This window comes from Silene latifolia, chromosome Y (genome assembly GCF_048544455.1).
Source record: "Silene latifolia isolate original U9 population chromosome Y, ASM4854445v1, whole genome shotgun sequence".
NCBI classification, from domain to species: Eukaryota; Viridiplantae; Streptophyta; class Magnoliopsida; order Caryophyllales; family Caryophyllaceae; genus Silene; species Silene latifolia.
In genome coordinates, this window is record NC_133538.1 from 266,458,856 (window position 1) to 266,530,944 (window position 72,089).

At 39.0% G+C, this 72,089-nt stretch overlaps 1 protein-coding gene across 1 annotated transcript; it reads right to left on the bottom strand.

Annotated features, from left to right (window-relative positions):
* Positions 1–21,110: 21,110 nt before the first annotated feature.
* LOC141630614 (uncharacterized) lies at positions 21,111–22,322 on the bottom strand. The gene is made up of 2 exons (XM_074443399.1): positions 22,305–22,322; positions 21,111–22,157 (listed from the first exon to the last, which is right to left on the bottom strand). The coding sequence occupies exons 1-2, from the start codon at positions 22,320–22,322 to the stop codon at positions 21,111–21,113; spliced, it is 1,065 nt and encodes a 354-aa protein (XP_074299500.1).
* Between the last annotated feature and the right edge of the window lie 49,767 nt (positions 22,323–72,089).

Sequence of the window (72,089 nt, forward strand, 5' to 3'; positions counted from 1 at the left end):
GTCATTAGGCCCGACAAAATATTCCTAACAGTCTGCCTATGTGATCGACCAGTCATCTCACATGACTCTATGGCACTTGAACTTGCCATCAATCGCATCACACTCTAGTCACTTCGAGACGTCACCTCATGTAAGTAACTATGGGCAAATACAATGTTAATCCATGTTCACTTTAACGGGGTTCAATTGTCTCCACAACCCGTTTGGATATAACAATGTACAAGGTGAGTTAATAATAACTCAAACGACAAATGTCCACATCACACTCGGGTAGTCAATACCATATTACAACCTTGTGATGCAAATCGTAAGTGTAAACACTTATTGATTGCAATAGAAGTTTAACATGCCATGTGTCCATGTGTTCAAACTTCTTATAATCGCATTTTCCTATACATTCATGTTCTCTCTCATAGCATGAATCTTACCAAGTACACATCAACGTTCCCGACCTCGGTTTTGGTTCTTTATCTTGAAAGAACTTCCTTATCGATTATCACATAACGAATGAATTTGTGGTGAATGATATAACTTGTACTGATCAAGTACTCCATCCACACACAATGCACTAGGTATATGTTTTGCAGAATCTTGCAACAATTTGACAAGATGATTAGCCTAGCACTTCTCACAAGTCCTAGCATAGTTAGGAAAGATTAGTTTTGAGTAACTTCTTATTCAACTAAGTATCTTTCCAAAACTTCTTATTTCTCTTTCTAGGCTTGAAAGATTTAGGATTCTCATAAATCCTTACATGTGCTCGGATTTTCATTAATATGCGCAACCTCTTGACACATATAAGAGCATTCTGACAAACACCGAAATCGCTCATCGGATTCTACTTGAGAATTCATGACGTTTCTATTGTGGCTTACCAATGAATCATCATGCTCTTATGCATATGATTAACCATTGGACATGTGCATGATCATTCTAATGGCGGAAACATTAGTAACTTATAATCATGTCATCAACTATATTTAGGTTCAAGGAACGACCATGACTGCTAATGGCAATTCCATTTCATTTAGATGAATAACCTATGTTTCTGTTGATCCGATGTGTATCTCCCAATACTTATCCAACATCCCTTGATGTAATTGGATTCATCATAGTCCATTTTTATCCAGAATTGAAAACTCAAAACTTCCTCTATGAAGGAAGGTGTTAGCTCGTCATTCTTTAATGAGTGGTGAGTTGTAAACATTCAAAGGATGATAGCTCCCACTAAATTCCATGTCTTCACATGATAATTTCCTAACTCCCACTCAATTCCACATATTTCGAAATTGACTTCTCAATCGAAACTTTTCAAGAATTGAAATATAAATTGCATTGCCAAGTTATTAAGATAAAACCATATATGTTCCCATCATATCCCTTCAAAATACCTATTTCGAAGAGGTCTCATTTTAACCTTACGGAAAGAGATTTTAAATCTCTAACACACTCATGTCATAATGATGTGTGGCAATGTCATTTATTTAATATAAGTAATATCTAATACACATCCTTCAAAATATCCCTTTTAGAAGGATGTTTAACCAATCCATTTTCATAATGAGGTTAAGTAATGACATCTGCGTGGTTTAAAATTTTGGCTATTGGAGATATCGGTATATCAATCCTTGCAACTTCTAGTGATAAATATCGCTTATTACTAGGATGTTACATTGATTCATTTAGGCTCTTAAGTAAATCTCAAGGTTGAAACTATTGGTCAAAATTTATCATAAACTTAGTCAAAAACTTGTTAAGACTTTACATTAGTCATTTTGTTCCAAAACTTTCTTTTGGTCTCCTCGTGTAGTTATCATAAGAATATGTTCTTTCGATTACTTCACTTGGTCTCTTTTGTCATATAGAACTTACTTGAGACCATAGATCTCATCTATTTGGTATACTATGTAAATAGATATACCTTCATTCAAATCATTCTTTCTTGCGTAGATCTTCATTTACACAATAGATCTACTTTTTATCTTGTCTCGTGTGTTGTGTCCTCATTTTTCTCCCACTCTATCTTTAGAATAAATACACTATAGATTCAAAGATAGCATATGAGACACAAATAATGATTTGAAGTTGTGGACAACGCCCGCGGGAACTGCGTCCGCGGGATCCACACTAGGCATAATCGACTCGAGGTTCTTTCAAATCGAATTAAGGCAAATTAGGGTCGCCACCAAGTTTTTTGGGAACTTTGAACCGTTCAAGTCAACTTTACACCTTTCGTCGAAAAGCATAAAGCCAATCGACTACGAGTGATTAAAGATAAAGACTTGTACCCTATATCACTCGATTTGAATGACTCTCGTAATCCAATGGTATTTAGACGGATCCACAAACCATAGATCTTGAGTAAGGGGTGAGGGTACGTGTTAGGAAGCCCATAAGGACACCTAACCCCGCCCGTCGATGACGGCCTCTACTAAGTCAAGTATCGGATTTCAAACAAGGTCGTAGCTACTACGATATATGATATGCAAACATCGTTTTAAAACCCTAACATGTGAAGTTTCTATGTCGATTTAGATGCAACTAAACTAACTTTGTCAAAGTTGTAATTTAGCATGTGGGTTGATTGATCTAACAACATATAAACGAAACAAACAAGGCTTGATGGAAATGGGGGAGCCGTTGGGATCTACCCTATTACAACCCAGGCATTTCATGCCGACACAACAAGAAATTAAGATACAACTCGATCTAAATACAATTGCTATATACGACATCATACACGACACCCTACACGGCCAATCCGGCCTAGGAAAACGTGCACAAAGGGGTGTCCAACGGTTTACATAACTCACGGCCTTGGGTCACTCCTCGTAATGCGTGCTTTCACTTAATCTTATCGAATTAGACATTAGGTCACTCACCTAAGCATGCAATAGCATAAATCGGGCCATGTTGCTTTAAACAACATGCGATTTACTACGCTCTTACATGAATTGGAGCACAACTATCTAACCAAATAAGACTAAGGTTTTTTAGAAATCATTTGACTCGATAACGGAAAACTAATTACAAACAAATTACAAAACACGACTCGATAAACAAAAGGTAATTACCAAATACAAAACAACGATGAATAAACGATATAAAGATGAAGCAAGAATGACAAAAGGCACGGCCAAGCACACGGCCCCAGGCACGGCCACCCTAGTTCCTAGGTTAGGTTCATTAGGTTAGATAGATTTGCAAAGCGAGTTAGGAAACGAGTTAGAAAACAAGTTAGAAACGACGTTGATCAATTGAGAAGATGTCACGCGAATGTGCATTCTACACGGCCTAAAGGGTCCAACTAGGTCACAATATTACAAGATTAATGCTTACTCATCGAGTGTAAATAGGAAGGTGCTAATCACGCACTCCTATGCTAGCGAGAAATCTAGTGAAAAGAGAGATGCATTCAATTAGGTTATAGAATTGTTGATCGATTTTAATACTTGTGTCGAAGCCACCTAACATGTCTAATTAGGTTATTAAATTGATCTAATGTCGTCTAAATAAGTCATATGTTAAAAATCAGAGGTCGAACTAACATGCGAAGGGTCCTAGGGTAGGTCGAATTGAACGAAACAAGCAAGGGGTCAAAAGCGAGGAACGAAGTTAGGATTCGTTTTATTAATGCCCTACCTTGAACACGAGGATATGTAAATGAGACGGGGGATACGACCGACCGATGTGGCGGATTTCTTTCCCATCTCAACAACACCTTTTTTGAAATCTGGACAGCAACTTTCAAACTGCAATTTCTCACTCGTTTCACGGTGAAAATTAGATTTAAAAGATGTTTTGAAAACTAGAAAGAGAGTAAAACAAATATATTAAAACAAACCACGCTCGTTCTGAGTTATTGGGCACGAAAAACGAGCACAAACAGAACTGGACAGACAGGAAAAGCCGCGAAAACAGAGTGTATGACACTCTGTTTTTCGAGGGGATTCGTGTACTCTCAAGGTCAATTTGTCTCGTGAATCTTTGTCTAAGATGTAGATGGATGTTATGTGGTTAATTAGGAACAAGAAACTCGAATTTTAATGGAGATTTGAAGGGGAAACGAATTGTATTTTGAGAGAGACACAAACTGTTTTAGTTTGGATGTTTCGGTTTTGTCGAGGGTTTTGAGAGGCAATTAGGGTTTATTTCTGGAGTTTAATGCTTTTGAGTGACGGTAGTATGTATGGAGAGCTTAGAGGATTGAAAGTATGGCAGAGGGGAGGTATTTATAGGGAGTTAAAGTAGGGTAAAAGGGAGCAACAAGCAGTCGGGCTTGGTTTGCATAGCTGCTGTCCATCAGCTATTTAGTGGGACTTTTAGGGTTTGTATGGGGGGTTTGCTTGGTGATTAAGCTAAAGTAATATGGGCAGGATACTAGGGTATGGTTTAGGGTTAATGGGCACGGGTTAAAGTGGTGTTTGGAGCGGGTTTGAGGCTCGGGTTTGAGCACGCAAAACAGGGGGGGCTGCTTGTGTTATTTGCGGGCTGTTTATGGAGTATTTGGGACGGGAATTGGATGGGTTTCGTGGTGGGTTTAGTGATGGGTTGTTGTGGGTAATGAGGAGCAGGAATTGGGTTGGTTGTGGCGGGTTTGGGTCAAGCTTTGAGACACACAAAACGGGTTGGAAGAGGGGAAGGGCTAACGCGGGTAAGGGAAAAGAGTTGGGCTGTTTTGTGTATGTTTGGGACGAGATTTGGAACGTGGTTATGGGGGTTCGAACTGGGGTTGGACAAGTGAAAGCCTAGGTCAGTTAGTGAACTCGAGATTCGTGCCAAATCGTAAAGAAAATGGGCTCAAAAACCGAGCTACGATGGAGCTCCAAAACGTGTGATCAAAACGAATTTTCAACTTTCAAAATCGATCTTTCAAATCAATTAACACGTTAAAATAAATGATTTTTCAAATCAAAAATATATTTTATTTTCAATAAAATAAATTTAAGAAAATAAATTCAAATTAAAACAATAAAATGAATTTACTTTTTTTTTTAAATATTTAATTTAAATATCATTTAAATTAATAAAATACTTCGTCGACAACGCTCATTCTACATCGTAAAACGAGCCCAAATAATGACAATGACAACTAAAGAATACATGTGTCCTATCATCATCGGGTGTTTGTCGGGTTCTCTATAAATTCCAATATCGACGGATACGGGTATCTACAGAGCCCCCACTTTGACTGAGGCTTGGACAAGGCAAAAGTCAAAGTATACCCCAGGTCCCTCTCGACCTGAGGATTCCGCGGGTCGTTTATAGTCCATTAGACTTGCGTATATAAGCTCGCCAGCCATAAGAAGAGATCGTACCTGAAATTTCGTCGGGGATTAACTCTTGCTCTTGTTGCGTCAAATTATCATCGTTGGTCGTTGACCCATAAAATTGCATATATGGTGGATTGAGCCTTATCCTTAGGCGCCTACGTATCCGTTTCTGACGGAATCAAACCCGCGTCGTAGTTCGGCAACTGCTGACACATGCCCAAAGTTTATCATCTGCTGGCGTATGTCCAAAATTCATCATCTGCTGACATTTGCCCAAAATTTATCATCTGCTGGCGCTTGTCCGAATGGGACGGGACTTTTCAAGGAGGTTGCCGCCGCTTTCATCATTTTCTTTTAGCTACAGAATTCTTCCATTTCATACTCTTGTATTGAATTGAATTCTTGGTGGATGTCATCCTTTACATCCTGATAATGGTCTCTGAAGCCAACAGCTTCAGAGCCCCCAGTTTGCAATGGCTCTAAAGTCGAAGACTTTAGAGCCCCCAGTTGAATCATATCCTGCTATATTTGAAACACAAAAACGTACAAGCAATAATCATCACATAAGCACATTTGGATCATCGATCTTAAAATTGGATTATTTGAAAGATTGGATCATCGACCCGAAAATTGAATTTGAAAATTTTGAATAATTGGTCCATCGACCCGAAGTTTAAATTTAACATCACTTGGTATGTTAGGCCATCGACCCTTCAAAAATTGAATTTGAAATTTTGAATTTCGAAAGATTGGGGTCATCGACCCGAAAAGATTCCACTACTTGGATCATCTATCTATAATTCGCAAAAAGTTTTTGGAATTTTGAAATTTTGAAATTTTTTGAAATCGAACCTTGATGGGTGAGCATGAAATACAACTCAGACACTCCGTATGACCCGTAAACAACGTGGGCGTAGCCCGCTACCGTAAAACAAAAAAGGAAAATAAAACCCTAAGTGTGCACGGGTTTTAATTCAATTATGGACTTGTTGGGGCTAAAAATGTAAATTGGCCATTCTGGCACCAAAAGATGGCAAATGGGAATCACTAGGTCGCCGGACTTGAGACAGAGATATCGTATGGCATGGGCGTGCTCCCAAGGGCACATGGGAATCAAGATCACTTGGCATTGACAAGGTGGATTAAACTCATGGAGCAACAACGTTAGCTTCGCCTAGACACTAAACACAGACTGATTTTATGAGAACACTTAGACACCACACATCACTCTTGTTGGGAACATTCTGTCACTCTTCTCCTTGCCTCCTTTCTTTTCAGTGAGTTTTCATCATTTCTTGCCACCGCCTTCTTTCTTTTCAGCGGGCTTTTAATATTTTTCTTCCACGCCTTCTTTCTTTTCAGCGGGTTATTCATATTTTCTGTTCCCAACACAAACTCACATCTATATGACTCAGCATCTTTGCCTAAACCGTTAGATAAAGCTCGTTCTGAGACTTGATACTATTCATCCGATCCTATATCCTTATCCTAGCCTACATCGAGTGCTAAGACTGACTCAAACAAAGGTGGCTTCATTTGGACTTGGTTAAGACCCGTAAGAAACCGACAAGATGACAACTTGGTTGATGAGTGGATTGAATCCCTTATTCTGAAGGACTGCCTACGTATTCGCGTGGAGCGAAATCAAATCCGACGTAGTTCGATCTTGGTGCATAAACATGGCATTTTGATTGTGTGTACACACTCAAAGGTTTCACCTAAGGTATCATGTCGTATCCCATTCTAGCCTGTAAGGTACCGTTGTATCCCGTGTCTAGGGTTGGTATAAAAGGTTTTGATTCTTTGGGATGTGGAGCTTGGTAAAAATAGGTTCGTAATGTAAACCATCATTCTGAAGGTTCGCTTGTGGTGCTAAGGCCAAGGGCTATGGCTGATGATGTGGTTGGAATGGGTGTCTCGGGTTTGATGAACCACGAGTGTAAATGGGTTGAAAAATGATGTGGGTTCAAATTTCCATGTCTAGACCCTAAAGGCTGGGTGTAACAACACAAGCGGAATAATTCTCAAAATTCCCGACTATCCCTTTATAACTGTCTCAGGAAGGACTTCGAGGGTAAAGAGGTTACTACTTAAGCTTTTGGGCTTCGTCCATTAAACTTCAACTATGGGTACTTGACTTGACTTCTGGCTTCCGTAACTTCGACATTCAACCAAAAGCGTTCTGCAATGACTTCAACATCTTTTTTTCTTTTTTCCTTTTTCTTTCATCACTTTTTATTTTTTCATTTTTTTCATTTTTCCAATTTTCTCTTTTTCTCATTTTTTTCATTCTTTTTGAAAAAAAAGTCTTCTACTCATTCTCCTAGTCACCAATGGATACACCTTGAAAACTTGGCTTCGCCAACTAATTTGGGTCAGAACGAACAATTCCTTGTTAGAACGGGTTGGTTTCTTCTCTCTTCGAGAAGGGATGATTTGTGGGGATGGGCTTGCCTTCCATCATAGATAGGGAAACCAAGAGCTAGTCCGGGTTCATCATAGAATCATCTAAAGGCTTGTGTTAAGCATTGGTTTTAATGGAGGTTTTCTACCGCCAGACATGGAATAGGTAAAGGAATCAAACACGGGATCCTAGTGTACCTTACATTTTGAAACAGGACATATTTCTACCCCAGGGATTCCTTTGAGTGTGTTGTGCATTTTATCATGTTTCGGAATGATTGAGGATTGGAAACAAGACATATTTGTAAACGAAACTGCAACTTTTTATTGGAATGAGAAATGCTTAACAGACTCGAAGAAACGATTCCTAAGACACATCCTAGGTCATCGTGGAACAAACGACTCAAATTCAAAAAAAGAAAGTTCTAGACTCGACTCGACTAAGATAAGAAAACATATCCCGACTCATAATTTTCAAATCTGGTCTTGAGCTTTCTCTTGTTCAGCGGTCAGCTTAGATGCCCGGCTCTGGTCCTCGATCCCTATGACGGTCTGCCTCCATCCCAAGGTAGTCCTCTAAGGATCTACGCCAATGATGAAGGTCGGTGAATCGAATTGTCCTTTATTAACTTCGTTAACGAGAGGAGTACATTCTAGAGCAAGACTCCCGATTTGAATTTCATTCTTCGGGTTTGGCAAGAATTCAAAGCAATCCACAAATATTTTCCCGATAAACACCCCTTTCAAGTGACATGGGTGGATAAGATGAGAATAATCGACATTGTCTTCGACAGAAACAAAGTTGGCGTGATCGCCAAATGGATTGGTGATGTTATTGGGTTTAACAGTTGGGATTGGGAGTGTTCCATTCTCAATCATGCCTTGAATTTCGTGCTTCAGTCGATATCACCTTTCAGTATCATGGCCTTTACCTTGATGAAAGGCACAGTAGGCATTTGGTTTATACCATTTGCCTTGTTGTTCAGCAGGTGGGTCCGGAGTTAGACCGATGGGCTTCAGCTTTCCCTGGGCCATGAGCCTTTGGAGAGCGTATGCGTAAGTGCACCCGATATCGGTGAATACCCTTGGAGCTTGGCGCGGAGGCCTTTTTGACTGTCCATCTAAGAGATTGACAGTTTCAACAAAGTGGGACGTTGCCGGTGCTTTTGCTTTAGATGACGAGGCCCCTTGGTATCCTTTTGGCTTCTCAGCTTCTGCCATTCGGACGTCATCTTCTACCTTTATCCCGATTCTTATCAATTCTTTGAAAGAACCAAAATTCTGGTATTTCAGAGCATTACGGTAGACAGGTCGTAGATTCTTTACGAACTTATCTACCATTTCAACTTCATCAGGCTTCTTGGCTAGTTTCACGCTTTCAGCGCGCCATCTTGCAAGAAATTCAGTAAAGCCTTCTTTTTCTTTCTATGTCATCACCTCCAATGTTCTTATGTTGGTTTGAATCTCGACATTATCAGCATAGTGCTTATAGAACTCCACCGTAATATCTTCGAAAGTAGGGAAGTTCTTAAGGTCCAGATTGTAGAACCACGCCTTCGGGTGTTCACCCAGAGATTGGGCGAAAATTTCAGAGAGCATGTCAGCAGGTACTCCCTTCAGTGCTAAGTACCCCTTATAGGCCTTAACATGGTGGACTGGATCTTCTGTGCCCTTAAACTTTGGGATATCAGTGAGTACCATGTTTGTGGGCAACTTATCCAGATCTGGGGCATAGGCCCTAGCATTTTCATAGTAGATGTTCTTCCCCTGGGAGAGCTTCAGACGGTCTTCAATGAACTTGAACCGTTTCTCTAGATCAGTCAGAGGTGGGGTAGATGAAGAGGAATCTTCACCCATCTTAGATTCGATCGCATCCATTCTAGTCATCATGAGGTTCACGGCCTCAGTGAGCTTGTTAACAGCATCTTCCATTGCTTGACGTCGGGTTTTTGGCGGCCTTTCTACAAGAAAACCCCGAGCCGAGTCAATATGTAAAAGTAAGAGCCCCTGCACACTTAAGGACACGACACCAACTTGACTCAAGCAAAGACTCGACTTAAGACTGATTAACCAAAAGGTTCGACTCACGGTTTGATTTAGACCTCGATTCATTTCAGACTCGACAAGACGACATGACTCAAGTTGTCATAGCTCGATTCTAAACTGGACTCGGTGTGACTAAACTCGTGATTGGACTAACATAGCCCATAGGTTTAAGTGAAACCTCCCAAAGGGCCTAGCTTGGATGTTTCTGTGGACTATCCTAGACCAAATGGTCGACCCACATGACTCGAAGCCCAAGAGGTGAGCTTGGGTGACCCAACAAGGTCGTGTTCTAGACTCTCGGGGCAAAACACGCCTAGCCTAACACGGTCAGGACCCGGACATGACTCGATGCATTTTATGCTTGGTTAAGGTTCGAGAAACATTTCGGATTGAATTTGAAAAAAAACGAGAGATCGATTTGAAAATGAGATTTAAAATGGGCAGCATGCCGGCTATAAAAGCTCATTTTATGGTCGAAAAAATCTAGTCCTACTTGGGCAGCATTCCGCGTTTTTAAAAACATGCTATTTTGAAAGTAAGTTGTTCAAAAGTTCGGTTTTGAAATCGATACGGAAAATTTGAAAAGACTCGGGAAATTCATTTCGCACATTGTCATTCTCATGCTATAAGGATGTATGCTCCTAGACATCTCTAAGTCTCGGCAAGTCTTCTACAAGAAGGTCTATGCCCTCCATCCTTTTTGGGCATAATCGACTCGAGGTTCTTTCGAATCGAATTAAGGCAAATTAGAGTCGCCACCAAGTTTTTTGGGAACTTGGAACCGTTCAAGTCAACTTTACACCTTTCGTCGAAAAGCATAAAGCCAATCGACTACGAGTGATTAAAGATAAAGACTTGTACCCTATATCACTCGATTTGAATGACTCTCGTAATCCAATGGTATTTAGACGGATCCACAAACCATAGATCTTGAGTAAGGGGTGAGGGTACGTGTTAGGAAGCCCATAAGGACACCTAACCCCGCCCGTCGATGATGGCCTCTACTAATTCAAGTATCGGATTTCAAACAAGGTCGTAGCTACTGCGATATATGATATGCAAACATCGTTTTAAAACCCTAACATGTGAAGTTTCTATGTCGATTTAGATGCAACTAAACTAACTTTGTCAAAGTTGTAATTTAGCATGTGGGTTGATTGATCTAACAACATATAAACGAAACAAACAAGGCTTGATGGGAATGGGGGAGCCGCTGGGATCTACCCTATTACAACCCAGGCATTTCATGCCGACACAACAAGAAATTAAGATACAACTCGATCTAAATACAATTGCTATATACGACATCATACACGACACCCTACACGGCCAATCCGGCCTAGGAAAACGTGCACAAAGGGGTGGCCAACGGTTTATATAACTCACGGCCTTGGGTCACTCCTCGTAATGCATGCTTTCACTTAATCTTATCGAATTAGACATTAGGTCACACACCTAAGCATGCATTAGCATAAATCGGGCCATGTTGCTTTAAACAACATGCGATTTACTACGCTCTTACAAGAATTGGAGCACAACTATCGAACCAAATAAGACTAAGGTTTTTTAGAAATCATTTGACTCGATAACGGAAAACTAATTAAAAACAAATTACAAAACACGACTCGATAAACAAAAGGTAATTACCAAATACAAAACAACGATGAATAAACGATATAAAGATGAAGCAAGAATGACAAAAGGCACGGCCAAGCACACGGCCCCAGGCACGGCCACCCTAGTTCCTAGGTTAGGTTCATTAGGTTAGATAGATTTGCAAAGCGAGTTAGGAAACGAGTTAGAAAACAAGTTAGAAACGACGTTGATCGATTGAGAAGATGTCACGCGAATGTGCATTCTACACGCCTAAAGGGTCCAACTAGGTCACAATATTACAAGATTAATGCTTACTCATCGAGTGTAAATAGGAAGGTGCTAATCACGCACTCCTATGCTAGCGAGAAATCGAGTGAAAAGAGAGATGCATTCAATTAGGTTATAGAATTGTTGATCGATTTTAATGCTTGTGTCGAAGCCACCTAACGTGTCTAATTAGGTTATTAAATTGATCTAATGTCGTCTAAATAAGTCATATGTTAAAAATCAGAGGTCGAACTAACATGCGAAGGGTCCTAGGGTAGGTCGAATTGAACGAAACAAGCAAGGGGCCAAAAGCGAGGAACGAAGTTAGGATTCGTTTGATTAATGCCCTACCTTGAACACGAGGATATGTAAATGAGACGGGGGATACGACCGACCGATGTGGCGGATTTCTTTCCCATCTCAAGTCATCGCGGGTGTTCATGGTGGTACTTTAACTCATACTCGAACTAAACTAGTTTCATAGTTAACGATGTCAAACGATAAACAAAACGATAAACAACGTAAAACTAACAATAAAAAAACAAACATAAAAAAGAACGAAATAAAAAGGAGAAAAGGAGGATTTGATGCACCCTTAACCTACATGTATCGTTGACACCGTCTTGGGTCGTAATTGATCGTATATTTTATCTCGAGAGGCCGTCGTCGACGAAGGAACAAAGCAACTACACGTTTTTTGCAAATCTGGACAGCAACTTTCAAACTGCAATTTCTCACTCGTTTCATGGTGAAAATTAGATTTAAAAGATATTTTGAAAACTAGAAAGAGAGTAGAACAAATATCTTAAAACAAACCACGCTCTTTCTGAGTTATTGCGCACGAAAAACGAGCACAAACAGAACTGGACAGACAGGAAAAGCCGCGAAAACAGAGTGTATGACACTCTGTTTTTCGAGGGGATTCGTGTACTCTCAAGGTCAATTTGGCTCGTGAATCTTTGTCTGAGATGTAGATGGATGTTATGTGGTTAATTAGGAACAAGAAACTCGAATTTTGATGGAGATTTGAAGGGGAAACGAATTGTATTTTGAGAGAGACACAAACTGTTTCAGTTTGGATGTCTCGGTTTTGTCGAGGGTTTTGAGAGGCAATTAGGGTTTGTTTCTGGAGTTTAATGCTTTTGAGTGATGGTAGTATGTATGGAGAGCTTAGAGGATTGAAAGTATGGCAGAGGGGAGGTATTTATAGGGAGTTAAAGTAGGGTAAAAGGGAGCAACAAGCAGTCGGGCTCGGTTTGCATAGCTGTTGTCCATCAGCTATTTAGTGGGGTTTTTAGGGTTTGTATGGGGGGTTTGCTTGGTGATTAAGCTAAGGTAATATGGGTAGGATACTAGGGTATGGTTTAGGGTTAATGGGCACGGGTTTAAGTGGTGTTTGGAGCGGGTTTGAGGCTCGGGTTTGAGCACCCAAAACAGGGGGGGCTGCTTGTGTTATTTGCGGGCTGTTTATGGAGTATTTGGGACGGGAATTGGATGGGTTTCGTGGTGGGTTTAGTGATGGGTTGTTGTGGGTAATGAGGAGCAGGAATTGGGTTGGTTGTGGTGGTTTGGGTCAAGCTTTGAAACACACAAAACGGGTTGGAAGAGGGGAAGGGCTAACGCGGGTAAGGGGAAAGAGTTGGGCTGTTTTGTGTATGTTTGGGACGAGATTTGGAACGTGGGTATGGGGGTTCGAACTGGGGTTGGACAAGTGAAAGCCTAGGTCGGTTAGTGAACTCGAGATTCGTGCCAAATCGTAAAGAAAACGGGCTCAAAAACCGAGCTACGATGGAGCTCCAAAACATGTGATCAAAACGAATTTTCAACTTTCAAAATCGATCTTTCAAATCAATTAACACGTTAAAATAAATGATTTTTCAAATCAAAAATATATTTTATTTTCAATAAAATAAATTTAAGAAAATAAATTCAAATTAAAACAATAAAATGAATTCACTTTTTTAAAAAAACATTTAATTTAAATATCATTTAAATTAATAAAATACTTCGTCGACAACGCTCATTCTACATCGTAAAACGAGCCCAAATAATGACAATGACAAATAAAGAATACATGTGTCCTATCATCATCGGGTGTTTGTCGGGTTCTCTATAAATTCCAATATCGACGGATACGGGTATCTACAGAAGTATAAGGAGAACTATCTCATAGACTGACTAATAGTTATAGATTTCGTAAGTGTACTTGGTGATTGACATTCCTTTAAGAGAGTTCATAGACTCAAAATCGCTTTATAAATGATCATACACAAGCCTTAAGCATGTGGACATATAATGAAACCCGTCATTATATTTGTCTATTAGATCACTTTAAGTTATATGTTTCTAAGAACAAGCATTTAAACATGAATTTTAGAACAAAAGGATAAAATGATAAAACGGGTGACTTGGGTTGCAAACCAAGTCACCATTATCCAAAATACAACCCATTATACAAAATACCTTTCCATGTCGAACACGGAAACTTAAGGTTCTAAAATCCAAAACATAATTTAAAATAAGACAGTGAAAAGCAAAGCTCCATGAAAGTTATCCCTAGCTTCTTGATGGTTTCTCATGCTTGCTTTTCCTTTCCCTTGTCTTTGCTTGGTGGAGGCCCTATTTACAATAAAAAGGGAGATACATTATCACAACTTTGCATCATAATACCATAGTTGAATTAGAAACATAAAAGAAGGATAGTCATTTACCTACTGGAGTAATCTTTCCAGCCTTAATATCACCAAGGTATTTGGAACAATTTCTTTTTCAATGTCCCATACCATTACAATAATGGCATTTATCAAGAGGACCCTTCTTGATTTTTGAAGTGCTAGCTTCACAAGTCTTAGCTTTGGTGAATGTGGGAGTTTGCTTCTTACCCTTCCTCCCATTCTTCTTGAACTTCCCTTTACTCTTAGTGCTTATGTTAAGCACATCTTTTGGAGGATTCACATTTAACCCCATGTCCCTCTCGGCTTGCACAAGTAACTTGTGCAATTCTTCAAGAGACACATCCTTGTCTTGCATGTTAAAATTCACCCGGAATTGAACATACGCTTTGACTTTGGACAAGGAGTGTAGAATCCTATCTACAATGAGTTCTTTGGGGATTTAAACCTTTTGAATTTTCAAGGTCTCGACAAGCTCCATGAGTTTGAGCACATGAGGGCTAACCTTTTGGCCCTCTTTGAAGTCGAGATCAAAGAATGCCGCGGCCGCCTCATATTGGACGATCCGCGGAGTTTGTGAAAACATTGTCACAAGCTTGGAGTAAATCTCATTAGCATTGCCCATTTTAAAGGCTCTCCTTTGGAGGTCCGCCTCCATCGCAAATATCAAGACATTTTTCATTGCGGCGGACTCCTTTTGGTAAGCCTCATATGCTTCCCTAGTGGCGGCGGTCGACCTAGTAGTAGGTTCGGGTGGAGATGCCTCGGTAAGGTAACGAAGCTTGTCGTCACCTTGGGCGGCTAGTTTGAGTTGGGCATCCCAATCGGAGAAATTTGACCCATTCTTTTCAAGTTTACATCGATCCATGAAGGATCGGAGCCATGATGAACTAGCGAGAGGCGTTGCAATAGGGGTTGGTGTTGCCATTTGTTATGAGGAAAAAGTGGTCTACAAAACAAAGGAGTAAAACAAATGTCGTTTTAATAATAATACTCGTAAAAATTTTAATCTAAACAAGTTTTGTGCATTTTTCTAGTGACCTCTACCCAACTAGATAAATGATTCCAAGACCCAAATTCATATCGACTTAGGCACGGTAGGGCCGATTCATCCTTTATCAATATAACTCGGTGGATTAACGTTTAATCGATTCTACTTTTAGAACTCTTGGTCGATAAAATTACTCTAATAATTATCTATAGCCCAAAACACATCTGACAAGGGCACGGTATGGCCGATGAAACCCTTATCGAAATACTTTTGTTGAGTTCAATCCAAATTTCGAATAAATGTGTCCATGATCCAAATCCACATCAACTTGGGCACGGTAGGGTCGATTCATCCCTTATCAACATGAATTCGGTGGATAGACATTTATCACCCACTTCCCCTACGTAACAAGTTTTGTACCCCGGTAGGGCCGAGTGCACTCCCTTGCGAAATAGGTTTTCATGGTTTCTACTATTTGGTAAGGCTATGTCTCAATTAATTGTTTTAGCGAGAGGTCATGTCAATTTATTATCTATCACGTTTTAAGTGAACTAAAGCGGTGAACTACGATAATTCTAATTGACACGGTCGATTAAACTCGATGAAAGAAGATGCATGTTTTAGTTATGGCGATTTAGCGATGCATGTGACATATAAATAAAATGCAACCATAAAATAAATAAATCCTAGTATGGCCTTTCCTAAAATAGAAAAACTATTTAACTATTACATATTCGGAAACCAACTCCATTGGTCCCTTGAACTTCGGTTGTGGCACGCATCTCGAGGTAACATCGTCTTTATGTATCGCCATCTTGAAGAAATCCATCTTTGGGAACTCCGAGATAAATTAAATTACATAACAAATTACATAATTTCCTATTATACATTTGTAACTAAAATAAATAAAATAAATCTATTAAATTACAAAACGGTGATACGAGATCACAATAAAATTACAACCGAATTGATATTCCCATACATTTCGGGAAATACCAATTAAAACTAAGGCCATACTAAGTAAAATTACATAATTCAAAATTACATAAATAAAATTATGACAATCATAAAGGAAAAATGCAGCATTATAATATGTATGAACATGCCCAATTTTATGCTAAATCGCCTTTAATTAGCCAATATCGTATATTACTCGGTTTTTACGGATTTGCGTGATTTCAACATTTTATAATCACAAAAATTACATAAATTCATATTTATGCATAAGTTAATTACCCTAACCACTTAGAACTCAAAATTTAGTCTTCACTAATAATTTGACCACAATTAAATCATATTTCTAAATTTGTTCATTAATGGACTAAAAATTTCAAAAATAAGCTATAAACTTCAAATAAATCACAAAATTTCAAATAAATTCAAAATTTGAAATTTAAACCCATGAACATTCTGGAAAAATACCATGACACTCATAATATTCAAAAAACTTAGGTTAAAAATTTCGAAATTTATCCGGAAAAACAATGTTGCGGTTTATCGGTTTTAACCAAAATAATCATAAAAAAATGTGAAAAATTATATACATTAACTTTCAATTTTAGATCTGAAAAAGATAATAAAATGCAACATATGATGTTTTTCTTTAGTCATAGAGTATGTTTTATTAATTTTTTTTTTCATTAATTAAGTCACTATTCATGCCATTTTTCTTCAAAAATCCATAAATCATGCAAAAAGACTTCACTATAGCCCATTATTTTACACACATCTTGTAAAATTTCATGTAACAACATACTAAATTTCTATGACCAGATTCGAAATTTATCTCATATTAACTTATTTTTCACCTAAATCCGAATTTAATAATGAAAAATCCATTTTTCGAGCATAATAGGTCCAAAAATTATGAAACTTTACAGGTTATCTCAAAATAATATATGTGACAACATATCCGAAAATCACTGGAAAATTCGAAGTATAGCTAATTTTAGACCGAAAATGACATTTTTACTCATAAAATCATATTTAAATGCCATTATTGTATAATATGAACAATAAAAATCCGTAAATTAACCAAAATATCCTAAAATATTTTAGGACCAGAAATTTTAACATGCATGAATTAATTTCGTGATATATCATAATAACACAAATTTTACAAGTTTTATATGTTAATCTTTATAACTCGGAAAAAATTTTAACCGATTTGCATGCAAACAACCTTGGCTCATGATACCGATTGAAGGAAAAGTAGATCTATATACTTACATATTCATATATGTTATAATTTAATTTGTCATAAAATTAATGATTGATCTTATGCATGCAAACATTAAAACAAAATAAGGAAGAAACATTGTTCTGACATTGTGATTTTCGGTTTAATGGGCACAAGAGAGATCACCTTTCTCTCTTGTTCTTGAGCTTTCCCTTTTGGATGAACTAAGACCCAAGTGTAGGATCTCTCCCAAGGATTTATACCCAAAGCTTTCTCTTAATTAAAATTAATATTATAGATACTATTACAATATTAATCTTGTAGAAAAATGACCCAAAACAATTTGGTTTTTAATCTCCCAAAAACCGGTTGGGAGAGAATAGGAGAGGAAGTATTTTCTCTTTCTAAAATCTTAATTTTTGATAAGTTAGAATGAATGAATAATGCACACTCATGCATGTAGTGTATATCAAAAAAATATAAGACAAAAACCCTTTGCCTTTTCTTTGGTAAAACCGGGTAGGAGGGAAGAGGAGGGAAGAAAGGAGACCAAATGCATGCTCTTGTTTGCCTTCACAATGAAAACTAGGGTTGCATGGCTAGGCTATTAGTGAATGATTATGTTTTCCACTAATTTAAACAACACAATTTTAGCCAAAACCTCCCCTTAATTTCGGTACATACATAAAATGGAATCCATTTTATTTTTGTCAATTTTGTCTTATGTCACATGTCATATGTTACATAAATTAGTTATGTATTTTTAACATATTAAAAATCAACGTATTAATAAAAATACGTCATATACAAAAATCGACTTAGTAATTCATAATTACTTGTACCAAAATATTTTACCAATTTACAAATCACAATAAATTGTATTTATAATAATTCATTCAATTTTAATTGTTTCTTTAAACAATAATTTCATCTGAGTAATGATACAATTCAAATACTCAAACCGTATCTCATTTTAATCAATTTCAATGTGATACGTAAATTTTACTTCCAAAATCGTCCGTCAATTTTCAAGTAATTTAATTAACTCGTAACGTTATACGATTAATTAAATGATCAATTAAGAGTGTTGCCCTATAGGTATGACCTAGGGGATCAATTGATCACCACCGTCGCACGACAGTAATGTCAAACTCTAGTCAGCCAATCATTACCGATATATGTTGATCAGTTGACAGTAAAATATTACTTCCCAATTGTATTCTTTATAATGAGACTTAAACATGTGATCATCATGATCAATAGTCGTGATCGCATTATTGTCAGAGGACACATATTCCAACAGAATAAACTAAAGAGATGGGATTTGGTTGAAGGTCTCCCTTCAATTAAATTTGATCAAGAAACTCTATGTGACTTGTGTGCTCGTTGCAAACATGTGAGATCTTCGTCCAAACCTAAACGAGTTGTAAGTACAAAAGAACCACTAGAACTTGTGCATATGGATCTATGCGGCCTAATGAAGGTAAGAAGTAGAGGCGGATACAAGTATATTTTCGTTCTAGTTGATGATTTTTTTTTTTGGTAGAATGTGAGCTTTTCATTAATATAAAACAATATTACATGATGATTCAATACAAAACATAGCTACAAAAGCTGAATACTAAACATGAATATCCAAACTAAGTAGCCATTCCTTATCCTTTTGAGGCATAACAGTCTGAATTTTTTGAAGAATTCGTGCCTTGACTATAGATTGGATCTCCTTAATCACCCTTCTTGGTGTAGCTAGTGTCAAGGAGAGCCTGCATTCATTCCTGTATTTCCAAATACAATACCAAGTAGCCATTAGAGCCATCCTAGCTACAAGCTTTCGCAACTTTGTGCAGTTGATTTGAACCAGAGATCCTCCGCACAACCATTGCTCAATACCATCAATAATCAGAGCTATACACACATTTGCCAAACAAATGCTCATGTGTCTCAGTTGCTTGCTCACAGTTAACACAACTATTACTGTCACAAATCTGCAGTTGAAACAGTTTATCTCTCAGCTGCAGACCCTTATGTTTTACCATCCATCCAACTAAAGAATGCCTAGGTATATTCCATGGAGCCCATACAATATTATACCACTTTGGATAAGGGGTGTGGACCCCGCAACCAGTAGTAACAAGATTGAATAGAGTAGCCCCTAGCATCCGCCCGCCAGTGACCACCCACAAAACCAGAATTCAACAGATCCTTAATTTTGAGATGTTCCTCCAGTTCCAATTGGCATCGGGAGGAGGTTGATAACTATGCCGGTCGGCTCCTTTCGGATATACATGATCAATCCATAGAACCCATAACCTGTCAGCTTTAGTATGTAGCCAATTCACCAATTTACCAAAAGTAGCCTTGTTCCACACCTCTGCACTTTTTATATTTAGTCCACCTTCCTTCTTCCTACAGCAAATTTTCTCCCAAGCTATCAGAGGAACCCTATGATAATCAGACTCCCCACTCCAAAAGAAATTTCTGCAAATTGCTTCAATTCTTCTAATAACACCTTTAGGGATAAGAAATATAGAAGCCCAATAGTTGTGGAGAGTATTTAACACAGAGTTGATTAAGATGAGCCTTCCTGCATAGCTAAGTTTCCTTGCACCAATTCCTCTAATCTTTTGAACCACCTTATCCAGCAGAATATTACAATCAGCTTTAGACAATCTGCCAGGTTGGATGGGCACTCCCAAATATTTGAATGGTAACACCCCTTGTTGGAACCCTGAAACCTGAACAACATCCATTCTCACATCACTAGGGACCCCATTAAACACTACCTCTGACTTAGCAGCATTAACCTTCAAGCCAGAAGTTGCAGAGAAGGTAGATAAAGCCCTTAGTAGAAGCATAATTGATCTGATATCACCCTTACAGAACATTAACAGATCATCAGCAAAAAGAAGATGTGTCAATTTCAGACTTTTACAAAGAGGATGATATCTAAAGTACCATCTTCTAGTGGCATACTCCATAACCCGAGTTAAGTACTCCATACAAATGCAAAAGATAAGTGGAGAAATAGGATCTCCCTGCCTCAATCCTCTTTTGCCATGAAAGTAACCAAAGTGTGATCCATTCAGGTTGAGAGTATAAGATGGAGTAGTAATGCACAAAGATGATCAACTTCCTAAAATGCTCAGGAAAGTTAAGAGCATCTAACATTTGATCCACAAACTGCCACTCAATTGAATCATAGGCCTTCTGTAAGTCAAGCTTGAACATACATCTTGGTGAAACCATACCTCTATTATACATTCTAACCAGATCCTGACAAATGAGTATATTTTCCAGAATACTTCTCCCCTTAACAAAAGCTCCTTGATTTTTACTAATTATGTCAGGTAAAATCCTTGCAAGTCTATTACACATAACCTTAGAAATTGCCTTATAGAGGACATTACAGCAAGAGATAGGTCTGAAGTGTTTAACACTAGTAGGTCTATCAACTTTAGGGATAAGAGTGATTACAGTAGAGTTAACCTGATTCAAAAGCCTCCCAGCCTCAAAAAAATTGATAACAGCAGCTCCAACCTCATCTCCTATAATATCCCATGCATCCTTATAGAATTGACTTGAATAACCATCAGGCCCAGGAGATTTACCATTAGGGATACTGAAGATGCATTGTTTCACCTCTTCCATAAGAATCTGGTTGGGCTAGAATGAGCCGGTGCTCCTCAAGTACAACAAGGACCCCCAGTCACCACATGCTTCTGAACAGATATAGTCTGAGTATGAGAACCTAGCAGACTCTGGTAATAATCCAAGAAAGCCATCTGGATATCAGCTCCCTCAGTACAAAGCCTACCATCCTTATCCTCAATTTGGAAGACCTTATTCATCATTGTTCTCTTTTTAATGGCCTGATGGAAATAAGCAGTGTTCAAATCACCCTCAATAGACCACTGGACTTTAGCTTTCTGAGATAAGAAGCTATCCCTTGCCACAATAAGCTCCCTTAGGTCCCTAGCTAAGTCCAATTCCTGTTGAATTAGATTGACTTCCTCAGGATTGTCCACCAAAGCTTGCTGAATATTAGTCAGAGCCAAACTAGCAATAGTAGTAGTGTTTTCAATATCAGAAAAACAAGTAGCATTCAATTTCTTCAAAACTGGTTTGAGAGCTTTTAACTTCTTAATTACTCCAAACATTTTAGTGCCAGGGAAAGATCTTCTCCACACCTGAAGCACACTAGGTTTGAACTCTTCAGCTGAGCCCCACATATTGAAGTACTTAAAATTTCTTTTGCCTCCCAAATCAGCTCTCCTATGCACCACTGTACAAGGACAATGATCAAAAAGACCCTCAGGATGGAAATGTGCAATATAATCACCATACATAGCCATCCATTCAAGATTCCCCATTGCCCTGTCCAATCTGCTATACACTCTATCTGAAGCAGCCTGCTTATTAGACCAGGTATACAGTGCTCCTGTAGCAGAAATATCATCCATACAACATAAAGAAACACATTCTTGAAACTGTTCCATCTCAATCTCAGTAGTGTTACCACCAAGTCTTTCAACAGGAGAAAGAACAGTATTAAAATCACCAAGCCAGAGCCAAGGATCAGTACAATTAGTAGCCACTTGTTTAAGAAACTCCCATAGCTCCACCCTTTCATGTAAATCATTAGAAGCATAAATCATAGTCAAATAAAATTTCCTATCATCAGTTTGAGACCTTACCAACATATGAATATATTGAGCATTGTAAGCCCAGAACTGTATATCAAAACAATCAAGATTTCCAAAAAAACCAAATTCTCCCCCCTTTATGCCACCTGCAGTTAGTGGTCACACTCCACCCATCACAGATAGAAGTAGGTCTCTGAAGTAATGTACTAGGTTTTAGTTTAGTTTCTAGCAGACCAAAAAGACCAACTCCATTATTGTGCATAAACCATTTGACCACTTTCTGCTTATTCAGGTCATTTAGACCCCTAACATTCCAAAATCCAATACTATGCATCAGAACTGGCTACTGGAGGGTCCTTTCCACTCTCAACCACTCCCCCTCCAGGAGTAGCATTACTAACCAAGACATCAGCAAAAGTGTATGGGCTAAACTTCCCTGACAATCTGACACCAGCCAACCCCCCTTGCCTATTGATCCTCATAATCTGCTTAGCAGGTGTAGCTTTGACTCCAGGAGTCGATTTAACCTGTCCCAAAGGGGGAAAAGCCTCAGGTGTAAGGATAGTAGGGGTTTGAACACCAGTAGGAGCTTGCTGAATTGGCTTCCAAACTTTTTAAGGCCCCTTCTTTGATTTAGGTACATTGCTCGAACTCTTTCGCTTCTGTTCTTTGGACCAGGCTTCCGCTTTGTGTAGCCAGGTGACCTATACCAGATACAACTGGTGCGGGTAATTGGTTTCCATTCATAAGAAAAGAAACATTAACCACCTTGCCATGTTCATCTAGGAACTTAACCACATCGTGCAAGCTCGATCCATTTTCAATTCAACCAAAACCCTCGCATAGCTTAATTGAGTTTTATCAACAGAGGGTCCATCCAATGAACAAAGTTCCCCACAAGACAAGCTATCTTAGGTAAACATCTCCCCCAAAATTTCAAAGGTATACCAAAGAAGACGAACCCAAACAGGGGACCACTTCAACCTTACCCTTCTCTAATTGGATGAAATTTCCCGGGGTTTAATAACAATAGGTTTATTATCAAACAAATAATACCAGAGACTTTAACAACGCATCCCTACTACCCTGTTTAGTAAACCTAACAAGGAAAACTCCATTATCCAAGAAAGACACTCTGTCAACACCAAAATCTCCCCAAACATCATAGACATAGTCCTCAATAAGCCTCCATGGTGGATTAGCGCCTAAAACATAACAAAAGACAGAGTTTTTCCAAAATTCTACCTCTGGTTGTATGTCCTCGAAGTAAATCAACAGCTCCCCCAACTCTTCCTCCTCTGTAATAGATTCCATGACCGGTTGATCTTTACCATTCCTTCTAAGTATCCACCCATCCTGAGAATTGATAGCATCTTCCTCAGACAAGTTAAGGACAGGGATCCCTGTATTTCTGTAAAGACCGCACCTTTGTTGCCACTGCAGAAGTAGGACCCGAAGGTAGGAGCTTTAGGTCCCATTTGTGAAGATCTGCTCGAAGTACCCAAAGAACACATTCTTAGCAACTGTAGCCGAAGATGAAGCTGAAGTTTTTTGTAATGGCGTAAAACGGTTATGGTTATTGTGCTTAACGGCTGTCATGTTTTTAGGTTTCCTGAATTTTAGAGCTTTTCTCTCTCTAGTTTATCTCTCATGATTTGTTCTGATTTGCCTCCGTTCTAGTTGATGATTACTCTAGGTATGTTTGGCCTATTTTTCTTAATTCAAAAGATGAGACTTTCGAAGAGTTTGCAGTTCTAATGAAGCTTGCCCAAAATAAGTATAAATCAAAATTAGTTTCTATACGTACAGATCATGTCACCGAATTTGATAACCATGCCTTTATTGATTATTGTAGGGAGAAGGGTGTTGGGCATAACTTCTCAGCACCACGAACCCCACAACAAAACGGTGTTGTTGAACGTATGAATAGAACACTAAAGGATATGGCACGTACGATGCTTTTGTGTAGTGGTCTTCCTCGTAATTTCTGGGCAGAAGTTATTAGTACTGCATGCTATGTTCACAATCGAGCTTTGATTAGACCTATTATCAAAAAGACTACCTATGAGCTTCTTAGAGGATGAAAACCTAACATATCACATCTATGTTACTTCGGGAGTAAATGTTTTGTCCATAATAATGGTAAAAATAGATTAAGCAAATTCGATCCCAGAAGCGACGAAGCTGTAGTTGGCTACTCTAATCATAGTAAAGCATATAAGGTTTTTAATAAGAGAATCTTATGCATCGAAGAAAGTGTTCATGTTATTTTTGATGAGAATAATATGTTTGATAAAGCTGAACAGGATGAAGAAGAGGATATGAACGAGCCAGATTTTCGACTATCTAGAAATGATCCTCCAGAGTTGGATGAGGAAGATAAAGAAATTGAAGGCATCAATGATGAACAAGAAAGTCCTTCGAATGATAAAGGAAATAGAAATGAGATTATAGTTGATGATACTATAAGCTCTTCTGTCTGATCCCAGTTGGCATGATGTTGGTAGTCAAGGAGATCAACAGTTTGTTGTCCAAAATTTATACACACGCATGCAAAGTGCCCACCAACGTTGACAAGTACGAAGATAAACTCGGCATTCAGGTTGAAAGTTTTATCACAGTCCTGGATGAAGGTATCCCAAATGTGATACAGCCGATCAGTGATGTCATTAGACTGTGAGCCTGCTTCACGTATATCCAAAAGCTGCATGATACATTCCTGTTCAAAGAAGTGAGTGAGACTACATAATAAAAGTAAGAACTAATGTATAACTTTTAGGCTTTCTGCCGGGGGGGGTGTACCATATGACGTATCCCAAAGAAGGCCATCCTAGGAAGTAAGTATTCAGCAGACTCCAAATGGTTCAGCAAAACAGCCCACGACTCAATGACAATAGGCGACATGTTAACCTCAGGAAGCATGGTCATGATGTCGGACCGGCGCAGCGCGGCATGCCTACTGTACCAAGAGATTGATTCGCTGCGATATAACACACGTATAATAGTAAGAAATTGAGAAGTAGTTACAAATTAAATATCGTAGCTAATTGGCCCTGTTATAAGAGTTTGGCAGGTACTAACGAATTTTCAAAGTTGTAGTCGTCTAACAAGCAATAATCCACCGCATGCTTTCGACGTGATCGAATACCCCTGACCAAGCTTTGATTGTTCCGTAAGAAGGTCGAGACAACAAGAGTCGTGCGTACAGCAGCCCCACGATCAATTGAGCAACCCAAACCATCCCCCCGCCGGGGACGGCCCGTCTGGTGACAAAGGTTGGCTACTCGACGATCACGGCGACGCTTGCACAACAACGGGGCTGCTTTCCGCCTGTATGGCTACAGGATTGACAACAGGGCTTCCTTCTACGCATTTAGGGGGTGGGACTGCAACACGGGGACGTTTGCTATACGTAATCTCTTCCTCATCGTCCAGACTCCGCTTCTGTGCAACATTGGAGACCGGGTTCAGACCTTGACCATACTTTTCCCTGAATTGGGTAATCCTTGCACGAACGCTCTCCCTCACTTTGTTATGGTCACTCAGGATAAGAATCGACACCACTTCAGCCCGGACGAGGTTGAGAACGTCCCTCTCACCTACGGCGCAGTCAAATAGCTTCCCATTGAAAAGCAGCATGTGTATCATCATGTACACCCCGCAATCAAACGCAGAATAACCCGTACCTTGCCATTTAAATTCGACATTGACAAATTTGAACCGTGCAACCTTTGAACCTCTGACAAACCCTTTAGACTCCAGATACTCACCCATTAAATCACACTGTAAAAGGAATTTAAAAAAAAGTCAATTTAAAAACAGTGTTTACAATTCCAGAATACATCAACACTAAAGAACAAATTAATGTATGCTATTTATAATTATTACCGCAATACGGGAAATTCCAAAATATGGAAGCTTCTCAAAATCATCGTCGTATCGACGGTTGTCCAAATACTCTATCTGCTCGGAAACGAAGTTTATGCATGCACAGCTGTAATGATCATTATTGCCAGATAAGATCGGGATGAAGACCTGGCGGATGTGACAACAAAGACATAAAAGATACACTCAGTAAAATTTCACATTTACACTTTCAATAATTCGTCACATTTACAGTCCCTGTGTCATGACATTTACACTTTCCATATATTGACATTTACACTATATATGTCGTGACATTTACACTTCATATTTAGTCACCTTTACACTCCCTGTGTCATAACTTTTACACTTCACTATATCTCACATTTACACTTCCTATGTGATGACATTTACACTTTCCATATATTCACATTTACACTTTATATGTGCTGACATTTACACTTCCTATTTAGTCACCTTTACACTCCCTATGTCATCACATTTACACTTTCTATATAATCACATTTCCACTATACATCATGGCATTTACACTTCACTATGTATCACATTTACACTTCATATTTCATTACATTTACACTTCACAATATCTCACGACATTTGATTCACTATGTCTCACGTTTACACTTCATATGTCATGACATTTACACTTTACATATATTCACATTTACACTTTATATGTGCTGACATTTACACTTTCTATTTAGTCACCTTTACACTCGCTATGTCATCACATTTACACTTTCTATATAATCACATTTACACTATACATCATGACATTTACACTTCACTATGTATCACATTTACACTTCATATTTCATGACATTTACACTTTCTTCTTAATCACATCCAGGCATTTACACTTTCTGTGAAAATCACATATACACTTTCGGTGTGATGACATTTACACTTCACAATAGGTCACATTTACACTTACCATATCAGATCCAAGTTGAAATGGAGAAAACAGGATTGAATCCAAGCAGGATTGAATCCAAGCATCCCACCCAGCCCAGATTTCGTCCTTTTTTTCAAGAACAATTCCTTTCTTCTTCGCTTTCCAAATATCCAGTGCAGGGCTCTGTTCAAACGAAGGGCAGCACTATTAAATTTAGACACTTACGTTACAATTAAATTGGAACTATAAAAATTGCATTGAGTGAGGATAGGGCAAGTACGGTGTGACTAAGCCCGAAGAAACAACGAGAGGATGCAACTGGTGCAGTTTGGTCATACATCATCTTATTGATTATTAGGCATCAACAATCGATTACAGAATTCATAACTTCCTGTCCAGGTTCAAGGATTAACATGTCTTCCCGTGACACGAAGAAGAAGTCTGAAAAAACTGCCAATTCTTCCCTACAAAAAAAGAAAAAATTATATAAGGCGAACATGGTTACGACAACATATAAGTATTAATATGTTTGACATAGAAATTAATCGACTCACCCGTTCAACCAAGATTCTAATTTGTTAAATACGTAGTCCAGGACGTATTTCCTTTCCTTAAAAACACCCCTAAATAATTTCTTATTCAGCTGCAGGTCTACAGTAACAAAGCCCTGCTCGGGCATGGGTTCCCCACAATCCATGGTGCAAGTCAGATTCTCAGGGACCACTTCCATGCACTGTAAGGGCTCAGGTGAATGAAATAGGAAAGGGTGGTGATCCATATTACTCCGGGGGACATAAATTTCCCGACCATCCGCGGGGACCATTTGGTTCGAAGGGCTGCCAAATCGATCGTTCCAAAATCCTCACTGGAACCCCCTTAAATGCCTCGGCTAGCTCTGCGAGTAGATATAAACACTTTGAAAATTCGTGCAACTTAAACTTAGAGGAGGGTGCTTCAACAACCACCTTATCTGCTGCCTCTGCAACATCCATGGGCTTGTCATCACTCTGAAATCAACCAGGACAACCGGGTTGTGCAGTAGGGCCCTCACCTTGCTCAATGACCATGCCACTACCAATCTCTAACCCTTCTTGCGATGCATCTTCACGGACTGTGGTCGAAACAACGCCAGGCTCACCATCCGGTGCTTTCGTACCACTAACTTGGCGTCGGTCAACGGGCTGTTCCACTCCCGGTGCACCGCTAACATCCACAGCCTCACCAGGCACTAGTCCAACCACGAGTGGTTCGGGCCCACGGCAGGGCCCCTGGTCTTGGGGCGGCTCCATGTCCATGCCCTGCACAGCCTCCTCCTGGACTGTCGGTGCACCGCTAAAATCCACATCCACGCTAGTCACTAGTCCAACCACCACTGATTCAGGCCCACGGCGGGTCCCCTGATCTTGTGGCGGCTCCAGATCCATTCCTTGCACAGCCTCGTCCTGTTCTCTCGGTGCACCACCCTGTGCCACTTCACAGTCACCGCTGTCTGACAACTTTTTCAACGCGTTATCAATATCAGTTGTCGCTATAAATTTCAACTGAAATGAAGATGATCCATCTTCAATTGACGGGACTACCACATCCGCATCCACCTTGTTCGCTACTTTTGAATAAGACACCTCCCCTTCACCAGTAACAGGCCCCTGTTCGTCAGCATGCTCCATATCCATACCCTGCACAATCTTATCCTCACCTCTCTGTACGCAGCCCTCTGCCGCTTCACCACCACCATCACCAATATCTGTCAAACCTTGCAGCGCGTTCTCAATATCAGCAGTCGAAATAAATTTTAGTTGAACTGAAGATGAACCATCTTTAGTTGACTGACCTAACACATCCGCATCAACCTTATTCGTTGCTTCTGACTTACACTTCTCAACGACATGTTCAGCTTTCTCAGGGGCACCACTAGTGTCAGGCACTTCCCCTCCCAAACTTTCCTGCTCCTCGTTCAATGAGGGCTTTGTGTACGCTTCCTCAACTTCATCCGGGCTATAAATTTTCTCTAGAATCTCCCGATCAGTTAATTGAGTCAAGTCGTCGGTTAAATCTAGCCCGCATTCCTCTTCCTCTCGTCGACAGGCTTCGTTAAGTTCAGCGGTGTTGTAGAAATCAGCGGTCTCCATTACCTATGACATCGCCGCATCACCTGCTTTATCACCCAAATTAGAATCTTCTGCAAGTGATACAGGTTCTATAGTAGGCGTAAACTCGAACTTAGGAGCCTTGGTCTTTTTTTTCTTGCTTGCCTTTGTTTTTTTCTTGGCCACCTTCCCAACATCTGACAATGAGGGAGCGTTATCATTATACTTCTTCATTTGCGAAGCTAAATTTCCAACTTCTTCAACATATTCCTTCACCTTTGCACCTTCAAAAAAAGCTTGCGCCGCTTGTAACGGAACAAGATCAGTTGAAGAAGTAGCACCTATTGTTAAATTCTTAAGCATTGCAGCTGCATCCGTATACCAGGAATAGAAGGCCACAGCGTTCCTTTGAATCTTCAAGTACAGCTCGTGTACACCCTACAGTTGGTAACAAAAAAAGATTTAAGAGTCTAGATACACAAAATATACTCGCTATATATATATATATATATATATATATATATATATATATATATATATATATATATATATGTATATATATATATGTATATTAAAAAAAATATGCGATTAATTAAACATTCATAACATAAATCTTACATCTACAGCCCTAGCTTTCAACTCATCGTCATCTTCAACACCGGGAGGGAGTTCAATCTGAATAAAGTTCTTATCGGGTGATGTACCCGACGTTGAAATCAGGAGAGGCGTAGGGCTTGCCAATGGCGCCTTGGGCGCGCCAGCTATAGCCAACATCGTATTACCAGTGTCCTTCTCATCAGGGGTCTTGTTTTGACATCGCGGGTACTTCACCTTCGACAAAGTTAGTCGACCCGGTGGACCACGTCCAGCTCATCCTTTAACCTCTTCAATAGAGTTTTGGATCCCAATCTTTGAATAAGTGGAAGGCCATCGGGAACTCTTGCCACGGTAATCATACCGCTGAAAATAAGTAATCATAAGGAAAGGGATACAACCAAGCGGATGTGGATCGCTTAGCTGCGAGCCCGGCTGCAAACAGATCGCTAAACATTCTAATACATACGAGCAACAGTCATACTCCGGTATGGCACTCACATCTTCAACCACTTTCAAAAGTTTGATTTCAATGCCGTTGTTCAATGTCGGCGCAAGGAATGATGAAATGCTAAGAAGCACAAACAGCCGGCAGAATTCATCACCTCCATCTTTGAATTGCTCTGACTCAATATAATTGAAGACGTCTCCTAAAGGAATAGAATCAGAATTTGATTTCACTTTGAACTTTTTGCGCCACAGTTGTTTTATGCGCACATATTTTTCATCTTTAGCACCAGGCATATGTCCAGTAGGTACTATTTCCATCTCTCTCTCACCAACAGGTAATATGAAACAGTCATAGACATCATACTTAGTAACCATAAACTCCTTCAACTCCGACGCCCTGAAAACATGAGAACCATCGCTGAAAGCCTCAAGAAATTCAGGAACATGTGAAAGCGGAAAAGTTCTGAGTTTAAGATGAAGCAGCCCCCCCAAATCCAATCCTCATTACAGCGGCTCGTTGGTCAATGTTAAGCTTACTAATAAGCTTGTGAAGCTGGTTGGGGCGACACTTAACGGAAACAGTAGGGGTAACTTGTGGTTGTTCTTCGCTTTCAGGTACTTCTCCATCAGATACCATATGAATCAGGAACAAAAAGTACATAAGAAATGCACAATATCAGTCAACCTATAACAGTCTACACATTTACATTTACACTTACTCTATCCTCACATTTACACTTCCAGTATCCTCACATTTACACATCCAATTTAGTCAGATTTACCCTTTATTTGTTCACATTTACACTTCTCCTACACTCACATTTACACTTCCATTATCTTCACATTTACACTTCCAATTTAGTCAGATTTACCTTTTATTTCTTCACATTTACACTTACTCTACACTCACATTTACACTTCCAATATCTTCACATTTACACTTCCACTTTAGTCAAATTTAGCCTTTATTTGTTCACATTTACACTTACTCTACACTCACATTTACACTTTCAGTATCTTCACATTTACACTTCCACTTTAGTCAGATTTAGCCTTTATTTGTTCACATTTACACTTACTCTATCCTCACATATACACTTCCAGTATATTCACATTTACACTTCCACTTTAGTCAGATTTACACTTTATTTGTTCACATTTACACTTCTCCTCTACACTCACATTTACACTTCCAGTATCTTCAAATTTACACTTCCACTTTAGTCAGATTTAGCCTTTATTTGTTCACATTTACACTTACTCTATCCTCACATTTACACTTCCAGTATCTTCACATTTACACTTCCAATTTAGTCAGATTTACACTTTATTTGTTCACATTTACACTTCTCCTATCCTCACATTTACACTTCCAGTATCTTCACATTTACACTTCCAGTTTAGTCAGATTTACACTTTATTTTATCACATTTACACTTCTCCTACCCTCACATTTACACTTTCATTATCTTCACATTTCCACTAACAGTTTAGACAGATTTAAACTTTATTTGATCACATTTACACTTCTCCTATCCTCACATTTACACTTCCAGTATCTTCACATTTACCCTTTATTTGATCACATTTACACTTCTCCTATCCTCACATTTACACTTCCAGTATCTTCACATTTACCCTTTATTTGTTCACATTTACACTTCTCCTACACTCACATTTACACTTCCATTATCTTCACATCTACAGTTCCATTTTAGTCGATTCTGAGTTTTAGTGTTCACGTTTACACTTACTCTATCCTCACATTTACACTTTTAATATCTTCACATTTACACTTCCAATTGAGTCAGATTTACACTTTATTTGATAACATTTACACTTCTCCTATCCTCACATTTACACTTTCTATTTGTTCACATTTACACTTTTTTTTGGTTCACATTTACACTTGGGTTGTCCTCACATTCACAATCCCAATTACATCACATTTACAATCCCCAAAAACAGGCTCGATTAAAACCCTAACAAATACATTGACACTACCCATCAATTCAGATTTACAGTATGAATTTAATTAAAAATTCAAACACGCAATAAAATCACATAAATTGAAACACGCAATATAACAATTACGACTCAAGCATAATTTGAAAAATTAAAAAATTACAACAAAGAAAAGAATAAAGGATGATCAATGAATTACCTTCAAAGTGAGGTAAAGAAACAAAGATAGGAACTACAAGGGTTTGAATGCAATAAAATATAGAAAAGAAAATGGAATTGTTGTATTTGGTAAGCAAGAGAAATGGAACAGTAACGAATAGAAAAGAAATGAAGAAATGTGAGATGAAAGACATGAATAAAGAAGGACGGTTTTTTGAAATTATGAGGAGGTTGTATGAGATAGTGGAGGGAAGTTGAATAACGTGCAAGTGACTGATGGAGGAACATACATGCAGAATGGAACAGTAAGTCTAACAACCTAAGGAGAGAGGTAATTAGTCTACATATTATTATAATGTTATGAGTTGCTTTTTGGTGTAATCTTAGCCATTCATCCTCACAATCTAAGGGCTCTAAATGGGACTTATGGACTTAATGACTTAAGGTGGACTCATTTGATCCTTCTTATATATATATATATATATATATATATATATATATATATATATATATATATATATATATATATATATGTCATAAGGAGAACTTAATATAAAGTTCTTCTATTGTTATTGCTCTGAGGGAACATATTAGAAAATCCGATATAACTATTCTCTTTCTATCCCAATATGGTTTGACCATCATTGACTAATTGGCTACAATGTTGGAGCAAAATTAGGAAACAATTTTTTAAATATGTGGAGTTGATGTTAGCAAATGACAAAGTTGTTAGAGCAAATTTAGTAAACAATAATTTTAATATGTTAAGTAAATTGTGGTGTAGTTAGGCGGGAAAGGGGTAATGTAGAGGTTAATATTTTATAGTATTATATAGATAGATTATATAGATAGATTATTTATTTATTATTTATATGGGGCTAATGGGTAGTGTTTTAAATTGGGTCATGTTTATATATTGGGGGGTTAAATTCACAAATAGAATTATACATCCAGTTGTACTATAAGCATGGTACAACAAAGTATAAGAATTCGAGCTTATGGCTATGTTTGGCAAGGCATTTCAGGTACCTGATTTGACCAAGCAACCTGATTTGACCAAGCAACCTGATTTGACTAATATTTCAGGTAGTTGTTTTACCTAGTGCTGTTTGGTAAAGTCATTTCAGGTACGTACCTGAAATGACTTTTCAGGTACCTGAAATGAAAAGCTACTCCAGGTAGCTTTTTAAAGTTAGTTGAAATGTTCTACTTTACATATTTACCCTTTATTTAAATTAATTTGTTATAATTATTAATGTCCTTTTATGTCATTTTACAAAAAATCAGTTACCTTTTCAGTTAGTTTTACCAAACACTTTACAATTAATCAGCTACCTTATCAGTTTCTAATTTTAAGCTAGATTTCCAGGTACTTTTTAATTTCAGTCAATTTATCGGGTTTTAGATACATTTTCAGATTTCAGGTACCTTTTCAGTCAATTTTACCTAACAGAGCCTATGTGTATTCTTTCTGAGCTAATTTAAAGTTCATGTTTTTAATGTTTAAATGGATGAACTCAATACTTTCTAATAAAGCTCATCTTTTTTAACATAAAGCTCGGATGCTTTATCACAAAACTCAGATTCTACACCGTACAACATATACAACTGGTTGTATAGTCCATGAATTGGGTTAAATTTTTTGTCTTTTTGAATCACAATTATTATTCGTCGTCCACACATTACTCCAAGTGGGCGACAATATTTAATAAATTACAAAAAAAAAATGCCCCCCCCCCCTCACTTTCCTTCTAATCATTCACAAATACTAATAACTCACTAAAATCACACACTTTCTAATAATCAGATACTAATGGTACACTTTCTGACATAATTCATATCGGATGGTACGGATTTATAACTTCAATTATATGTCGAATTTTTCAATTTTAATCTATTTATATTATCATGGCATTAAACATTCAATCATACACGTTTATATATATGTTCCTGTATCCGATGATAACGTTTGTTACAACCCGTGCATTTTTTTGCACGAGTTTAAAACTAGTTTGAGATTGTAGTAAAACGATGTAACACCATATTCGAAACATACTAGATACTTGAGCCTAAAAGGTAAAAGCCTATCACGTTCGAAATGACTCAACTAAATTATTTAATCTAGACGTAGGCATCAAAAAGCAAAAGTGCGGTCTTATAATGCAAAGGGAGAAGAGAAGGGCGGACACTCGCGTGAAAAATATGTGAGGCGGAGGCCTCTATTTATACCAATCACGTGAAGGAATTTAGGTGAAAGTAGGATTAGGAAAGAGATCCGGAAGAAATTTGAAAATTGGGAAAAAACCAGCCCAGGAAGAGGCATAGCAGGAACTGCGACCTTTCCAAGAGGCGCGCTCCTGCTGCGTTTTCTCTTGGGTGGCTTCCTCCTCAGCAAGAAATATTTCTGCGGTTTTATTTAGGAATTAGGGATGATGTATGCTTCCCTATTCCGCAAGGAAGATATTTTCGTGATAAAAGATATAATTTACGATAACACTCCAGAAAATTTTAGAATATTCCGACTCGCTTTTAAGACGGTTTTAGATAATAGAAGCAGTTTTTGACCCGTACTCCAAATGTACTCTAATTACTGTCAAAACAACCGTATCGGTGCGTAGATGACGACCATGAGGTTGACTCTACTGTTTGAGCTATCGCGTGTCGACGAACTTAGGAAATGTCATAAATCGCTCCGCATGATTAAACATGCGGCCCAATCATCACTGGGTGGTTGGCGGGAGGTGCAGAAACAAGATGTCCATAGAGCCCCCACTTTGAGTGAGGCTTGGACAAGGGAAAAGTCAAAGTATAGCCCTCAGCTCAATCGAAAATTACAACCTGAAGATTATGGCGACGCAAGGCGGCTCAAGGGGTCTAAGCCAAGGACCTGTCGCAGGGAACATTTTAGAGTTTTTCGACTATCAGGGAGGGTCATTTAACGTTCATTAGACTACGTATGGAAGCTCGCCAGCCATAAGAAGAAACATACCTGCAACACCCCTGGGTGAAACGGGACTGAAGGCATTTCGACAAAAACTCTTTTGCCTGAAGATAACTTAGTGTCTGAACTCATTAGGGGTAACAAAGCTTCTGAAGAAACTTCGTAATACTTCTGATGGCTAACTCTGAAGGCTACCTTTGAAGGGAAGGCTGAAGGATAACTCTCTGAAGGACTGAACATGAGGACGCTTCTAAAAGCTAACTTCTGAAAATTACTGAAGGGATTTATCTGAAGGTTACTGAAAGGATTATAGAACTTTTCGGGAGTAGTTATCTCGAACTTCGTGGGGAACCATATGAGGGTCAGCAGGACTTTGGAAGAAATCGATGGAAGGAAACAAGGCAGGACTTTCTGAGAACCGCGGGGACAAAGGCATGACTTTCTGAGAACCGGCGAATAAATAATCAACTTGATAGAAGGCGGGACTTTCTGAGAACTGTTTGCAGAAACTTGACTTTGTAGAAGGGCGAGACTTTCTGAGAACCGTTGATAAAAATTGACTTTATAGAAGGTGAGGCTTTCTGAGAACCGCTGATAGGAAGGCAGGAATTTCCGAGAAACTGCTGATAAAACTTGACTTTATAGAAGGCGAGACTTTTTGAGAACCGCTGATAGAAAGGCAGTACTTTCCGAGAACTGCTGATAAAACTCAATTTGGTTGAAGGCGGGACTATCTAAGAACCGTCAAAAAATAATCCGCTTGCATCGTCCCAAGCGCATTTGTACTTCGATCAAGAAATATATGGGCTGTATAACGGCAAATGAACTCTCGCTGAGGAATAAAATTTTACAACCGCTGGGGAAATGTAGACTGACTGGGTGAAGAAATACACCCGTAGGAAATATACGGAGTAAAAATATCCCTAGCACTAGAGGAAATATCCAAAAGCGGGAAAATATAGGGCGTGGGCCCACCAATAACGAATTTGTAACGAATTGAAGGCAAGAGCTACTGTGAAATGGGATGGAGAAGAAGCGCAACAGGAATGTGGGTTGGGGAAGAGGCGCAGCAAATGCCGTGTTTTCTCCCAAGCTCTTCCATACCTGAGTAAAATATAACTCTGTGCGAGTTCTATGTTTATTCAAACATAACCTTTCTTCTTCTTCTTCTTCGACACAAACCCCAAAACTCAACCAAATTCCATAAAAATTTGATCGGAAGTTGCCATAAATCATGACTAATCCAGTTATGCATCCCGTCTTTGCTTTATACTTGCATTTGTAGCTTGAATTAGAATAGAAAATTAGGGTTTTTTGCCCAAATTGCTGAAAAATTGAGGGTTTCATCCCAAATGAATTTGTCCCTCGAAATTGACATTAGAAATGCGTAATTAAACATGCTAGGAGCATAACCATGTATTTATTTTGAATTTTTGTTGAGTATTGATGAAATGAGACCAAAATGAGACGATCTTTTGCTATATCGCTTCAAATGGCTCGAAAATGGCCTTATACTAGTCGGGTTTTGATGAAACTTAATGTTTTGGAACCCTTAGATGCTGGGTAAATTTAATAATCATGTAGGAATTTTAGTTTGTGACAGGTCTTCCAGGACACTTTTGTATGGGTTTAGGCTTATAGTAAGAAATGCTGCCGAAATTTTGGCTTGTGGCCATGATTAAGCTTGATTTAGACATGTAGGAACGTGACTTTACTACATTTGTTGGCTTGCTTGATGATAGTGAAGTAATGGCTTGAAAAAACGGCTTAAAATGGCCTCTAAATGCTTCGGTTTGCTCTTTTTCCAAAGGACATACCTTCTACTTCGGGGCGAGACCCCATGGAGGTGGATATCGATCCCCTTTGGCCATGGTGGTTTACACAGGGGACACGGTGGAGATGGAGGAAGAGGGAGAGGCGGCCAAGAGGGTCACCACGAGGAGGAGAGGGCGTCAGCTTGTGCCTGCGCCTCAGTGGGCCGATAAATAGGATAGTCGGCATCTCATTTGGGCAGCGGAGAGTCACTTGTCATTCCGTACGGCAAGAAGCATGGTGAGCTTTCGATCTTACATTGTATTGTATTGAGTCTTTTATATTTCATTTGATCTACTTAGCTTAGAAACTAATAGTCTTCAAAAATGCAGGAGGCCGGGAATATGAGGTCATTTTCCTGGTATACGACCATGATGGATGCTTTTGAAAAGTTGTCGGAGGAGGAGAAGGCGATCATCGATCGTGGTGCCTTCGGAGCCTTGGTGAGGGACTGGCGTGAGATCAAGGGGAAGAAGATTTGGAACAACATGTGCCTGATTCGAGCCTTCCTGGATCACTTCTGGGACACAACCTCGACTTTTCATATGCCCTTTGGAGAGGTCGGGGTTACTGTAGAGGACTACGGCATGATCTATGGCTTGTCTTGCAGAGAGGAGCCGATTGTGTAGCCTGCAATGGCCATGAGAGTGGATTCAGACGAGGCTAGGGGTTTGATTGGGTAGAACCTGGCCAAGGCCGCGGCTAGGGTACCCGGCCTAGTTCCGAGTTCTTACGTCAAGGATTACTTTGACGGTAAGGTTTCGGCGAGAGTGCAGATGACTGCAGGTGGTAGTACGGTGCCTCCTCCACCGTGTACAGCTGAGCAGCGAGCCCGATTGTGGCTTTGGTGGTTCTTGTCTTTGATTTAGTTCGAAGACAAAGGGGAGAGGTTGTCGACGAATTTTCTTGCTTTTCTTGCTAATTTGAGTAGCCTAGGTTGTCTAGACTGGGTTACTCCTAACTTTGCGATCCTCACGCGGTACATAAGGGCCATGGTTCGTCCTGAGCTGATGGAGAAAAGAAACTTCTCCTGCCACTGTCGGTCCAGGTCTCATTTTTTATTTATGAACCTTCCTTTACTTCTCTTTTATTTTATGAGTTTAGAAATGATAGTTCGCTATAAATGAAAGATTAGTTAGAAATGAAACGAATGATCATTTGAAAATTAAATATATTTCGAAAATAGACAACGAAGGATCATTTGAAATGAATTTGAATAGGAAGTTAATAATAATGAAAGATCATTTTAAATATGAAATGTATGGTTGCAGAGTTGAAATATGAAGTGAATAAAATGAAAATTTATTTTCAATATAAATTTTTGGAAAATTTTGAATCGAATAAAGGATTATTTTGAACGAATGATCATGAACGATTATTTTGACAAAATGAATGATCATTTCTTCTTTTCAGGCATGGGTGTACTCGTACTTCCCCCGGCTTTGCTCCTACGAGGGCAACGGATGTGGCGAGTAAGTACCCCATAGTCAGAGATTGGATTGTGTGTCAGCATAAGAGTCAGCAGTGTTCTTACGACACCTGTAAGAGGGGTGTCAATGCCGTGCAGCTTGACGACGTAAGCATTCTTACTTTCTTTCAATTTTCTTTGCTTTTATTAATTAGTAGTGATTATAGGAATGACCCCTGATATCCATTTTGGTGGGTGCCGAGACCCTCAGAGGACTACGCTGGCGCTCCAGCTTTCGTAGCCCACGTTCTCCGACCTAGGGGTTCGAGTAGGCTGCTTCTGACGACGCCCATGGGACATTTGTGGTACCTTGGTGAGCGGTTGGCTCGGCAGTGCCTCTGTGACGTCTTTGTGGTTCCATCGATCCTCCACGGACGATGTTTAGGGAGCCTTCCGAGGCTGAGAGGACAGCTGACCTGGCGGGAGAAAGTGGCGACGCTCTTTTCCTTCCCGAGCTCGAGTACTCGGAGTTTGTGCGGAGGAGCTAGGCGTACTGACCGATCGTGGTGAATAGACTTCTTTATTGGCTACTGATACCGTCGTTTAGTACCAAAAATAAATACCCAAGACTACTAACAGAAGTTAGCGGAAGTAGGGTCGATCTCCACAGGGAGGCTATTATATCTATTTGCTAATCTAAGTCTATCTGGTAACAAATAGGGTTTTAAATTGATTTCTAAAATAAAAGTGGTTAAGGCAAGAGAATAAGAGAAAAGAGCAGTAAAAGCAAGGATGAGTAAAGTATATGATCAGATAAAGAGAAGAATGCTAGGAATTCGGTTCACCATGGCAGTTTACTAACTCAGTCATACATAGTTTAGACGATCTAATGCGAGAAGGGTAAGGGAAAGGTCCTTCCGATCCGCTATCCACCCTAGACTACAACTAACTTAACTTCCGTCCTCATTAGGGTAGTCTACTGTTCATAACAGGTCTATTCATTCCAATCTTCCGATCTAAGATTGAATTTAACCAATTTAACGGGTTTAGAAGCGTGCACTCAACTAAACGATTACAGTTATTTTGTTAATGAATCAGTTCTCACAATTAATCATCTGGCCTATTCACAACATCGTCAAATCACTACCATGGCTCCCCTAATCCTAACATAATGGAATTTAGCTACTCATGCTATTAATGGCATAAATAATAACAAAATTGAATATACTAAAGAAAGGCATGATAGATGAATAACAAAGATGAAGCATAAATTACTAATAATAAAAATAAAACAAAGATGAGAGAACAAGGATTAAGAGCAAACAAAAGAATTAAATTAAGATTAAAGAGTAGAGAAGGATTACAAAGTTTATATCCGGAATAAAGAGGCAAAAGGTAGCAAAGAAGAAGTTCCAGCAGTGATTAAGAGAAAGAGAGTAATTAAGCGTAGTGTAATGTGTTTGTTAACCTAATGACGTCTTCCTTAAATAGGGAAGAGATTATTAACTAAAATAATAAACATAACACGGAATAAAATCCCGAGTAAATAAGTAAATCACTCGATCGAGGCATTTCATTCCTCTCGATCGATTAAATCTTCAGCCAATCCCTTCGATCGAACATACATAGCCTTCGATCGAGAACTCCTAAATCGGCCTTCTTCGATCGAGCTCAGCAGGGTCTCGATCGAACTCCAACTACCGTCAAAACCACTCGATCGACCACAATAGCTCTCGATCGAGCAGTTAGCCACTGAAAACAGCTTGGAGTCCGTTTGGTTAGCTTCCAAAAACCTCCTTCACGCTTCCCGAGGTACGGCATTCCGCTCTAAATCTTCATCTCCTTAAAATGCAAGCTAAAAGGACTAAATGAGGCATGATTTCACCACTTTGAGGTCCGTTCCTGCGAATGAGACAAAACAAACCAAAGTAGCCTATTCGGGGGCATTTTACAATACAAAACAACGAGAATGACATAGAAATGCGTGCAATAATACTACTACAAAAACAGACAAAGAGGATGGTTCAAAACCGTCTTTAAATCCTAAAACAACCGTCCTTAAATTACCCGTCCTCGTTGCCTAAGAGGACGGTTAGCGTAAAGTCAAACCATCCTCTTTTGCTTTTGAAAAGAGGACGGTTGTGGATTAGAACCGTCTTCTTTTCATTTAAAAAGAGGACGGTTGCGCGTCTCAACCATCTTGTTTTGGATGCATGGCGCGCGTAATTTTTGCACCAACTTTATCACGGTTTGTCTTGGAACCGTCTTCTACACATTTCTTTTTAAATCAATTTAGTGCGAATTTATGAATATAGCCCGCACAATTATGGCACACATCTATGCTCTTCGACAAATAGATTTTTGAAATGGAAATTGTTTCATTCATACTCTGTACGACAATAGTCGTACAACTTAAATAATATATTCGGCTACATTTGAGCAATTCTTACATTTATACTCTAAATGCAACCAAACAAAACGGAATAAGTTTGAACATTCATTACTTAAGCTATCTAGGTAACATTAGAGTATTCAGCCTAAATACTTTAGACGTTGCCATAAAGTACTTGCACCTTAAATTCCAATGCATATTAAGCCCAAATTTCCCGCATCTCATCAATTTGATCAACCGTGTACGTCTTTGGGGCTTTAATCATGAACTACAGACAAAGTAACCAAAAAACACAATTACAATTATTTACATATCAACACGTGTAATTTATATAAATGAAGTAAATATTGAAACAAAAGAAACAAATGAAAAGACGTACATTTGGATCAGTAAATTGATGATCTCCAACATATATTATCATTGTGACATTAGTTTGCAGCCTCTAAACATCAATTAGCTAAAAAAAACCGTCTGCATAAAGACATCCAACTACTGAACTCCGATTTCAATTCTGGTTTATATAGTAAGAGTACTTATCCAGTAAGTGGATTATACATCTGATGTATTACCACAAATTTTATAGTTTTTAAGCATTATAGTAAAGTTTTTGAGTTTTATTTTAAAAATTGTGAGTTTTAGTATAAAGTTTCTGAGTTCATTCACTAAAATATTAAGCTTAAAAAATTACAATAAAAACTCAAAAACATTACATACAAACTTAGTTAAATTTGAATTTTGAAGGAAAAAAATAAATCTAACTTATAAACTTTGATCAGCTCAGAAAAAATGCACATATGCTCAAAAATAAATAAAGTTTGACGTAATAAGCTCAGAAAAAATACACATATGCTCAAAACCTAGTAAAATCAGAGGTAATACATCCGATGTATGTTCCTTTTTCTCGTACTTATCTAACTTTGACATTGTACAATGTCAGCAGAACCAAGTCATATATCCTTTGGAAGTAGAACTAGGTATACAATAAATGAATGATAGCTGTTGTTTAAGCTTTTACGAGGTCACAAATGTATTAAATTAAAGGAGCATTCTTTACAATCTACATAATTGGCATAAAAATGTGTTAAATTAAATGTGTTAAATTAAAGGAGCAAAGGAACAGATGCAGGACTTAGTTTAGCAGATAAAAAAGGAAATAAGTCAGAGATGATAACCTTAGTTGATTAAATCAGTGAATGAGAAGGGTGTTGGATGGCTTACGAACATCGGCGCAATGCTAATTCCCGGCATCGTAGCATGGTGCGTGTGGTTCAGTTTGTTTCTGCAGCAGCTCCGGTGAAGAAGGCTAAAATAAATCGAATTTGCCAATATCTCTAGATCAAGTTGAATGGTTGCGGACGGGAATTAGTTAGCTTTAATTTGAAGCCGAAGTTTGACGACATGGGTCATATTTGTTTAAAAGTGGGATAAAACTCGGAGTTTATAGTTTCAATAAATTCAGCAGGATCGTTCAATACCAAGTCAAATCCTTAAGTTACAAGGCTACGTCTTTGGGTCATATTCGAAGACTAGAAAGAATAACAAGAAGAAAATTGAATTCATCAGACCACCACGTGTTATATTGCAAGCAAATGCTAAGGTATAATCATATAATGGAGAACGTAACAAATTGATCAAGTTCTCTTATATTAAAATGGTAATGTTGAAATTTAATGCAAGAAAGAGCAGAATTCTTCGCTTAAAACTGCTGACCGGATGTGCTAAACTGCTAAACGAAGTCGAGATTTCGTGCAAACAAGAAATATAACTTACTTGGGATTGTTCTACGTGATATCAATATGCCACAAAACTCCAGAGCACAAATAAGAAAATAAAAACTAGCTGCAAAAAGAAAACAAAGAAGGTCAGGCATCGACAAGTGGGAACAATTGAACTATGGCAAAGCAAATCCAAGTTAAGAAACAAATACACAAGTCACCGCAAGTTTCATGATAATACTCTAGATGTAGTTTTGTGTGATCAATTATTTCTACATCATCGAAAATAAGCATGAAGTAGCAAGACTTTTCAAAAACATGTTAACTTCTGGTGTGGGAACAATAAAAAAAGAGGAAGAACAAAAGAAGGGGGCATACATACCCATGTCGTTCCTGTCCAGATCGTCACATGTCTCGATAGCCCAGATTCGATTATTGTTGTGTCAAAGAAAAAAAAATCATCAGTTAAGGCAACACGAAGGTTTGAAATCACACATCATATTCTACAACACTAGACTTGCACGTCCTTGGTCATGCCACCCACCATTAATTAGGCGATAACTTTGAAAGTAAGTAAACCACAAGAACAAGGACTACCTAACAATTAAAGCGATCAACAACCCTAGAATAGATAACGATTAAATCAAGATCTGGAAAATATGGTACAAATGTTACATACTCTTGAATCAGTAGTGGAATTCTTTAGCTAGACCATCTTCACTGAATCAAATTCAATCCCTGAAACACCATGATTTTGATTACAATCAACAAATAGAAAACCAAAGGGTGAACAAAAGGAACAATTGTCTTGCTAAATAGTAAATACTACTCCCTCCGTCCTAATCATTTGTTTAGCGTTTTCTATTATTTGTGAGGGGTATTTTAATCAAAGGTAAACAAATGATTGGGAACGAGGGGGTAAGTATATACAATAGAAGCTACCGAGTGTCATAAAAGGTAAAAGCTCATAACTATGATAGAAAATTTGGATGAATAGATTTAAAATGCAACAAACTAATGAGCTGAATCTGCAAAAATTTCGGTAATACCTCAGAAGCTACAACCTATTTCCCATTGATCCAATCTTGATGTTTCCTTAGCTCTTCATGCTTAAATTCCATCTCTTCATTTGTGTTCTTAAAGTAGACTTTATATTTTGAGGGACCAAGGACTTCGGATATGATGCCGACCCACCATCCATCATTATATAGAGCATCAACTTCATTATACTGCTTGAATGTGTCGATTGTTTAAGTATTTGGAGGACAAGGTCTAATGTAAAGGGCATCAACCTCTTCCCTCACATATTGTGTGTTATCTCTGTTGTTAGATCCTTGTAATCAACAAGGAACTTGCCATTCCCAAGAACCTCAATAACACATGCAACAAACCAGGCACACTTGCAACATGTCTTTCGTTACGATGGTTAATCTCAAATCGGAAAACATGGAAGAGTCCTAATAAAATAAAATCAGAATAACAATCTTACGCACGCACGATAATCACTTGAAAAATAGGTACAAATTAGGTATAAATTGAGGCATCAAATACTCATTTTACACAAAATATTACAGCAATATTGCAAGAAAATTAAAAGTGAAACGAAATAAATGAGAAAATTGAAATTACCTTGGATTTGGCCACACTTAAGTTAGGACGATCGGTGGTGTTGCGTTAGGGCGATGATGAAGGAGAACATGGTGGTGCTTGTTTGCGAGGAGTGCTGGTGGTAACGAGGGCGGTATGGTGGTAACGAGATGCGGTGATGCTAGGGTATAACGATCGAGTGTATCAGCGTAAGTGTTGATTGAATAAGAGGGGAACTGGGGAAGGTAATAACTAGCAAGGGGAAATTTAGATAGTCACTATTAAAAAATAAGAAGACGGTTCTAGTACATAACCGCCTTCTTTATTAATAAGAGGACGGTTTTATTGACCAACCGTCCTTGTTTATTTCACTACGAGGACGGGTGTCTCAATTAACTGTCCTATTGATGTGATCACGAATGGCGCCAAATTTGTTGACCGATATAACACGGTCTCGTCACCAACCATCCTTTAAGGGGCGTCCTCTTAGTCTAAAATTGTAGTAGTATATATATAAGAGGCTAAAAAGTCCATATAAATTGCACGTATCAAATCTCCCCAAACCGAACCTTTACTCGTTCTCGAGTAAACTAAATGCAAACTAATGGAACGGAAATGAAAACTCAGAGCTAACTATAACTTGTCCACTAAAACCATTTAATGCAATCAAATTTAACAATTATAGCTACAACAGTCTAGCGCAAACGAGTTGTATGATGTCTATAAATAAGCTGAACTGTCAACCTTGCAAGACCTTTAAAAATGGACTCTCACGGGTCACTCTTCTCTCATGAAGCAAAGGGTAAGTATAAATGTGCAAGAGAAGAAGAGAAAACAATCCCTCGCCTAAACTACGACCCACATAAATATGCTTGCAACAAAAATGATAGACGATTCTAATCACCATACATACATTCCAACCAAACAGTGTCTGTCACAACCGAGGGCTTACAAAAGTTATGGGAAAGTGAGGCTACGGGTAAGAAAAGACAAAACAGTTATGGGATATGTGGAGGTAATGCGTCAAGCTAGCACCTAAACAAGGCCATACTAAGCAAATCCGATTCTCCGCCGATTATGAAATCAAACACAAGTACCCTTCATTGGCACACAACTCACTAACCAACATAACGACTCCACAAAAAGATGTAAATAATGCATAGGAGTAAGACCGTCACAAACTTCCCTTTTTTACACGGTCTATTCTTTTCCTTTTTCTTTCTTTTTTATGCTTTTCTCATTTTCTTGCCTACATCTTTTCTTCCTTTTTTTCTTTTTTCACATCTTTTTTTCCTTTCAGTTTCAACATATCCTCCTTTCTTTTTCTTTTCTACCAACTCTATACGAAATAGAACGAACCAACTCGCATCAAAGGAAATTATACCACAAAAACACACTAAACTAGCTTGACAGGCAGGCTTAATTTGGGTGTAGTTAATGGGTCAAAAGGCTGAGTTTGGCTAATGTTGAGCTAAATGGGTGAAAATAGAAGAAAGGAAAAAATTGCAAGCACCTCCCTGCATGTGACACCGACCACAAACCCGAATGTATGCAAGCAAAAAGCAATCGAATATCATAAAAGTGCAAAATGTCGAACATGTTATGCAAGGAGTTAACTACTCTCAATTCCTACATGAACTGGTCATGAATGACACCAGTTATATGGCTCTAATAACTTAGAAATTTTAAAGAAGTTTGCCAATTTTTCAGGTCCAGTCTATATGATCAGCTGTATTTTTAACATTAAATCGTATACTATGCGCATGACAAAGCTAATAAAATGTCAATCCGATGCAGGGCTTAAGTGAAATGACAAGTTATAGTGCAAAATCATAACAGAAACCTACCGTTCCGACTCGACCTATATGCAAAAATAAACGTGATATGTTTTTGAATTTTCGAAAATTTCTATTATTTTTTTTTTGTGATTTATTTTGTGATTATTTTTGAAATTAAAAACAATTATGCAAGTAAGAAAATAAACGTGAATCCAACAACAAATGCAAATGCAGACTCAAAGGATGCAATACCCTCCCCAAACCAAAACGGACAACGCTCTAGTTGTCCTCCAGCATACACCAGCAGTATATACACGGGGAAAGGGATAATTATAGCCAATAAATGAATGAATAAATAAAGGAGATGAAAAATAAATAAAGCAAAAATACTTACAAAATAAGTGAACTTCCCCAAACCAACCAGAAAACTGGGGAAGTGAGTAGACCGGCAGCTACTCGTCAGCCACCACGAAGTCGGGGTCACCCTCCTCCTCTCCTCTCCTCTGTCGACCTCCAGTAGTGAGGTCGGCTCGTACCCTCTCCACCCGCTCAGCTGTGTCCTCCTCACTCTCAGGCTGTGGGTACCCCTCCGTCGGGTACCGATAGAAAGAAAGGTGTGGCCAGCCCTCAGGAATAGGGCGTCTCCTCATCATGTGATACTCGTATAGAGGGAACAAAGCTAGCGCCTGATCCCGGTCTACACGAGCCACCCTGGTACACATCTCAAGAAGAAGAGAGTCACGACGCCCTTGGTCCATGACCTTGGGCGCCACAAAGGGAGTAGGGGGAACAAAGTTAGCCGGCAGAGCCGGCTGCAAGACAGAACGAATAGGGATAGGGGCCGGTGTAGGCGTATGCGTGGACGTGGACGTGGACGTCTGCCTAGCCTGAGTTGGTGTGGACCCCTCTCCAGTCTCAGGGTGCTTCCGCTTCTTAGAAGCAGAAGAAGGGGAAGGAGCAAGTGAAAGGTGGTAGAAAGGTAGAGGTGGAGGTAACCTACCCGACATAGTGGTCAAAGGTAAAAGACGGGGTAGGTCGGGAAAAGGTAGGGTCACGGACTCGGAACAACAGATCTTCCAAGTCTGCTGATCTTTAGCTAACCAAAACATCGCCTGAATGACGTTAATATCTAGGTAGACGTCCTTATCTACATGTGTCAGGCCTCGGGGGAAGTCAGTAAAGAGGGAACGGGCAATGAAAGAGGCTATCCCTCCACAGGACATCGTACCCATCCTCTTCTGCCCGACAACGTTAAAATGTTGAGCTGTCAAATATGCAATGTTAAGAACGAAGGGGCCTACGCTATCAATGTTCAAATAACCCCCTAAAATAGACAACTCAACGTTGTTAACGTTGTTAGGCTCCTTGCGGCCAAAGATCGTCCCTCCAATGAGACGAAGAAAGTAACGAGCTGGGGGAAGATGGACGTGAGCCAACTTCCTCTAGTCGTAGGGAGTCTGTGCCAAAGTGGGCCAAAGTAAGGCCAGTACCTTCCGAGGAGGGTCCTGATGGCCGTGAGAAGACAAACCTAACCTCCTCCCAAACTCAGCTAAGGTCCAAGTGAAGGTCTGGTTAAACAGTCTAAAAGAGACACAAGGACTCTCCGGGTCAGTGTCATAGGCACCAGGTGAGAAAGTGAAAGAGCTAAAGAACTCGAGGGTCACTTGCTCATAGGTCAATGCTCTCATTGTGCTCAGACCAGTTATTCGTGCCCCGTTTAAAATTTCATCCACAGAGTCGAAAATCCTCAACTTTTTAAGGGAAGAACGACACAAAAATTTGGTAGATGTAATGTCACAGCCCATCAAAAATTTAAAACGCTTATGAAGAAGCGAGTTTACGAAACGTACCTCAGGATACTCGGGAAGCGAGTCGAGAGAGTCATCGGCTACAAACCGTGCAGCCGTGCGTCCAGCAGCAGTACGAACTCCTCCCCGTCCTTGTGAACCCGAGGCAGCACCCAAACAAGAGGCAGCCAGTCCAGGAGCGTGGCCTGAGACTGGTCTAGGGACAAGCGCAGACGAAGTAGAAACTGTGACAGAGGGTGTCGACGCAGCAGGGGTCGACACCAAGGATGGTACAGAGGCGGTAGTAACAGTGGCAGCAGCTGTAACAGTGACAACAAGAGTAACAGTGGGGCTAGTGACAGTGGTGACAGGAGGGACCAGCGTCTCAGTAATAGACGGACTAGCAGTATAACTAGAGGAAGGCAACGAACTACTATCCATCCTATTAATCAAATAAGTCCTTAAATCAGAAAATTAAACAACACGAATTTGTCCCTAATTTTCGAAAATTTTCGAAACCCTAAAAGCCCAATTAAGGTCGAAAATCAATCAATTAAACAATAAAGAGCGAGAAAGCAACAAGATAATCGGATTAAGATCCGATTTTCACAAACCCTAAGATCGCGAAAAATCCGCAATAGACACGAATTTGAAAGGGGAAATAAGGGGCTTTTGTCGAAAATAATTCAAGGAGCAAAATAGGGTAATTGATTTGGTAAAAGGGGAAGAAAAATGGAGGATTTGGGAGGTTTTAATGGGTTTTTCGCAAAAACAAAAGGAAGAGGAAGAAGTAAGAAGTAAGAATGAAAATAGAAAAGGGAATAGAAACACTCCCGTAAGTAATATCAGCATTTTCATTCGATCGAGTGATTTGAAACCACTCGATCGAGATATTTCTTCATCATTCTGTTCGATCGAGTTCTTAAGTGTGGCTCGATCAAATGGTTCCTTCTCCTCCTTTGATTCTACTCGATCGAGAACTTCAGGACGTTCGATCGAAGACTTTTGCTCTCTCATTCTTCTCGATCGAGTACATGACAACTCGATGGAGGGGCCTTCATTATTGGCATTTCGATCGAGTACTTTAGTTTACTCGATCGAAGACTGTGGCTGGGAATCTGCTCGATCGAGTATAAAAAGTGCTCGATCGAGGCTATTTCCGTTGGCACGCATCCCAAAGCATCTAACCTTCCCCAAACCTCCATAAAAATATAGCAAAACACTTCCCGCAAATACCAAAATCACAAAATGCAGTCTATATTCGGTCTTACAGTAAAACTAACTACGTTATTGTCTAAAAGTCTAAATGCAAATTAAAAAGTCTAACAGAAATTCAAAATACAAAGTTTTTACAACGGGACATTTCCCATTTATCTTCTGAAACACTTTAACAGCCCAAAAGAGGGCTTCTGACTGGAGGAGGTCCCTTCAGCATCGCGGACCGTCTTCTTGGAGTGCCATGAGCTTGAACTGGTTGGAGAAGAATAGTTCGCGTCCACGTACGCCTTTACTTTCTTCTTCCCTTTGTCGTTCTTTTTTGCACCTTCGTCTGCAGCATTTCCATCATTGAGCTTGGTTTTCACTATACCTTTACCGACGGAATCTCCAATATCCACTCTGTTTATACCTGCAGTAATGGAAACAACAGAATGGTCCTCTATATTGCTCTCAGTATGAGGCGGAGGTGTTAATATAACAGCACAAAACTCAATGTTATCAACTCAAAACTCAATGTTATCATCTAGTGATACTTGATCACATAAATAAAATGGGTCATTTAATTATAATTCACATTTTGTAATTATAATCAACCATTCATTCTTATCTCAAACAATAAACAATTTTAGTAATAAAGTATTTTTATTACTAAAATAAATCTTATTTAATCCCATTACAATAAGATATGAATATTCTCTCTCACAAATGAATTGTTCAATTTTAAGGAATTGATTAACTTGTATTGTCATACAATTAATCAACTTTACTGATAATGGCATCATCCTTTAGGTCTGACCTTAAGGGATCAACTGACCACCACCGTCCCACGACAGTAACGTCAAACTCTAGCAAGCCAATCGTTACCGATTAATGTTGATCAGTTGACTATATAAATGAACCATCCCTTACATATTCTTAATATGAGATTTAAACATGTGATCGCACTATTGTTGAGGACACATATTCCAACATGGAGTGGTTACAATCAAATCAAGATGGATCCAGCAGATCAAGAGATGACAACATTCATGTCTGAAAGAGGAATATAATGTTACAACGTGATGCCCTTCAGCCTGAAAAACGCAGGGTCCACATATCAAAGGCTAGTTAACCGGATGTTTAAAGAGCAGATAGGACGAACCATGGAGGTATATATTGACGATATGGTGGTAAAGTCAGAAAAAGCCAAGGACCACATGCAGCATCTGGCAAAAACATTTAGCACCCTCAGGGAGTACAAAATGAAGCTAAACCCATCCAAATGCACCTTTGGAGTTTCCTCAGGCAATTTCTTAGGCTACATTATAACTCAAAGAGGGATAGAAGCCAGCACCGAGCAGATCAAGGCCGTGTTACAGCTGGAGTCATCAGAAAAACCAAAGGATGTGCAAAGGCTAGCTGGCAAAGTGGCAGCTTTGAGCAGGTTCATCTCAAGATCCTCGGACAAGTGCAGACTATTTTATGATATATTAAGAAAGAGCCAGAAGTTCGAGTGGACGCCAGATCATGAGCAGGCATTCAGGGAGCTGAAGCACTACCTCAGCACCCCGCCACTACTATCGAAACCAGAGCAGGGAGAACCACTATTTCTCTACCTGGCTGTCACAGAGATAGCAGTAAGTGCGGTTCTAGTCAGAGAGCAGGACAAGGAGAAAAAACCAGTCTACTATGTAAGCAAGTCTCTGCTGCCAACAGAGACCAGGTACACGTCTGTTGAAAAATTAGTACTAGCACTGGTAATTGCATCCTACAAACTGCGCCCCTACTTTGAATCCCACACCATACATGTTGTAACCAATTACCCACTAAAATCAGTAATGAGGAAGCCTGAGCTATCGGGCAGAATGTCAAAGTGGTCCGTACATCTTAGTGGATATGACATCAGGTATGATCCAAGAACAGCAATAAAGTCGTAGGCACTGGCAGACTTTATGTAAGACTTCAGCCCAGCTATCCAAAATCTGACAGACGAAGAGATCCTAACCCTCAAAGGGAACAAGGAAGCAGAAGTCTGGCAGATGCACATCGATGGAGCCTCCAACCAAAGGGGGGCAAGTGTGAGACTAATCCTGCGGTCACCGCAGGGGGATCTGATAGCACAAGCAGTAAGATGTGAATTTAAGGCAACTAACAATGAAACAAAATATGAAACCTTAATACTAGGAATGCAGTTAGCCTTGGAGTTAGGAGTCAGGAACCTACAAATATCCAGTGACTTTTTGCTAATAGTTAACCATGTGAATGATGAATTCATAGCCAGGGACTCAAAGATGATCATCTACTTAAAAGTGGTGAAGGAGCTGAAACAGAAATTCAAAGATTGTAAGCTTAAGCAGATCCCCAGAGACCAAAATGTGGAAGCAGATGCCTTAGCAACTCTGGGGGCAACCTTCAAGCCAACCGAACTGTCCAATATCCCCATCGCGCACATGTTGGAACCTTCTATCCAAAAAGTAGAAGAAGCGAATAGAGGAGAACTGAAAGATCAGCAAGATGGGGCAGCAGTTAAATCAAATACAAATGGCCAGACAATTGTTCCGACAGATAATCAGCTGGATGGCCAAACAACTGCCCAGCCCGACAATCAGCCAGCTGATCAGACAAATGACTGGGACTGGCGGACGCCATACCTAGATTGGCTGCGGCAGAGCAAGCTGCCAGATGACAAGAAGGAGATAAGAAGTTTTAAAATGAAAGCCTCCAGATTCATACTAATTGACGATGTGCTTTTCATAAAATCATTGCTGGACCCTACTTACGATGCCTGGAAAAGCAAGAAGCACAGACTGTGTTACATGCCCTCCACAGTGGCGAATGTGAAAACCATGCAGGGGCAGGATTCTGTCAAATAAAGCCCTCGGACAAGGCTACTTCTAGCCCACAATGAGGGCAAACTTGGCAGAATATGCCCGCAAGTGTGACGCCTGCCAGCGCTCATCGCCAATGATCCATCAGCCAGCAGAGCCCATACTTCCCATCATTTCTCCCTGTCTATTCATGACATGGGGAATGGATATAGTAGGTCCTATGCTTAGAGCCACAGGAAACAGAATATGGGTGCTAGCAATGACAGACTATTTCTCTAAATGGATAGAAATAGAAGCATTCACAGAAGTAAAAGACAAACAGGTCATCTCTTTTATTAAGCGTAATATCATCTGCAGGTTTGGTATCCCGTCAGAAATCATATGTGACAATGGATCACAATTCATCTCAAACGATGCGGAGGGATACTGTGCCAGATGGAACATCACTCTAAAGAAATCAACACCCATGACTCCAAAGTCCAACGGGCAAGCTGAATCCAACAATAAAATCATCATGGATAACTTGAGAAGGAGGCTACAGGAGTTAGGAGGAAAGTGGGCAGATGAATTGCCACTAGTGTTATGGTCAGACAGACCGACACCAAAAACGGCGACAGGCCAAACACCCTTCAGCCTGGTGTTTGGTGCAGAAGCAGTAATTCCATCAAAGGTTCTAGTTCCAACTCACAGGTATGGATGTATGACAGGGGAACTGAACAGTGCAGAGATGATCAGGAGCCTGGACACGGTAGACGAGCTGCGAGCAAGTGCAAAAATACGTCTGGCTGCCTACAAACAGTCAGTCGCCAGAAGCTACAACAAGAATGTAAAAGTCAGGCTCCTGGAGGTAGGAGACCTGGTTCTCCGTGAAGTGTTCCAAAACGCAAAGAATCGTAAGGCATGCAAATTCGCCTATACATGGGAAGGACCATACCAGGTAGAAGGCGTTGTTGGCCATGATGCGTACAGATTAATGACTATGGACGGTCAAATCATACACAAGCCATTGAACATACTTCACCTGAAGAGGTATCACTTTTAATAATAAGTAGAGTTTAGTGTACAAAGTAGTGTATTAAGAAAAGCCAAAAAAAACGGTAGTAGGCATACAACCAATGTTGTGTCATTTTATTTTTCTTTTATATCTTTAAAACTTTAAAAGCTGCTATTGGAGTTGTGTGGTCTGTAAGCTTTCTGGGACCACAATTGCTCAGGCACCCCATGAGACAGCATCAGGTACTTCACATCGCTCTGATAAGATTTTCTATTTTTAGGCGCTTCTTTAAATGCATCACTCTGAACTCTAATATCTATGGTACATTGAAAGTGTAGCTAGTAGGACTATCAACTGCAAACACGGGGTGACAAGGCACACGACACTCCAATATGCTTAACCTACATTTCTCCATTAGTAGTACCCTCACCTGGCGGCCTATGGAACATACGAAAGGGAGCCTAGATGACAGTTGAAAGCTTATCCAGCTACCATGGATACCAACACCCTGGACGTAGCTCGCAATCAACGCAATTAACCAGGGCCCCAGCATGCATGCACCCATATATGGCGCGCAGAGATCTCTGAGCTACCAGAATCCTGCAACGTTCCATCGGTCCTAGAATGACGATAAACTTGCCTAAGGTACGCCCTTGTTGGCTTAAAATATGATGAACACACTTTGCGTCATGAACAAGGTCAAGTAGTCAGAATACGGCATACACCTAATCAGTCATCAGACTGACACGACAGCTAGCTGAGTCTAAATCAGCCACCTCAGGCTGACACGACTGGTCTAAATCAGCCTTAAAGGTTAACACAGCCACCTTATCCAAAATACGGTGTACGCCTAAATCAGTCATCAGACTGACACGACAGCTAGCTGAATCTAAATCAGCCTTTTTAGACTGACACGCCTAGCCTAAATCAGCCAGCAGGTTGACACGGCAACTTCTTAAGCTAAGTGTACAAGTAAGAAACAAAACACACAAGATATGATAAAACTTGCCAAACTAGGGCAATGGGTATTTCAAAAGTTGGCCAAAAACACGGCCCCAAGTTCAAACCGTCACCACGGCGAGAAAACGCAAACAGAAAAGTGTTTAAAAATTTTACAAGTCTGCCCATGTAGGGTCAGACCACCATCCAAAAACTATAAAGATAAAAAACTTTTAACTTTAGGTCACATTTTTTACCTCCACTTCTGGCACCTCCTCTACCTTCTCCTGCTAACTTCCCATTTCAGGTACAGGGCTAGCTTGCCCGCCCTCGGCAATAGGAGCCTCCTGAGCTCCCTCAGCGATAGCAGCCTCCTAGAATGAGCCAGCATCCCCACCAGCTGTCTGCTCCGCCGGTGCAGGGGAGTTCACTTCGCCAACCTCAAGCATCGGCACACTCAAGTCTGGCTAAATGGGGTACAGGGTCTCCAGCTGCCCTTCTTCCTCCTCAATAGACTGCAGGGTTGGAGGCTCATCGAGTGCAGCACGCATCCCACTAATCTTTCCCCGCCAGGTATCATAAGCAACAATATTGGTGGCCAGGGAAATCAGCTCACTGATCTTCTCATCAGAACGCTTGAGAGAGTCATAGAAGGTACTGCACACTTCCTAGGTGCGCGCCAGCTGGTCAGCTCCCTCCTTTAACTTCTTCTTGGCGCCAACAAGCTCAGCTTTCAGCTCCACCACTCGTCCCCTCAGGTCAGAATGCTGCTGCTCCAGATCAGCAATAGTCCCAGCCAGTTCCTGATTCTTGGCATTGGTAGCGCGATCGGTGATCTGTACCACGTTAATCATCTTCCTGTTGTAGAGAGCTGACTGGAAGGCCTGAAAGCAGAAAAAGAAGAATTAGCAGGTTTGACATAGATAACTCAGAACAGGTAGCAGAGGGAGAACACTCACCATGAAGGCATTATGCACGTCATTCTCAGCCATCTCTTCTGGGAAGAACTCTGAGAAAGCTTCCATCGACGATGGGAAGAGGATCTGGTCGATCTCAGGCCAGTAGGGCACCTTTTCTACATCCCCAAATCCATAAGGGAAGTGGTAAATGATGCCCCCACTAGTAGCAGCAGGACTAGCAGGTGGAGTAGGAGGATGGCGAAAAAGCGGGCTAACCTCCAAAGGCTCAAGACGAGCGGTACTGGAATGGGCAGGAGGAGACTGGAAGGAAGCAGCCGGGGCACTCCTCTTGGAGGCAGAAGCCACATCAGGACTCCCAGCGGCTCTCTTTCTTTTAGCACTCTAAAGAATGGCCTCCAGAGGGTCGACTTTTGAGCCTGCAAGCAGCCAGACCTAGGGTGTATGAGATACTAAATGAACAGCAAGATATCAGGGAATCAGCAATAGCCAGGATGACAGTTCCAGGTAACATACCAGAAGACATACTGTGGGCTGATTGTTGTGGATTGGAGGAAGAGGCAGATGAGAAGCCGGGTAGCAGATCAGGAAACTTCCTATCAGATAGGGAGGTGCAGAACAGTTTGTTGCAGGCAGCAGTCGGGTCACCCAAGCGAGTCAGTTGGCAGGGGCCTGCACGGAAGCAAAAAGTAAGCCAGTAAGCATTGAAAGAAGTAAATCAGGCGTCAGGATAGTTACTTACTCGAGGTTTTGAACCAGTCTTCGAAGATATAATCAGTAGGCGGTTGAATGAAGGCCTTCCTCAGGTAGAAGAAATCCTCAAACTATTTCTCATCCCTATATTTTGACACATGCCTGAAAGGAGTCTTGCCGGAACCCCGAAAAGAAAATTGGCCTCTTCCCGGAGACCGAATCTCGTACATATGGGCCAGCTCGCCTAGGGAGATGGAGCTGCTGGTATTCTGACTAGCAGACAGGGAACAGAGGAGTACCCTCCAGATGGTGGCGAAAATTTATGCCATGGCGAAGTTTTTGGTCCGGAGAAAGTCTTGCATAAGTTTGGGAAAGGGTAAGCGAAGACCGTATCTAAACCGATAAAGATAAAAACAGACCCATCCTGGTCGGATAGCGTCCCCCTTTTGGCTCGGCTCAAGGATAGCAATGTCAACCCCATCGCCGAGACCAAGCAGTTCCTTAATCAAAGGAATGCCGGCGGTGGTCAGAGAGGAGTTACAGTCGTGTGGGTGGACAAAACGATTGCGTGAAGAAAAGTTAGGGTCCGAATTTTGATTAGCCGGAGCGGAAGTCGAAGCGGTGTGGTGAGTTTTGCCCATGTTCAGCGGAAAGAAAAAGAAAAGGGTCGTACAAGAAAAGTACCTGGCAAGTAATAGCGGTGACGGCGACGAAGTCCGGTGAGGGAGAGAGGAAGGGTTTTAGAGAGAAGGTGGAGGGGTTTTTTAAGTTTTGGAATTAATGAAGTAGGTGAAGTAGGTGAAGGAGTTGAGATTATAAAGGAGGAGAGAGGGGAGAAGCGCGAGAAATGAGGAGAAGAGATAGGGGCTATGATGAGTACACAGGAAGATGTGCAAAAGACAGCACGAGGTTTGAAAATAATCAGTAATTCCTTATTCAACGCCTCGAGACGTATCTCACAAGTAATTAGGGGCAAACTATTTGGGCCAAAATCCGCACATTGGCCTAATGGGAAATAACCCCATCCATTCTCGTTCGATGAGTTGGGCCGTAGAAGCTAACTAATTACACGAAGCCCATGAGCATAAGGAGCCCGCGTGTTGTAAAGAATTCAGGGACAATCCAGGGAGATCAGGGAGAATAGGGCGCATGATCCGTTTATGGAAAGAGTTATGATAGGACTAATATTGCTTACCATAAACGGAGTAGGACATATCTAGGGTTCTTACCCTATAAATAGCCAACGGAAGCAAAGGAGAAGGTCATTCGAGATCTCACGCATACACACAACATATTGTGCTAGCTAGATTTACATTCCGTCTCCATTGTACTCATTCCTATATTAACGAGCTAGTGCAATCCTTAGAAGGGTACCGTCCCTTCCCGCGGTCGTTTCCCACATCGGGTTTTTCGCGTCACCAAATCTCACGTGTCAACCTCTATTTACGAACTTAATTCCTTTATTTTACATTAAACACAAACATACAATCAATACGCAACGAGTAAGACCGCATTGACCTTGCATAACCTAATTCGGTAAAAAATACCAAAAACAGGGAGTTGTGATGATAAATGGGAACTCTTTCACTACTTAGCCAATGATACTAGGGAATGGGAGTCTCAAAACTCTTGTCAAACCAAATATCAACAAAGTGAGACAATGCTCACCCATAATACATCTTCAATGAGCATCCAAGAATTGCTTCAAGTTCTTATCAAGGGTGAAAAGAAAATGAATCAAAATTTTGATAGGCAAATAGAGCCCAACACGCTGGAAATTGTCATATTCAATAACCAAATGAACCAAATTCGTTGTGATATTGATGGAAATAAAATCGATGAAGAGGTTCTTCACACTTTAGACAATGAGTGTTTTGATGATGGTTCATATGATAAAGAGAATGATCTTGAGGTTGAAAACCCTCCTCCCCTTAATCTTGATACGAGCTACTCTTATAAAGAGTATTGTTTTTGGGATTATGAGAAGGATGCTTATGTTTTCACCACACTTCCATGCCACTCCTTCGTTGTGCTATCTATCGACACCTTGTGCAATAGTGATGATGGTTCCTCGAGTAACATTTGGATGAGGACAACTCCTCGGTCCTTAGTGGCCTTGGTGAGGAGTTGTGGTGTAAGGAGTCATTGGGTCAAATTGTTGAAAATGATGAACATGAGGGAAGTAAGGTCGAGGAAGAGGTTGTTTGAACCTTTGACAACTCTTATTTTGAGGTTCTATTTTAGGAAGAGGAGGGGAGGTAACATCAATAGTGGGGGTTTAATCACCCTTTTTGTGGAAAAGTTTGTGGGCTCGACTTCGGATGACCAACTCCCCGTTTGGGGAAATCATTTTTTACAACACCCAAGGACTTGAGGAAACACACATGATCAAAGTCCTAGATAACGTGAATTTTCGATGCAATTGGTTGGGAGTGGGGAAAGCTCCTTACATGATTCTACCAAAGGATGGCCCGATTCTTCATGGTACCCATGCCATTCACTTTTATTGCCCGGCCGACACGCCGGAGCAAAGAGGGGTACAAAGAAGAAGGCTAGAAACACCCTCGGTTGTCCATCTTGATAGTGAAGAGGAGAGGGAGATAGGGAATATAGAGCGTGACCCACCCATCCATGACACACCGATGTTTGAGGCGGGGGGAAGCTCTAATCCACCAATCGCCCCATGGCAACAACAAATGTTTGAATACTTCACGGAGACCCGAGGGACTTTGGAGGCGATTAGCGGGAGAGTTGATAGCTCTCATGCTTGGCAACAACAACAAGCGCCAAGACTTGAGAGTTTAGATCAATGGAGGGTAGCTAGCATGGAGCACCAAAGATTGAGTGCGGAGGCCGAGAGGGCCCAAACGAAGATGCTTCAAGAGATGGCCAAAAGGCAAGATGAGACCTTTGCTTGGCAACAACAACAAGCCAAGTACATGGAAGAAAACCAAGCCATGTGGAGGTCCCAAAATGCATGGAGAGAGCAAGTAACTCAACAATTAGGGGTGCAAAATGAAAGGCACCACCAATATGTTGAAGACTCCTTTCAAGATGCTCATGCTCAAGAGGATTCTTTTGGGCTCATCCGTGGCCTTTTCGGCTTGACCCTCCACCACAATGACCCCCACTACGAACCAACCATCACCGAGCCACAAGTTGAGGAGGCCTATGAGAGGGCTAAAAGAGTAAGGCAAGCAAGAGAAAGGAGAAGGAGGAATCAAGGGACATATGAGCAAGGGGAAGGCTTGGGTCCCTCCAACAACCAACCAAGAGAGCATGAGAGTAGTCCTCCACATTGAGGGCAATGTGGAATCTAAGTGTGGGGGACTAAGATGATTGAATTTATAACATATTTACATTTCTTTTCATTTCCATTGAATGTTGTGCTTGAAAGAAAAAAAATAATAAAAAAAAATCCGAAAATCCCAGCTAGGTGAAAACCCACAAGGGTGGGCACCTAGGCAAGATTGGGAAAGGTGGCCGAGGACGGAATGAAAACCTGAAAGGGCATTCCGGGCAAAATGAAGAATCGAGTTGCGAGCCACCGATGAGAGGAAAGGAAAAGCTAAGGTGAAAATCCGAAAGGGCACCTTAGGCAAAATGGGGGATTTTCACCAAAAAAAATTAAAAGATTGAAAAATGCACCACCAAAAAGATGGAGGGATAAGAAGGGAGCGATAAGGAGGATTTAGGAAGGAGGCTAGATTTAGGATTTAATTTCTTTTTGAGTCAAAGAAAATTGTTTCAAATTGGTGGTTTTCATGTTGGTTACTAAGTTGTTGATCTTTATTGGTGTTTGGCCAACTTAGTAGCATGCCTTGCATTGTTTGGAGTGATAAGGGGGTGATATAAGGGGAGCATGAATGATTTGGAGGATTGTGTAGGTCACCTTGCTATTGCCTTGGGATAAGGAAAGGGTGACCATTAGTATTTTGGAGAGACAAGAAGGGTGGTGTGAAGTTGATGAGTCGGAGTTGGAGGTGTGTTGTGTCTTGTTTAGAGGGATGACATAAGGAGGGCGTGTGAGAGAAGAGAGAGTGTGTCAACTTTGAGTCTTTGTTTTTCTTTTCATAGGTGGTTGTCAATGAGGGAGACATAAGAAGGTCGTGGTAAGGGAAGAGCGGTCATTTACCCTCGTACTCACCTTGAGGCTTGTGCAATTGCTTGTTTCGGGTTTTGCTCGGGACGAGCAAAAGTCTAAGTGTGGGGGTATTTGATAGTATCAAATATGTCGTGTCTAGTATGATAATTTTATGTTGTTTATTCAAGTGTGTCAACTCTATTTCTTTGTAGTTTGGGTCACAAAGGACTTAGTCTTAGATTGATCACCTTTTGAAGCAAAGGAAGCAACCATATCAAAGAGGCAAGGTGAAGATTTCATGTTGTTTCAACCAAGATAAGAAGTCCGTCTCAAGCAAGCACTGACGAGTGAAGTTTGGAAAGTAAAGAAGCAACCAAAACTTGGAAGTTCATAGGGGAGTCCCGAGCATATGCGCAGCCTGCACCAAAACTGCGCAGCCTGCGCAGGATGCGCAGGATGCGCAGCCTGCGCCACCCCCAGAGAAGCCTGCGCAATTCTGTTTTAAACACGGGCTTAATTAAACAGTCTGTGTTTTTGGGCTTATTTTTGGAGGATTTAACCTAGAAAGGAGTGCACCCCTATATATACTCCTCATTCTGAAGGCCTAGTTATCATCTAATTATTGAATAATCTCTAGAGACTTTGAGTAGCAAGAACATTTTATTTTGGGTTAAAGTTGTAATATTTTAGCTTTGGATGTTAATCTTTCCTCATTTCTTTGGTTTTTCTAAGAAGATGGAAGGCTAATATTTCCTTTGCTTGATGTAATTTGATCAAAGTATCCAACTTTGGTATTGTAAGATTCTTAAACCTCTCTTAATTTATCTAATGCTCTTTCCTTGTGCTTAATTTCTTATGTTGAGTAATTGAATGTTCGGTTTGATCATCCTTGCATGTTATTTACTTGACTAGTGAAAATCCTAACGAAATGGTTTAATTTAGTTGGGATTGTTGAAGCAAGTTTGTTGTTTGTTGATTTGGTTTAAAGGATTCGTGCAACAAATAGGAAAGTCTATGTCTTTTGCTCATTTGTATGGTTTAATCTTATGGGGAATTGATCCTAGTTTCATCTTTTGGTTAAATTCTTAATGCTCATGCTTAGTCTCTTTTCATGGTTTAATGATTTGTTGCTTAAGTTTGAAGGGTATATGTAGATGGTTTAATTTACATGTATCAACATCTTGAGGTGATAGTATTGAGTAGATATTTGTAAGAGAGTAAAAAGAGTCAAACTTTATCATTGTTGAGTTACTAAGAGAGAATTACATCAAGTTTTCCCCTTTATATTGAATCTTGCATACTAGTTGTTTGTGGAATTGTCTCAATAGGAAGATCTCCAATCTTTACTCATATTTTCATGTTTGTTTCCCAAAACCAATCCTTTTTCATCTATGTTTCCGACTAGTTAACCTTTGTTAATACCCATTGTTTGTGATTAGTGCCTTTTGTTAAGTTTAAATTGTCATTAGGATCTTAATTAGTAGTAGAGACCTACTTAGTAGCCAATAGTTTACAATTCAAGTTTTTAGTTGTTAACCCTTCTCTTGGGTTCGACCCCTTTACTTCCACTTTAATATTGTGTTAGTTTAAAGTTAGTAGAGTCAAAGTCTAGGGTATAAATTGTTAATTTGATAGGTTAATTCTAAAATTTTAACGACCTAGTATTTACCAAGTCATGGATCGCCGGGAGTCTAGTTCATCTTTCCTTGTGTCGGTAAGCCTCTGATTTCATGAGTTTCATTAATTTGTCTTTTAGGTTTTTGCCTTAATTTGTGATTGGGGGAAAGGGGTTTTTGCATGTGGTAATTGGAATTATGTGATTGTTGTTAGGTGGAGACTTCATAGAGGAGCCTTTCTAGCTTGTTGATTGTATCATTGCAGTTTGTGCTAAGGTAGGATTTCCCTACTCGGTTTACTATTTAATTAATTTGAGATTATGTGGTAATTGTTGTACGATTGATATTGTGATTATTTGTTGTTGTTGGAGTGGAGATTGGTGTTGGTGTTGTGATGGTTGTTGGTGATGTTCGACAGGTGCGTCCTCGGCTGAGTGGAGTCACTTGTGGGAGTGGCTTCACGCCCTAGTTTCGCCCGCTGTGGAACCCGCCACTGGAGGGGATGTACACATTAATGAACAGGGTTATCGCTCGTTGATGAGCGGGGACTTAGGTGGGTATGGCTGCAGTCCCCCACTGGCAGGGCTACACACTTTAGTGTGTAGTTAGTTACTTGATGTGATTGGGAGTTGGAGGTGGATGATGATCAGCTGATATTTTATCGTACTTGTCTTGTTTTGATTATGCAGTAAACTGGCCCCTTTGTTGTTTTGTAAAATCTGTGGTGATCCATTCGGAGAGGGTGAGCAGATTGTGACAGGTGATGATGAGTACTAGCTATGGGGACGAGATGGGGAGTTATCACTCGATCTAGCTTCCGCTGTCATGAGATTTATCTTTCAGTTTCAATAGTTTAACATTAGTAATCTTTATTCTGGATTTGGTTTTTGGAACATGTAATCATTAACTATTCATACTTTAATAAATGTTGTTTTGGAATAGTAACTATGATATACTAACCTCGGGCAACCGAGATGGTGACGGTCTCTCATGCTAGGGTGGTCCTGGTAAGGCACCTTGGTATGTGGGGGTGTCACAGAAGGTCCCTAATCTCAATGTTGCGAAAACCCACCGACTCCAATGATAACCATTTCTGGGTTCCGGACACTCACCATTTACCCACCTAGTCGTCCAGACATTCAAATTCGAATTTAAACCCGGTTTCCAGGCTATATGATGTTGGACAAATTCCAAACCATAGAGAATACTCCTTGCACCCGAGGATAAATTGTTGTCATTTCTTCTTATCAAATTATGCGAGCGATTACACGTCCTTCCTAAATTTTTTTCGGAAGACACGGCTTAACAGGGAGTCATGTCCACTTATGACTTTCCATGCATGTTTAGCGAGCATTGCCTAATTCAGGCACGCAATATTTCGTACTCCAAGTCCACCTTCGCTCTTTGGAAGACTAAGAAATTTTTGACTGCACCAGTGTATAGTTTTCCCATCTTTACAGCCCGCCCACCAAAAATGTGACAAAAGGGCATTCAGCTTCTTTGTCACACTTATCGGTATTTTAAATACCGATAGATAAAAATTGGAGAGGTTTGATAGGACGAAAGAAATTAATGTCAACCTTTCAGCTGATGACAGAAAAATTCCATTCCATGACGAAATACGCTTCATAACTTAATCAATAAGGCCTTTGAAAAGTTCCTTAAACAAATAATTGAGATGGATGAGGACCCCTTATTTTTAATACGGATACACTCACTTTGGAGTCCCCTCACTTATCCACACACATACTCCTTATCTTCTTTTTCACATTGTTTGTCAGACAAACTTTTGATTTGGTCATGCCAACAAGTGTCCTTTGTGACATGTATATCCGTTATAAGTTTATGATGGGTTAAATATTACCTACATTGGTAGATAAGACAAAAATCAGATTATCTAAGGAGTTACAAATGACTTGTCTTTATTTACTCATGTAAATTTTAGTCGACTTATTACAAACTTGTGATAGATATTGTAGGGTCATACAATTGGGTCAAAATGAGAATTTGTATGGTCATACAATTGGTTTGATGAGAATTTGTATGGTCATACAATTGGTTTGTAATTTGGATGCTATAAAGAAATACTTAATTGAGGCAAATGTGTCAACACAAGCTGACAAATGAACTTAGGAGACAAGCAACAAGTATAGTACCTGTCGAAGAGTATCACCATTAAGGGTATCAAAGTATCAAGTTCCACGCTTGACCGGGTGTCTCTGTTAATCTTAAACTAGTGTTAAATTAGTGTAATACCTGTGAAAATTCACTGGATTATTTTTAATTTTTGAAAAATAAATTTATTTACTAAAATTGTAAAATGAATGTTACTATTGTTAATTTCGGAACCCTAATTGGTGTTATTGTTACTTTTGCCGAGTTTCTTTTCCATCTTTCAAATACATTAGCACCAACTCATCATACTTTATCATATACTATATTGTTTTAGATTCCCCAAACTTTATCTTTTTGAAATTCACCTTTGATTTTTTTTCATTAATATATTTAGATATGAAAGATGATTGTGCTCATCCACCGCCTGATCGATAATGCTACTACGTAATGAGTACAAATATGATAGCTCCAAACCTTCTTTCGTGTCACTCTCCAACGTTAATGATTGGGGGGGTCGTATAATAGTGTAAGAAATAATACTATTGCATAAGGAAAAATACGGTAGTTGTCGGCAAAGTTGCATAAGGAATAATACAATTTTTTATCTTTCCAAATTCCAAGGTATAAATGAACAAGAAGCCATTTATGTACACGATGGCGTAAGACAATTATGTACACAATGGCTTGCTTTGAGCAGAGTTGCTAGAATTGTTGAAGTTAGTGTCCTCCACAATAGTGCATTTACATAATAAATCTCATTAAAGGAATATCATTAGGATATTTAATTATTTGATCCTCGTCAGTTGATTAACGTAAATCAATAACGGTTGGCTGACTAGAGTTTGACGTTATTGTCGTGAGACGGCGGTGATCAACTGACCCCTTTCGGTCACACTAAAGAAATGAACCCCAATTGACAACTAATTAATTGTATGAGATATAATTTATTTAGTCCCTTGATTTATAGACTAAAAGGTTAGTCTATTATTTTTAGAGAGATTTCGAGTTGCGAACTCGAGGCGCGGTTGTTATTATTTAATTATGCGATAATTGAATAATAAATTTTATGAGACGGGTTTTAGTTAATTAATTGTTAATTCACTAAAATTGTACTAATCGATTAATGTGATTAATATTAGTACGTAATAATACGTGTAGCGGTATACGTATATTTACGGAGTGTTTTGAACAAAATTAATCAGAAAGTATTTAAACATGAAACGATGTTTAAAGTAAAATTACACGTATTTGTGCGACAAATATAAGAACCGATATGGACACGTATATGGGCATTGGACCGTGTAAAATCGAATGTAGTGGATGATTACAAACATAATCATTTCACTTTACTTTATATTCTTCCATAAGTTATCTTTTGTTCTTATGCATGTCATAAAGGATTGGACAAAAATCACTCCTACACTCTACCCTCTCCCAACTGGTTTTCCCCCTCCTTTTAGACCATCTTTTGCTCATTTTTCCACTTACTTGAATTCATTTTTACATGTGAAGCATTGAGTTGGTTCCTCTCTCTAAAATAATAAAAACCATCATTTACTAAGTTGTTAGTAATCTAACAATAATTACTAAGATTGTTAGTATTATTTACATATTATCAAGGGTAGATTTAACAAAGATCTAGTTAGTATTTGTTAGATTATTGGGTACTTGTTTCTTGGGTGCTACTTGAAGGAGACTTTCTCTTTGAAGGTTTTACTAGGAGGATCTTCCATATATTATTAGCACAAGAACAAACTAGATAGGTGATCTAATTTGTGCCCATTTTTACCATCAATATCAATGTAAGGAAATTGTTTTTCCTTAATCTTCATTTTTATGCTTTTATATTAGCATGCATGCTAAAAATAGTTAAAAGTTGATTCGGGTCATAAAATTTTTATGGTGTTTCATGCATATTTTCTACAGATTGTATATAATATTTCGAAGGTTGTTTTGAAGTTTTGCATGTTTATTGATTTTATGAGATCAAAGTCGATAAAAGTGAAATAAATTAATCATTTACTCGAAACTTTTGTTCATGCCCTTGATAAATTTATTTATATTTAAAAATATGATTTAAAAGTTAAAAGTGAAATTTAAAATGTGATTTCACCTTATATTGATGTTTATTGGTTTTAGTGGTTAAAAACCGATAAATATCAATCTTTTTCTTCATAATTTTTATCCGAAATTTTTGGGCATTTTTTCTGAAATTTTGGTGTTCTTGAGAGTATTCCAGAATACTCAAAATTTTTTGCTTCAATTTTTGGTAATATTTTCAATTATTTTGGATTTATTACTTAAAAGTTATGATTTTATCGATTAAATTAGCAAATATCGCCAAATCAAACTAATTATTCATCATCAAATTAGTGAGGACTAATTTTGAGGTCCAAAACAGTTTGGACAATTAGTTTGGACTTAAATGAGATTTAAGAGTTGATTATTGATTTTTACATGCTAAAAATCGATTAAATCCACAAAACCGAGGTGGATACCTACGATTGTTAAATAGGGTGATTTTGGCATCATTTTACAGCATTTTAAGCATATTTATTTAAGTTGAATGAATGATTGTCATTTATTTAAAGTATTTATTTTATTGTACCTAGTATGGCCTTGTTATTTTTAATCGTTATTACCCGAAATGAATGGGAATAGCGATTTGTTTGTAATTTAAATACGATCTCGTATCGTCGGTTTGTAATTAATTAATAGTTTTATTTATTTTATTAACTAATGTATAATAGGAATAGCTATGTAATTTAATTTTAATAGTTATTTTTACCGGCGTTTCCGAAAGACGGATTTACATCGAGTCGGAACCTATTTTTGGAAAGGTGTTCCATATCCCACTTGAAGAAGCCCCTTTTGGAAGATGTTCCTATGAAGAGGCATGCCAAAATCGCCATTCACATGCATTTTATTTTCGCGGTTGTCAATTCACGTCATTTACATTCACCGACTTAGTTCACTTATAAGGAATTTATGACTAAATTGACAAGATCTCTCACATAACTAAAATTGAGATTAGCCTTACCAATTAGTAACACCTATGAATCCCTTGTTCATTAGAGCCACGCTCGCCCAAGCGGAGTGTTCTCTTTTTATCTCGGGTAAGTAGGGTGATAAACGGTTATCACGCGCCAAAGTTGGTTGGACTCAATGGGGTATAAGACGGTCTTGTATTCTGGAGCTAGTAGATGGATTTAAGGAAATTCGTCAACCAAGAGTTCTGGAGGTAGAATTAGTCAACCGTTGACTTACCGAATTTACACAATTATGGGATATTTCGCCCAAGCGATGCCTATTTTTATCTAAAGACGGATCTTGGAATTATTTATATAATTTAATGAGAGGTCATTATATAAATGGATTTGTTAAAAATGTTTATCAAGTTTTTAAAACATTGAATGTTAATTTTTCCTATTTTTTGTTCTTTTTCATTAATGTATTTACTATGACATCGCGCATTTCATCCTCCTTTCATCCTCTATTTATTATTATACTCGTTTCGTTCTTTCGTAGAAAGCGGTTTCTTTGAAGGAATTCGGTAGCAATTATTGGTAACATGATTTACCAATTAACCTACATAAGCTTACAACAATTATTGCGATTTTTATACAACTTAACATCCATACATATTTAAAAGGGGTTTAATGTAGAAAACTCTTATTCTGAGTTTAAAAGGGAGTCACATTTTATCAAGAGAGTCTTGATTTCGAAAGTGATACCTCCGTCACGAAGATGACATATTAGTTTTAATTACTCAAGAGTAATTCAAAAGTTTGCGAAAAGAGTTTTCAAAAACACAAAGAATACTCTAATATGATACCGTCAAATGGCTCACTTCGAGAAAGACCAAATCAATTGTTTATGCGCTAAAGAGTTTAGGCATATGATGACAATTGAACGGTTAGGTAATCCAATTTCGCAAGAAGTTGAGATTTTGCTACATGTTGCATTCACTTTATAGTAATTCACTTTTACTAAGTGTATACAATATCACGAATGACTTGAAGAGAGGTCTTCATGAGATTCATTTTTGCTTGTGAAGCAAAGAGGAATGTGAAAGTTAGTGGGAGTTAAGAAGAAGCTACCCTAGATGTATGCGATAGAACAAAGTTGAAGGAGACATCTACTCAAAGGATAGGCTAGTTCCACTATCTTGGTATGAGATACCAAGCATGGGTCATTTCTTTGTAAAGAAGTTTACATGAATTGATAAAACGTAAGACGTCTAGCATAGGGCATTTTTGTATCGAAATGATGCTAGAGTAGCAATGATTTCGATAAGAACAAATGTACCTAAATTTGGTTTTCAAAGAATGTAATCATCTATGTTTAAACATAGAAGGCATCACTCGTGTGATTTAAAACAAAAGGTTGTACCTACTCCTATGATAAATTGGTGGTTGGTTTAGACCACACAAGTTAGAGGTATTTTACATTCTTCACGAAAACTAAATGTTATACTATCTTGTAGATTTTAAAGTCTTTAATCCGGTGAACCCAATTGATCAAACCTCAAGTAAATTCCTTTAAAACGAGTAAACGAAAATCATATTGAACAACCATTTGATTGAGAATCTTGTGGTATGTGTGCATGTATTATGTTTTCTTTTGCAGAAAAGAAACACAACAGTGAGGGGATTGACCATATACATACGGATGTGTAAGGCCAATAGTTGGTTATATATATAATTCGTTACTTTTACCGTAATGTTAAGTAGATATGAAAACCTCATATCTATTTAATAAGACATAAAAGTGATCTTTGTAATGTGAAATATTTTCAAAATGAAGTAGTAAACCAAAAGCACGACAAGATCAAAATGTTGATCGGAAGTTTCAAAGTAATGACTTTGAACGTCAAATGGGTAATATCAAGTAATGACCTTGATGATCACTAAGAACATTGTGAGCCAGTTCACATACACCCTCTCCTTGGGACACCATAGAGTATGGTGTAGTCAAGAAGATAAACCGAACTTTATGAGATATAGTTTGAAGTTTTTCGCTATTTTGTAAGCTATTTTCTCACTAAAAGTTTAAAACCCGACTATAAAAGCCTAAGTGACTCCATATGAGATATGGATAGGGAGGGTCCCTAACTTGTCATTTTTATACATTTGGGACCATAAATGTTTATGTCCAGAACCAATTTATGTCTTTGTGAGGGTTATTCAAAATTGAACCACTTGGTTTTTAATCCTCCAAAACGAGAACAAAGAGTTTGTGGCTCATAATGCTGTCTTTCTAGAAAGATTTTCATTTTCTGGAAGACAGAGTGGGAGAAATTTTGAACTTACGGAAGTCTAAGACCCACAAACTGAGTACAATACAAAAAGACATTATTTATTGAGGCTCAGTGATTATAAGGAGATAATTTTGCGATAATATTGCGTTACTTTTAAAAAGTGACGAATCTCCAACCCTCATCAAAGGTTTTTCTGTAGTATGAACTCTATGTGATGGCGTGTCACCATGCAATTCGAATTGGTCTTCTTGCACAAGATGTGATAAAGAAGGAAACATGAGATGTTTTCGATACTTGATTTGGGGTGAATACTTTGCACCAAATTAGGTTACCTTGATCTTGTCATAAAGGTTACATAAGATGTTTCAATTTTGAGTTCGTTACAGAGAGTTTGTGACAACCCAAATGCCTTTATCAATTCGTATGTTCTTAGCAATATAGCCTCTCATGAGGATGAGATTCGGAAAAAGAATAACGAAACTTTCTCCTTGGGAGAAGTTTTGTTGATCTTGTCAATGCTAAGAAGCCTAGCATGCTTGAAAGATCCCTTTTGTGATCTTATATACGTCAAAGAGTTGGAACCTTGGGTTAAATTATGTCATTAATCATAATGGTATTACTCGAGTTGCCGAGGTACCATGATGATACATGGAGTTTAGTGGGAGCTAAAGTGAGTTTCTTAGTCTAAATATGTGCTTGACATATTAGTGACTAGAAATGTAGCTAAGGTGATATTTCTTAGTCTAAATATGTATTTGGCATATTAGTGACTAGAATTATTCTCGGGTGAATACTTGAGAGTAGCATGGCGCATCTTAAATATCCGGATCTAATGTGATAGATCTCCATGGATATTAGCATTATAGTCAAGAGACTTATGTGATAAGATTCTTGACTATTTCAAGTTGTTGAACAATTAATATGATCTCTTGTGCTTCCGCTGCAGGATCTATTAAATATGCTAAAAGCTTCTCTCATTGGAACTTATCATGTTGAGAATATGAGAAGTTATTACCAATCATTTCCTAGTGAGTGTCAGTAGATGATTATCAAGAGCATCCTTGAGTACTTGAAAAGCACTGAGGATTTACTCTTGCAGTTTGGAGAAATTAATGAATTTCGTGTAAAAGGGTTACACGATTACATTCCTATGCTTATAAGATGTTATGGGCCTCGTTAAGGAATGGTTAGCATGTAAAAGTGTTATGTGCATAATAAAGAATAATATGTATAAGAAGTTATACATGTATAAGAAGTTATACATGTATAAGAAGTTATACATATATGTATAAGAAGTTATACATGTATAAGAAGTTATACATGTATAAGAAGTTATACATAAAAGATGTCATATGAATGATTTGTACAAGAATTATACGTATAAATCATGAACGAAAGCTAAGTACATTACAACATCCGATGTTGTAAAAGAGACAGTAGATATCCGGAATTTAATGGAACTAGAGTAGTTCTGTTAGCCGAATATCGTCTCTCGAGAGACTGTGAAAACAGTGGGAGTGTTTGACTGGCTTTAGTACCAGAGTCTAAAAACTTGTTTAGACATGTACTCAGAAAGGTTCTATGTGATGAAAATATTACAGAGAACAAAGGGAAATAGCATTGGAAATTAGAGTGATGCAACTTTGCTAATCCTCTAACCAAAGCCGTTGGCATAAGGTAGACATGATTGTTATGTCATCTCAATGTGATTGAGGAGTATACCTTAATTGCTAAAGATCGTTATCTAAATATTGGATAGTGTATTGATATTTACATAAGTGATGATCGCATTCATTGTTTGAGTCTCTTTAAGAACTCAATTATTCAGTTTGACTGAAAACATGAATACCTTGTTTATCTGAATAAGTTGTGGAGACAATGTTGAACACTATTCAAGTGAATAAAATAAACATTGTATTTTGTCCCTAGTCACTTAATGAGGTGACGTCTCGGAGTGACTAGATTGTAAGTCGATTGATGATTGTTCAACACCATGAGGTCATACGTGATGACTAGTCGATTACATAGGTAGAGTGTGTGACACTTTGCCGGACAGTGACCATTTAGAGAGTCCCTAAGTTCTATTATAGAAGCCTGGTCGTGGCAGGGATCTCTAAGATGTTCCTATGAGTCGATTCTTTTGACTGGAGAATATTATCCAAGTCAATGCAGTTTCTGAGTGACTTTGGTTTTTGTCTTAGGTCGTACCGTGAAAGGAGGCCAAAGGACATCTTTTGAGTCATGATGATCTGTATTGGGCAAAGATATATAGGGCATACAGGAATTGTCCACCCACGTTGGGTAAGTCTATCTCAAGGCCACTCGAGGAGTTGTGACTATAAATGCGTGGCCACACTCGGAAGTAATCTGTGGGAGATTTTTCCGGTCAAGTAGTCCCACTCCCGATCGAGAAAACCACTCGCGATATGTTTATGTGCAAGTGCGACCTGAAAGACACCTTGCATTGAGTGGGAGATTAAAACGGACAAGAGAATTGGTTGCGCACACCTAGTGTCGGACAAGTGGGAGATTGTTGGAGTTAGTGTCCTCCACAATAGTGCGTTTACATAATAAATCTCATTAAAGGAATATCATCAGGATATTTAATTATTTGATCCTCGTCAGTTGATTAACGTAAATCAATAACGGTTGGCTAACTAGAGTTTGACGTTATTGTCGTGAGACGGCGGTGCTCAACTGGCCCCTTTCGGTCACACCTAAAGGAACGAACCCCAATTGACAACTAATTAATTGTATGAGATACAATTTATTTAGTCCATTGATTTATAAACTAAAAGGTTAGTCGATTATTTTTAGAGAGATTTCGAGTTGCGAACTCGAGGCGCGGTTGTTATTATTTAATTATGCGATAATTGAATAATAAATTTTATGAGATGGGTTTTAGTTAATTAATTGTTAATTCACTAAATTGTAATAATTGATTAATGTGATTAATATTAGTACGTAAATAATACGTGTAGCGGTATACGTATATTTACAGAGTGTTTTGAACAAAATTAATCGGGAAGTATTTAAACATGAAACGATATTTAAAGTAAAATTACACGTATTTGTGCGACAAATATAAGAATCGATATGGACCCGTATATGGGCATTGGACCGTGTAAAATAGAGTGTAGTGGATGATTACAAACATAATCATTTCACTTTACTTTATAATTTTCCATAAGTTATCTTTTGTTCTTATGCATGTCATAAAGGATTGAACAAAAATTAAGAAAATCCACTCCTACACTTTACCCTCTCCCAACCAGTTTTCCCCCTCCTTTTAGACCAACTTTTGCTCATTTTTCCACTTACTTGAATTCATTTTTGCATGTGAAGCACTGAGTTGGTTCCTCTCTCTAAAATGATAAAAACCATCATTGACTAAGTTGTAAGTAATCTAAAAATAATTACTAAGATTGTTAGTATTATTTACATATTATCAAGGGTAGATTTAACAAATATCCAGTTAGTATTTGTTAGATTATTGGGTACTTTGTTCTTGGGTGATACTTGTAGAGACTTTCTCTTTGAAGGTTTTACTAGGAGAATCTTCCATATATTATTAGCACAAGAACAAACTAGATAGGTGATCTAGTTTGTGCCCATTTTTACCATCAATACTAATGTAAGGAAACTGTTTTTCCTTAATCTTCATTTTTATGCTTTTATATTAGCATGCATGTTACATAGATCACTAAAATGACATTTTATGAGATAATTTGTTTTTACTTAGAGAGTCTAATTAGGATCTATGATCTTTCAAGAGTCTAAACTACGGTACAAAATCAGAGTTGACCCGTTTGGAACCATCACATTCCAAGTATATCCGCACTCATTTGTAGGCCTGCAATATGATGAATTTAAGACATTAATGCCACATTAATACTTTTTTTCTTAGTCTGCAAAAACTGA